Genomic DNA, 72,089 nt, shown 5'->3' with positions numbered 1-72,089 from the left:
AATTAATAAATTAATTCGAAATTAAAGTTTTCAGGTTATTTTAAAACTAAAAGAGGCCCAAGGGCCTCTTTACAACTTCAACAAAAGTTGGAGGAAACCAAACATAACAAAATAAAAAAAAACAGAACCCCAACCCTAGCCGGTCCTCCATTCTTTCCCGGCCATGCAATTTCCGGCAATGACGACTTCCGGTGACCTCCACACTTGAGATCGAAAGCCTCTCGAAGACGGTCTTCCCCCCCCCCCCCCGCCAGTCCGTCCAGGCTTCGTTTTCAATTCGTCGTCTTCGGTTGGTTCGACCTTAATGAGTTCTAAACCTATAAAGAGGAAATCGGGATGATTTCCCCGATCTGCAGGACAGCCGAACATTGCTCAATGCTTTCTCGTCTTCCGGACCGTATCAGCGCCTACCGCGAAGACTCCCCCAACTGCTCGAGATCTGTCCTCAGGTTGGATTTGCGTCAAGGCTCGCACGATGGAAGGACCTGCTGCAGCGCAACCAAAATAAAGTCTATACTCTATCAGCGAGCGCAGTCTTCGTAGTTTCAACAGGGGCAACAGAAAGGATCTAAGAACGAAAAGATGTTCTATCCTAGTCCAGTTCTATACTAAACCTAAATCTATTCCTATCAGATAACACTAACCGATTATGCTTAACCAGTAAACAAACCAAAAGGCAACAATCTGGAATCCAGTTAAACCACTTTACAAATAACCTGCAACTTGATTCTAACAGCCAAATAGAAATGGAGTTTATGAACAGAAGGGTTTCAAGACTTTAAACTAAATCCTAATCAATCCTAATCAAATCTCTATCAGCCACAAGACTTTAAACTAAATCCTAATCAATCCTAATCAAATCTCTATCAGCCAGAATCTAATGAATAACCAAATCAACTCAATTCACAACACAGCAGCAATGAAACAAACAATTCAAATAGCAATCGGCATTAGTGTTCATAACTGATGCCTCCAATCCAGTAACCGCTTAAGAATACATTGTGAGAAAGGTACCTGAATCAGTAAAGAAACAAAGGAATGGAAGTTCGGAAGAACGATCGATTTTGAAAATGCAGATGGCTCGACGGACTTCGCTCGTTTCTTCAGTGTTTGTTGTATTTTGTATCAATGCCTATCTATCCTCCACGCGACAAGTGAGGTTAACGAAGCTGACGTCTGTGAGCACAGCTATTCTTTGTTGTTTTGTTGCAGGATCACAACACATTCTGCAATCGTCCTTTTGTTGACTGAAAGAAACCAATTCACCAAATCAATCCAGTTCTCTCCCTCAACCAATGGAGTTCGACTTCCTTTCTCATCTCAATCCAGTAACCGCTCTCTTCTCCAGAACTGGATTGGAATTCCAGAAAAACCTCCTCTGAAAAAACTGCCCCTTTAGAACTGAAAACTGCCCTCTTTAACCAATCTTCTTTTTTGCACAGGGGTCCATTTGGAATTATCAAATAAAGTCGGGTACGCTTGGAATAAATAATAAAAATATATATTTTCCCTTTTCCTTTCCGTTTCTAATTTTTTTTTCTTTGCACCTTCACATTAAATGAATCACCCCGATCGCATCATGAATCCAATGGCTTTAAAATGTTTATGAAAACTTCCCAACCTAATAAGGATGAACCTCCTTTTTGAATCAGCTCAAATGGTCATTCGTATCTCAAGTTATAATTTTTCAAAGTCTTCAACTATTTATCCTTTCGGTTCTTGTACCAGCTTCACTAAGGGCGATCTGGGATGAGTTGTGCAATGAATTGGGAAAGATACTTGATATAATTGGAGAGATGATTCAAAGATCTTTCTAACAGTATCTCATTCATTCAAAATGGATCATTGGTTCAAAAGTTATGATGCTTAGAAGTGTGGCATAGTTTCAACTAGCTCCCGGGATATGAATCGGTAGTACTGCTTCCCTTGTACAGATCGAATGAGGGCCTTAACCTTTGAATCACGATTTTGGGATGGTAGAATTGGAAAGACATGCGAGTTATCTTTCCAACCCAACTTGAATTATTCAAAACCATCAAGGACAGATCAAGTTACGAATTTTAAGTGAAAGGGTGTTTGATTTAAACCTCTTTGGAACACTTTCCACTCATGACCAGATTTCGTCTAGATATACGACACCAATGGGAGATCGGGCTACACCATATGAAAGAGGACTAATTTCTTTTATCAAAACATCCAAGATCATGTAATTTCATCCAGTATTGAAGCCGGGATAAATTTATGAAGTTTAGGGTTCCAATGGAAGCTCAATGGGGACTTCAAACTTAAGAATTCTTGATTCTCTTTTCCAATAATCCTCCTTTCAAATAACCCACTTCTCAAATAATCCGTTTTTCCCACTTTAGAAGACTAGTCTACTCTTTTCCACTTCTTCTTGACACGTGCTTGATCCCTCTTTGACCAAGGTTGACTCGTCGGGTTGACCCGTTCTCTTGTTTTTCCTTCTTTTTGAGCATTTTCTGCACAAATTTGCAAACAATAACATTATACTCAAAATTCAAGATTTTTCAAAACGTACAACATGAACGTGTCACGGGTTGGGAAAACAGAGTCGTTATGAAATTCGATCTTTGGATCGTTATCTTTTAAGCTTTACCGGGCCGGTTTTCCACGAGGTGTTTCTATTTTTGTTTTCCCGATTCAATAAACAAACATGAGTATTATTTCGGACCGGGTTTTTTATTAGGTATCTAGGGTATAAAAATGGGGTGTCTACAATGATGCTCGCATGTTAAAGGATTGAAATGTGTGTGTATCAATTGTTCTCACACCACGATTTCATAATTTAGAAAACTCTTCGATCAATGGCTGGAGACATATGTCAATTACATCTCCCAGACTCCTTCGTCCTGGAATTAACATATATAGAATGAAATTGCTCGAATCCATGCAAAGAGTGGGTCACACGTTATAAGGAATTAGAATAACGGGCCAAATACTGTATGATTTTTTCCCATTTGGAAAGGGTTGTATCCCATGGCTTAAAAACCAAGTCTCACACTACGAGGCTCCGACACGAAGTCTTTATTCCTCTAGATTCGGCGACTAGATTTGACGGAGAATGGCTTTGGCGGATAGGCAGCAAAAAATCGGTAGAGATGAGAAAGAGAGAGAGCGTATTGGAGGATTTCTACCAAAATTGCAACATAAAGTATCAATACCGAAAGTTTTACCTATATCTTTTGGTATTTCACTTAAATTAATGACCGACAGATATGGCTATTTTTTTTAGCTTTGGCCTTAGTTAACTAGAAATTTCCAAATTGTTGGGAAGAGGACAATACTGAAAGATTTAACAATATCTTTCGAATTTACTTATAAATACCAAAAGATATGATGTAAATCTTTCGATATTTGACCCTTCAAAATTTCATAATTAATCAAATTTAATCATGATTATATTTTATCCTTTTGAAGTTAAACACAATCCTATACTTAGAAATAAAATACAACATCTACACATACAAAAGAAAATCATAATCACTCATTCTAATTAAACTCAAACACAAACTATTATACATCTTTATATAAATCAAACACAAACCTATACTTATAAATTCAATCACAATCCTTATACTTGAAATATTGATATACAATTGACTTGCTTGGATAATTAAACAAGATCCATATACTTAGAAACCCAAAAAAACACTTAGAAAAGGGAAAGAAATTGGTGAAGAATGTCATTACCGAAAGATATGGATTAAATCTTTCGGTATTTAGAGGTAAAACAGAAAGATTTACCCATTTCTTTCGGCTTTGGCCTTAGTTAACCAGATATTCCCAAACTGTTGGGAAGAGGCCAATATCAAAGATTTAACCAAATCTTTCGTCTTTACTTATAGATACCGAAAGATATGATGTAAATCTTTCGGTATTCAATTCCTTCAAAATTCATAATTAATCAGATTTAAGCATGATTATATTTTATCCTTTTAAAGTTAAACACAGTCCTATATTTAGAAATGAAACACAACATCTACACATACAAAAGCAAACTATAATCACTCATTCTAATTAAACTCAAACACAAACCTTTATATAATCAAACACAAACCTATACTTGTAAATTCAATCACAATCCATATACTTAGAATATTGAAATACAATTGATATATTTGGATAATTAAACAAGATACATATACGTAGAAACAAAAAAAAACACTTAGAAAAGGGAAAGAACTTAGTGAAGAAGGTCATTACCGAAAGATATGGATTAAATCTGTTTGTATTTAGAGGTAAAGCCGAAAGATTTACCCTTTTTTCGGCTTTGGCTTTTATTACCCATAAATTCTCAAAGTGCTGGGAAGAGTCAATACTGAAAGATTTAACCAAATCTTTCAGCTTTACTTATAAATGCCGAAAGATATAAGATAAATCTTACAGTATTTGTACCTTTCAAATTTCATAATTAATCAGATTTAAACATGATTATATTTTATCCTTATGAAGCTAAACACAATCTTATACTTAGAAATGAAACAAAACATCTACACATACAAAAGCAAATCATAATCACTCATTCTAATTAAACTCAAATGCAAACCTTTATACATCTTTATATAATAAAACACAAACATATACTTGTAAATTCAATCACAATTCCTATATTTAGAATATTTAAACACAATTGATATGATTAGATAATTAAAAAGATCCATACTTAAAAACCAAAACCACTTAGAAAAGGGGAAGAATTTAGTGAAGAAGTTCATTACCAAAAGACATGGATTAAATCTTTCGGTATTTAGAGGTAAAGTCGAAAGATTTACCCATTTCTTTCAACTTTGGCCTTAATTGACCAAAAATTCTCAAACTAATGTGATATAGCCAATACTAAAATAATAAACTTATTCTTTCGGTTTAATTATAAATATTGAAAGATTTATGACGTCTTCAGAAAAATTGAAAAAATTAGAATTTTTTTATGTTTTTTGGAATCGTCCAAAGCCAAAAGATTTACACTATATCTCTAGGTAATTACCCTGCCCTTCAGAAAAACCCTAACACTTGGAAATTTTACATGTTTTTTGGAATGGGCCAAAACCGAAAGATTTATTCACCATTACCAATTAAGAATAAAAACAACACTTAGAATTTTTCCTTTTATTTGAAAGGGTCCAAAACCGAAAGATTTACTCAAATTCTTTCGGCATTACCTCTTCAGATAAATCCCAACACTTAGAATTTTTCTCTTTTTTTGGAAAGGCCAAAAACAAAAGATATACCATAAATCTTTCAACATTAACCCTTCAAAAAAAGTCCATTTTTGGTTGGATTCAAAACCGATAGATATATACTATATCTGTCGGCATTGCATGACAATACCAAAAGATATAATTCACTTGTCGGTATATCTTATCATTGACAACATATATCTTCCTTGCGGTGTAAATATCGAAAGATGTATATATCTGTCAAAAAAATCTTTCGTCCGGTTTTACTAGTGACAGTAGAGATAGAGGAGATTGAGATGATTGAAAGTTATATAATTTCACTACAATCAAATTGTCAACCAAAAAATAATAAAGATATAGTCTCATTGTCTTAAAGTGTATTTTAACAAATTTGTCACACTGACCACTAAGACAACTAATATAACTATTACTAATTGGAAAAAATTATGATATGAAAAATGATAGAGAAACGAAGGGGTAGCGAAAGTAATGCCACGAATCCAACGTGGCCTGCCACGTCGACCATTTTTAAAAAAATATATTATATATGTTTAATATTATTTTTGTTTTCCCCCATTCTTCTCTCTTTAGTTTCGGAAAAACCTCCCATTCTTCTCCCATTCAGCTCCCTCTCTGGAAAAATCTCTTATTTGGCATCTTCTTCTTTCTTCTTCTTCAGTTAGCAATTCTGGCTATTCTTATTCGGTTCTTCTTCCTTCTTCTTCAGTTTAAAAGTTCGAAATGGTAAGTCTTATAGTATCTTATTTCTACTATTTGTTTTCGTTTCTCTTAGTTTCTAAACCTATGTCTCATCGTCTTCATTTCAGGAAAAGATTATTCTTGCATCCACAAAGTAACCAAAGTAAAATCTTGATATTGTATGCTTGTTTGATGTTTTGATCCCGATATATTATATGCGTTTTTTATGTTAGGGTTTAACTTTTTTTATTAGGATTTTGCTATTAGGGTTTTGCAATCCCGAAATATTGTATGCTTGTTTAATGTTTTGATCCCAGCATATTGTATGCTTGTTTGATGTTTTGATCCTGACATATTATATGCTTGTTTGATGATAAAGTTTAGTATTTTTCAATTAGGGTTTTACGATTAGCTTTTCTTGATTAGGTTTTTGCGATTAGTATTTCTTGATTTGGGTTTTGTGATTATGAAGATTTTTTGTTTGAATTGTTAAAAATGTGTTTTTGTTTAGTTGGATTAAAACGTCCCTAAAAACAATTTGTTCTCGAAAGATATATTTTTGGGAGAAAAACGTTTTGAAAATAAATCTTTCTGAACATTTTTCTCTTGAAAATGAATCTTTTGGGAACATCTTTCTGAACAATTTTTTCCCGAAATATTCATTTTTAGGACATTTTCTCCTGAAATATTCATTTTTGAGATGATTTTTTGCCATCATATTATCTGTTATATGTTTATCTGTTTAGAGTATATAAACCATGTTGATCTTCATGGTTTATTTTTACTTTTTCAGAGTATATAAAAGAAATGCAGCAACTAACCCTCCCAAAAAAGAGACATCATAGAGTACAGCTAGAACTACAGTTGACCCATCCCTAAAAAAATAAAAGTTTCCCATAACATATTTTTTACCAGGACCTTGTCTTATGACCTTAACATCTTATTCAACGATTATCTTGTCAACAAAGATAGGTGTTGAAGGCCATAGGCTTTGGAAGTCTTCTATCACTATCCCATTCTAAATTCCCTAGTGAACTCTCTCGACATCTCGTTAGGTCGTTTGACACTAGTACATGTGTGATCCTTCTATTGAGTGGCGATGAAATAAAAATCGAAGAAGATGATGTTCAGTCTGTATTGTGCCTCCCTGTAGAGAGATAAATATTGTAGAATATGAAGAAAGTGAGATCATGTACCCTAACTACAAGTTGACGGAGTTTAATAGTCGATGGGGAAATACAAGTGGCAGTCCTAAAGTGAGTGAGTGACTGAAATGCTAGACAAAATAATGGAGAATATAGCAGTTGACAATAATTTTAAGATAGACTTTGTACTATATGTTATCAGATGATTTCTATAGACAATGCATTCAGGTCAACAATATAGGTATAGAGTTAATCTCATTCTGCTCATTTACATACATTTTTATGCATTGTTAATAATCCTCAAATTTATTTTATAGCTACAAGATTACAAATCTGAAATCTATTTTAGATGTTCATAATATCCCAAACTTAAAATGGTGTAAATTCACACTTGACGGATTAGTTGAATCATGCGCAAAATAGAAAGAGAACGAAAGTCGTCATTTCCAAGGAACACAAACATTTCTCCTCGTAAGTAATCTTTGTCATTAGTACTTTATTTTGGTGGTTTATTCAAATGTAAATGTTGTTTAACATATTGAATATATACATATTTTCAGTTGTGCTACGTGTATATGGTTTGCAACCCTAAACTCCAAATACTTTATTAACATTGATTTTCGATATTGTCATGTTAGAATGACAGTAAGTTGAAGAATAGATTGGACAAGGAGTTGGCAAAAGGAGGATTCGGATGTGAAAGTAATGTTGGACGTCTTCCACTTTCACCTCCAAATGAGGAGGAGCATGAGGTAGGGGGAGTTTAAGGGGTGCCTTAGCATGAGATAGGGGCATGTGGGGGTGCCTTAAATAGTGAAAGAGTCTCAGAAGGCAGCCCCTCAAAAGGTTGACTCTGGGAAGCGCTTGAGAAGCTAGGGTAGGTTGTCAATGAAGCATTCAATCTCATTGTTAACTCTACATGGAATCTTTCGAAATCCACATGAATATTGGCAGATGTAAGAGAGTCAGCAAAACAAAACAAATAAGACATATAGCCATTGTATGAGACCTTCATCCAAGTACTATACAATGCTATGTGGGAAGATGAAAATCTTAGGGTTTCCCTCTAAATGTTTTTCAGAAAGACACTCTATATAGAAGTAATGGTGGTATAGACACCCAAAGTGGTGGTACAAACATCCAAAGTGGTTGTACAAATACATGAAGTGGTGGTACAAACACCCATAGCGGAGGTAGAAAAGTTGGTGAAAATACACCTGTAGTGGAGGTTGAAGAACTTGGTGAAAAAATACCCCCAATAAGAAAAAATCTGAAGAGGAAGAACAAACTTTAAATGGCCCCAAAAAAATAATTTATAAATGGTGCTGGTTAGTGGTTAAAAAACACCTGTATTGGCGGTTGACGAACTTGGTGAAAAAACAATAGGCCCAATAAGAACAAGTCTTTAAAGGAAAACAAAACTATTACGGGACCTTCAACCTCCACCCGTAGTGGAGGTTGAAGCATACAATACTTTACAATAGTGGTGATTAGTGGTGAAAAAACACCCATAATGTTGGTTAACGAACTTGGTAAAAAAACACACACAGTGTTGGTTCACGAAGTTGGTGAAAAAACACCCGTAGTGGTGGTTGACGAACCAATAAGTACAAATCTTAAGAGGGAGACGAAACTTCCATAGGTCCTATGATCTCCATACATGACAACCACCACTAAAAAATATTTTAAGTACTTTTATATGATAAAAGTAAATGAAGATGATAAACTTGTAGTGGAGTTGATTTATTTAGAAGAAGCATACATGTAACATCTAGAACTCTTCATTATAATATTTTCTTAACTCTTATTATGATTATTCTTAACTCTTCATTTTTTTCTTTTCATCAATGAAGAGTTATTCTACGAAGGTTACACCATGCTTAATAGATCTCATATGATTTCACTAAAAAGTCAATGCTATGTCCCTTCCGATGTGGTCGATGTAATTGCAAACTTAATCAACCTTTGGAATAAGAAATGATCGTCAAGATAATTTTCTTTACTACATACGCTTATGTAAGTTGTTAATATGTGATGGTCTTATTATCTTTATTTTTTAATCTGATGGTCTGGTTTTATTATGATGTTAATTTGCAGAGTGTAAGTCAAATTCCAAAAGTTTTTTCTAATGTTCTTCAAGATGAACTCAAAATTTTTAGAATAAAACAAGAAGACTTCAAAAAGACTTCCCTTATAAGTAACTTATATGTGCAGTTTAATATATATCTGAATATATCATATATATATATATATATATATATATATATATATATATATATATATATATATATATATATATATATATATATATATATATATATATATATATATATATATATATATATATATATATATATATATATATGTATGAAAGAGACTTTGCATATCTTGTTCTCTATTATACTTAGTGACCACTTCTATGTTCTCTACATCAATATATTACTTAATATATCAAAGAGAGAACTTCAATTCATCAACAACCTTCCATTGGAAGAGGGAATAAAAATGGAAGACAAATGTGTCTCCGCTCATGGCATGGTAATAAGTTGAACTTTCTCAAAAACTATTTATAAATATTTATAAATTTTATTGGTAAAACAGAAAGCAACAATCGCGGACTTCATGAAGATTGTCGACTCAGGCATCGCCAATTTAATAGTTCAATTCTCATTTAGAATTTTGAATTTACCTTGGCAAGAATCGCCTAATAAATCCGATTGTGCATTGTATTGTGTGTGTCAGATGATGACTTATGCAGGAGATGAAGCAACATGGAATAATTCTTTCACAAAAAAATGTAAGTTACAAATTTAAAATTATTTATTGATTTTGAATTCTCTTTACTAACCTTCTAAGACTTGTTTTTTAAGTAGGGGATTACTTGAGACCTGAGAGTAAAAATCGCTTCGACAATCCTGAGGTCACGTCTGAATAAACATTTTTGGACGATAGTTAAAAAATATAGTCAATATTATTTAAGAGAATAGTTGTTGAAATGATTAGTAGAGACGAAACTTCTAAATAATGAAAATTATCAATGAATTGTAACATTGTAAATATTTATGATTATGTAGACAATATTAAGAGAAGAGATGTTGAAATGATTAGAGGAGATGAAATTTGTAACATTGTAAATATTATGTAAGAGAAGAGCTGTTGAAATGATTACTGTTGAATGTTGTCAATTTTGAATTGAAAAAATATATCAATTTGAACAATTTTCAGAACAGAATTGTCCCGAAATATAAATTTTCAGGATAGAAATGTAAATTTTGTAGACAAAAATATAAGTTTTTGGGACATAAATGTAAATTTTCGGCATAAAAAGTTTTCATTTCGAGACGTTTTATTCCAGAAACTTCCCGAAATGTTTTCATTTTAGGACATTTTAATCTCGAAACTTCCCGAACTTTCACATTTCGGGACGTTTAAATTGTTTTTGAAGTTTAATTTCTCTTGAAGTTTAATGTCTTTTGAACAATGACTGATTATTTATGTCTTATTATATGCACAATTTTAATTTAATTAACAAATAACACAAGTTAATAAATGCACATTTTTAACATAATTAACAAATAACACAAATTAATAAATACACATTTTTGGGAAAAAATCAACTTAAGTTATAACATGTTTACAAGTTACAAAATTCACATAATTATTCTTTTATACCGTCAATGGTGGAGTAGTAGGAATTCACGTTTGTTGTCGACACTACATGCGAAAGTTTAGATGACAAGAAAAACGTGTATGAAATGTTGGGCATACTCAAATTTGGATGTTGTGGAGTTGATATTGGAGTTGTAATAGATGTTTTAGTAGGCTAAAACAAAAAAATAATAATAACAAAATGTAATAACATGGTAAATAATTAGGACAAAGAATAATGCAGTTAGTCATACATTCTTTCATGATCTTGAGGATGACTTCTTCGAGATTTTATTAATGAAATATGGTTTCATCTTCGTTGGTGGTTGTCCTCGAGCTCTAACTTTGATACGTGAGAGTGTATCAAAGTTGATGGAGATGCTTTTGTGTCTTTGTGTGAAGTTGTTTTTGTGCCTTTGTTTGGAGATGCTTATGTGCCTTTGTCTCCATGATTATGTTCCATAGACATAAAATGTTCTTTGATGGCTTTTATGTCGTTGAGCAAAAAAGAACAATTTTCTTTAAATTTTGCTCCAAGGTGTTGAACCTCTTGCATTGATGGGGTTAGACTTAACATTTTGTCTTTCACAGACATATCTAAATCGTAAATGTTGGTGATGGTTTGATACTCACGCTTAATATATTTAAGTCACCGGTCCATGATATAACATATTGATAACTCATTTACCCTCATTTTTTTCAACACAGCCATGATATGCCTACACAAAATACCTCTAAATTCCAACATTTGACATTGACATTTAACATGGTAATCCAGTTCGGTATAATATACTTTGTAAGAACCATTTCTTAAATGTTCTTCATTAACCCCCAAAATGTGTTCCTCAAATTGAAATATTATAGTTCTCCTCTCTTTTTTTAATACTGAGATGTCACAGAACAACATTCCTTTAACTTGTTCTTGGACCAACCTAAATATATATTGAGTGTAAAAGCTTTGAAATTTCCTTTCAAAGGCATAACCACTAACAGTTGGTATGATAGAATTAATCGATTAAAAATCCAGTTTCTTTTCTTTCTTAATATTCTTCAATAGAGCCCTATCATATTGCTCGACGAATTGTTTTAGGGATGTTTTGGATTGTACATAGTCATCAAAAAAAACATCCATACTTTCACTCCTTTGAAATGTGGACATCCCTGCTCAAAATTATCTTTCACATAAACAAGTATCCATTTAGATCTTTTCAAAAATAAAAAATACAATCAGTCATTATCTTCTAGATGATAATCATCTAATCGTCTTCATATTGTTCAAAGTAATGGAGTTTAATACAATATTTTTCAGTCTTTTCTTTATTAGTTTGTATTCAGCATGACTTCTAAATTTTGTAGGAAGTTTCTTCATGATATGTAACAAACAAAAATGATGATGAACTTTAGGAAATACCTTCTCAATATTAATAGTCATGGATCGACATTGGTCTGTGATGATGGCATTTGGAGGTCGATCAAACATACATTCCAACCAAATTATGAACAGTCAAGTGAAAGACTGTGAATCTTCACTTGAAAACAAGTCACATCCAAGTAAATGGATTGACCATGATGATTAACCCCAACAAATGGAGCAAAGATCATGTCATAGTGATTTTTCAAATATGTTGTATCGAAAGTGATAACATCAGAAAAATACTCATAGGCAGTCATGCACCTTCCATCTGCCCAAAACACATTTCCAATTCGGGATTTCTCGTTCAAATCAATCAAGTAGAAAAAGTTAGATTTTCTGGTTTGCATTCTTAAAATATAATTAGTGAGTGCTTCAGTATCTTCACTTGCTAACCTTAACATTCGTGTTTCTGTAATGTAATTTTTACATGTTCTTTCATCGAAAGACATTTTTTCATACCCTCCAACTTCCACTAGAAGGGATTAATATGTTTTGGCTACAGTTATTCCAGCTTCATTGTTTATATAAAATCTCCTCTTTGTATTTTATCTATTACTTCGTAGGATCTCATATGGCGTATCTTTTCAGCTCTTAATGTATGATTGTGCTCAAGACATACACTTTTTATAACATATTCCCATTCATTCTGAACAAATACATTAATCTTAGCTTTATAGTTTTTCTTAGTTGTAGGTCTAGTTTGAAACATAGTTTTGGCATTCGATTCTTTTATACAACTCTTGGCATAACCCATGCTGAAATATTTATGTTTACCACCTACATTTTAGTTCCTAACTTGATGACGCCGAATCCAGTTGAGTGGGCATATGATGTGTAGAAATCATGAACTTCTTCGGAGGAAAACGTACTTTCAACATTAGTAATTTGACTACGAAATTTCACTCCAAATTGGTCATTTTAAACTGAAAAAATATGTCAATTTGAACAATTTTTGGGATAGAATCATCCCGAAATGTTCATTTTCAGGTTAGAATTGTAAATTTTCGGGACAGAAAAGACCCAAAATGTAAATTTTCATTTACAGGACAAAATTTGTAGAACTCGGGACGTTTATCTCCCGCACTATCACATTTCAGGACGTTTATGCACATGTTCTCCTAAATATGCATATTATCAACCAAAAATCTCCCCATACATCAGATTTCATTACAGCGTTACCAGACTTGTATCAACTTCTCGAAATAAAATCTTGAAAATAGGTTTCTAGCAAATAAATTAGTACCTTTCGGTCTCAACGCGTGATTTATTCAATACTTCATCAACTACAATGTTGTCTTTATTGGTTTCATGAACATTAAACATGAATAAGTTCGTTATCATTCAAATAAAAAAAATAAAAGTTTTGTATAACTAGATCCAAAAATATACCATGATCCCGGGTTTTGTGTTAGGAGAAGGTTTTTGTCGCAGATGTTTGAGAGAAATAAATAATTTGAAGATTATGAAGACTTTTGGGTTTGAGATTGAAATTATACCAAATAATTTTTATTTTTTATTTTTATGTCTCTCCTGCATATGTGGCAGGCCACGTCAAATTTGTGGTCTTGTTTTCGCTGCCCGTTAATAAGTTTGGTTATGTAGATATGTCTCTCCATAAAAAAACACTTCAAATGCCCGTGACTCCCTTCCAATGAGAAGAATATGTGGGATAACTTTTTGAAGCACAAACTATATAAACCAACCAATTATATTAAGATATTATTCACCACATGATTTCCAACAATTTGGATAAAATAATTTGACGATTTATTTTACTAATACTATTTGAAAATTATCCACACAATAATATTTTCATAGACCAACAGTGATATGCAAGGATCCAAGAACTCCATTGAGGATAGACTTCTAAGATCCAACAAATATAACTTCAAGTAAAAAATCCTCATGGTTCAATAATCTTACAAAAATTAAGAGTGAGCTTAAATGTAAGAGCAAGACATATACACATAGATAAAGCATGAAGAACCGAGGAAGATTGTATCCAAGTTCATTGGCCTTGATAATTGTTTTAAAATTACATAAAATATATATAAAATGATTGTACAAAGAAATTAAATGAACTATAATATACAAAAAAAATTAAATCATCAATTTGAGAGAGGTTGATTTTAGGCATGTGTTAGACACATTTCTCTTAAAACAAATTTATCGTCTCGCCATGTGTTGGATCTTATCGGTAGATGATTATCTCCCAAAGTATAGAACGAATCTTGTAGCAATTCAACACTAAAATCACTAGACAAGATAACTATTGAAACAAGAAAGAAAAGTATAGAATAAACAATTTACCAATTCATGAGCTAGATAACTTAAGATATTTGGTACATCTTATTTGTTTATGCAATATGTCCTTAAATAATTTTTAAATTGTACAATAAATGACTTAAACACAAATAAGGCAAAATGAAGGTTATTATATTTTGGGAAATCTTGGTAACTCTTGTTTAATTTATTGATACTCTTGTAACGTAAAAAATCGATCATTTCCAAGAAGGAGTTTTCGTTACTCGATAGTCGAGCCCCATAACTCACATTCCTCTCGAGTAAGACGAGAAACCAAAATGGTAGACCTGACTAGAGTGTATAAAAACATCGGTTTAAATTAGATTTAACTTTTTAGAGTTGCCACCTAATTTTCTACTTAAGAAATTAGGAAAGAAAAATAGTTTGTGTGAGAAAGGCTTCCGTGTTATGTCTCATATGTATGTCACATTGAAGTCTCTACTTTAAACTTTTGGTCTTTTAAAATAATATTATTATACACCTTATTTATTTATCAAATCTTATAAATGCGTTCTAAAGGTAATTCAAACATAAACATTTGTCTAGTTTTGTATCATTTTGTTCTTCATAAATGCTTATAATGTCTAAATTATAGTAATGTTGTTAAAAAAAATAATTAATTGATAAAATTGAAAAAATACATATGCAGTCGAATCTCGAAAAAGATAAAATTGAAAAGATACATATGCAGTAGAATTTCGAAAATACCTATAATTCCAAACAAATATATATGTTAGGATTCATTTTATATATATATATCATATGAGAATTCATTTTTACTGTCTTAAAACTCACGCCACTCAAATATCATTATCATTACACGTCAATTTCACCCTATTATTCAAAGGCTCAAAGTCGGTTGTGCATCCATGTGATAGAAGCTTCGAATAATTAATTATTTTTATTATTATTATTTTTTATATTGCAATATACTTTGAACAGAGGAGAGTGAGCTATTTTGATTTTGGTTTGCCTTACAGACTTTCCCACGATAAATAAAGTTTCTTTGATATTTTTCTTTTTAATGTTCTTAAAATATTTCATTCTTATTATCCATAGTATCATGCAAACCATATACAGGTGGAGTTTCAAATTGAAGCAATCATACAATATTTTCAGAATAATCAACTCAATGAATTTTCAAGTTTTTCAATTATCATTCATAGATAATGAAGAATCAAATTTCAGAATTATTAAAGTACAAATCTGATCAAAATCAAAACTCATTCCAAATCCTATGCATGATTTTCTAATGTATCATAGTATTGACTTTTCATAGGATAAACCCGACTAGAAATTAGAAAACTTATAAAAACAATTGAAAATTAGATTTAGCTGGTATTCTTGATATGAAAGTTCTCAGTTTCTATTGCGTCGGAATAATTGAAACAGAATTTTTTTTTAGAGATTCCTATTTTGGCATAACCTGAGTTCAGATAAGAGCCAAGAGAAGAAGACAATTTTATTTTTATTTATTCTCCTTCTTCGGCCAACCAAAAAGAAGTCCCTCCCTGTCTCTCCCACCAATACCAACAACTCCTTCCTTGCCTTTTATCGTTGCCTTATTATCCATGATGTCTCGTGCTCCACGAGGCTTCAAAAAATCCTTAAAAGACCTACAAACAAGCTCTCTTTTTCCTTTTGCATAATTTATGGATGGCGTAGTTTGGTTTGAGGTCCAGATAAATGTCATAGTATATGAACTAAGATTTTATTTTGGAAAAAAGTTCACTTAGACGTATGGACTTATACAACTAGCTCACTTAAACATATGTATTAATAAAAAGTCATTTAAACGTACGTACTATCAAAAATTGGCTCACTTTTAGTAACTATGATTAACTTTTATTTTTAAATTTATATATTTATTAATTAAATATTAATATATTTTTTCTCTCTTTCCTTTTCATTTATTATTTCATTTATTACTAATAAATGAACCCTCTATTTTTATCTTTTTTACAATTTTTTATTATTTTTATATGAGTATTTATGATTAATTATATTTATTTTATTTTATATATATATATATATATATATATATATATATATATATATATGAGCATTCATCATTAATTATTTTAACACTATATTTCTTCTTTTTTTATATTCACATTAATTATTAATTATTTTAAAATCGTTTGATCTCAATAATTGAATATAACAATGAAAATTCTTTCAACAATAAAAATCCTTCAACACAAAAATAAATTAATTAAGAATTAAGAATTGAATAATAATAAAAACTGATTCATCAAATACTAAAAGATTAATAATCAAATATTAGACAAAACAATTCTTTTACTACTAATATAAGTAGTGAATAAAAATTAAATAACAAATTATTAATTTCATTTTTATTTATATTAAACTAAATAAGAAAAAACCCTTTTTCATTTTTATTATATTAAATTAAATAATAAAAAACCCTTCAAAAAAATATTACAGTAAAACATAAAATTCATAAATAAGTTATTAAATTGTTTTAAAAAAAATAAGAATTTAAGAAATATGAGAAATATAAACTAATAAAAAAAAAGATGAAATGTAAAAGAGAAATTAATATTAAAATAATAAAAAATTTAAGAATAAAATAAATTACATAGTTTAATTAATGAAAAAAAAGGAGAGAGAAAATATATTAATATTCAATTAATAAATATATAAATTTAAAAATAAAAGTTAACCATGGTTATCAAAAGAGGCTAAATGAGCCAATTTTTAATAGTACATATGTTTAAATAACCTTTTATTAGTACATACTTCTAAGTGAGCTAGTTGTACAAGTACATACGTCTAAATGAGCTTTTTTCCTTTTATTTTATTAGAAGATCTCTTAGTATAAGAACTACAGTTTCAACCCCTTTTATTTAATTTTTTGCTTTTTCATTAATTTTATTTGAAGTACCTTAGTGTAAAAATCTAGAAAAAATTTTTTTTGTTAATGTTGATATCATCATTTCATGTTTTTTACGTTTTTTGGTGCAAATATTTTCAATGCAATAATGTTAATGTATGCATATGCAAATGCAATCCTAGGAAATGTCCATAATTTCTAGATTCTTCATTCATATCATTTTTAAACTTTCAAGTGTACCCAATCAAGTATGGGAATAATCTTGTCCTTAGGTTGTCCAGAAGATCATTCATTGTCTTCTGTGATTTACTTTGAATATTTGCTCACTTAGATCGAGTAGAAATTGAGCTTCTTTTTCCATGAGCATTGTTCTTGAGTCTGAACTTTAGTCGTGGTCTTGAGACCTAGAGCCATTGCTTATGATCATGAGATCATGTCCTAATTTTGTGCTCAGATTTTTCGGGAGGTACTTCATCGTTTTTCGTGATTTACCTTGAATGTTTTGAATGAGTAGCTTGAGTAGATGTTGGAAGTCTTTCCTACAAAAAAAAAAATCGTTCTAAAGTTATAGTCTTGGGACCCGAAGTCATTCCTTTTGATTGAGAAATCATGTCTTAGTTGAAGACCAATAAAACGAATACAATTATTGTCGATTTCATATTTATATCGGATATTATCACTTGATTGAGCCAGTCTAAGATGTCGTACGAATATATTGTTAGGGTCACGTCAAAACTATAATAGGCCTCTCATTGATGGAGTGCATCATCCGAGTTAGTATTTCTTGCATGTTTGTGTAACAACTTTTAGAAGAACCACACCTTAAAAGTTAGCTGATAAGGTGGGAAATCCCAAGAGCTATTAAATCGCACATAGGAACCCCATAATTCCAATGTGGGATTCAAGTCTCATTCGAAAACATTTGGAATCGTTACAGTTTGTTTATTCGCAATGCATTACTCCATTTATATGGTTAGATATTTTAGCTACCCCTTTTGTTTGAATAGAATAAAAAATTCTTCAAATGGATATAACGAGTCCGCTCCAAGTTTGTTGAATGTACCAAAACGTTTAAGACATTTGATGAGTGTTGTCCATTCTCATCTTGTACAAAATATTTTTCAGAATAATTAATTCAATAAATTTTCACGTTCTTTAATTATCATTATAGAAAATCAAGAATCAAATTTTATAATTACTAAAGTAACAAATCTGATCAAAATCAAAGCTCATTCCAAATTTTATGCATGATTTTTTAACTTATCATAGTATTGACTTTTCATAGGATAAATTCTGACTATGAACTAGAAAACTTATAAAAAATAATTGAAAATTAGACTTAACTGATTTCTTGATAGGAAAGTTCCCAGTGTCGGAAGGATTGTAACAGAGCAAAAGAATTAGAGAGTCCTATTGTGGCATAACTTGAGCTCGAATAGGAGCCGAGAGAAGAAGACACAAATTTTTTTTATCTATTCTCCTTCTACCGTCTCCCCAATAAAACCCCTTCCTTGCCTTTTATCGTTGTCCCATTTCCTTGTTGCCTCGTGCTTCACAAGGCTCCAAAAAAAATCCCCTAAAGATAAAAACAAGTTCTCTCTTTTTTTTCATTTCATTCAGCCTAGTTTGATTTGGGGTCTAGGTGGTATGTTATGCTTAATTAGGCCTAGTTTGACTTGGCATTCAATTATTTTCAACTTGCAAAATAAAAACATATTAATTCAAAAGATATAATTTATTTTGAATTTATTTTAATTTGTTTAGCTGATTTCTGATATTTTTATTTTATTGAAATGAGTTCAAATTTTAATTATAAATAGATTGCAAAATTAGGTGTCTACAACTCGAATTAATTTATTTATTATGATTTCAATACTCCGCCTTCATCTCTTAAAAACTATCTGCTCTTTCAAAAACCACACTTCTTATACCTTTCATGTTTATTTGATGCCTAATTACTATTATTATTATTATTATTATTATTATTATTATTATTATTATTATAAAGCAAATGTAACTCGCTATGAGAGGAAGAGGGCAATAGTAAGGTCACAAATCCCACCGGCAACTATCACAATCTCCACGTCCTCATCAGTTGTTGACCTTTCCAAGTGTTGCATTTTTTTTCATTTCTTTTATTAACATATTAATTTACGAATTAGAAATGGAAATAATGCGGATAGTGTACGTGTTTTATATCACGTCTCCTTCTATTTTAGAAATATTATTTTCCTACTATCCCTGTTTTATTTGGTTTAAAAAAATTCCCAAAAATTGTCACGTGACATTATTACATTATACTCCCTTTGTTGTATTCAAAACTAGGGCGGCAAATGAGTCAGTCAAGTTACTTGTGAGCCACTCGTGAGCCGCTCGGTCAAAGCTCGGCTTAAGCTTGACTTTGACCGAGTTCGAGCCGAGCTCGAGCCTGCTCGTTTAAAATTTGAGTCGAGCTCGAGCTCGAGCTCATATAATGTTTGTTCGATGCCTTGTCGAGCTTTTTCGAGCCTAAGTATATAATATATAATTTTTTATTTAATATTAAAACTCAAATAATATATTTTTTCCTTCTTTTTCTCTTCAAAGCCCATATGAAGACTCACAATCCATAAGTAAAACCCTAATTTCTAACATATCTACTACTCTTCATCTAACATAATCTTCTTCATCTAATCTTCTTTATCTAATCGTCTCTTCTTTCATTCCTCCTTCATTTTCTCTTCCATCTTCACCATTTCTTTAGCTCACTCTTCACTGTTCTTTCACTCTTAATCTTTTCTTCATTCATTCTTCACCATTTTTTTAGTTCTTAATCTCTTATTTTTTAGTCTTCACATATTTTTCACTCTTCATTTATTCATTTTCTTCGCTTTTTCATCTTCACATCGATCTCATTCAGAAAATCTTCACATCGATCTCATTCAGAAGAGGCTTACAGATAATTAAATTTATTTTCAGTTTTATGATAACTATTGTTTTTGCTTTTTATTTAACTTTGATTATTATTACTTTAAGAAAATACAGCAACAAAAAAGGAAAAAACTATTTTATTGGTGAACTAGTGGTAAGGTAAGTCTTGTTCATCTTTTTGTCATGTATTTGGATAAACTTAAACTTCGATTATTCTATACATAGTTGGATGAATATATAGAATAACAATGATTGGTTATAAAAAAAACTGGTTATAAAAAAAAAGACGAAAATAATTTTTTTTTAATAAATTATATATAATAAAAGTATATTATATATAATATTGAAAGAGATAAAAAAGGGTTAACATATTATATATAATAAAAATAATATTAAGATATAATAATTAGTTTAGTATAAAAAGAAATAAAAAGGGTTAATATTTTATTTATAATAAAAGTATATTATACTTTATATTATATTGAAAAGAGATAAAAAAAAAAGTTAATATATTATATATAATAAAAATAAATATTATGTATATAATAATTAGTATATTATAATATATAATTATTTACTGATAACAATAGTTAATATATTATATATAAAAAATGTTTATTATATATAATATTGAAAAAAATAAAAAAAATGTTAATATATTTTATATAATAAAAGTATAATATAGAGAAAAAAAAGTTAATGTATTTATTATATATAATATGGAGAGAAAAAAAAGATATATATATTATATATATAATATGTTTAGAGAAAAAACTAATTTATAAAATTAATAATATATATTATAATATATAAAAAAATAATAAATTTTTGTTATAAGTTAGATTCTTTTTATAATGTTTGAATCTTGTTATATTTGCACCTAAATAATTCAAATATATATAATAATAATAATAATTTAAATATATATAATAATATCTAATAGTAAGAAGACTAAAGTAAGTTTTTATTATTAAATTCTTATGTTATATATTGAATTTTATCGCCTATTTAATTAATTTTTCACTTTTTTAGATATAGAAGACGTATTAAAAAAAAATTGTTGCCAATATATACCTCTTAAGAGTAAATTAAATTTTAGTTATTTGTTTTAAAATTTATTTTTTATATTAATTATTTTTAAGATTGAACATTTCATATTATTGAATGCATGAAGTTGTATGTGTGTTATAATTGAAGAACATGAGTTAAAAAGATTAATATATTGAATGTTCAAACAATTATTATAGTTCTGTAGTTTAATTTATAAATTTTATGTTTTAGAATTTTGATTAATAATGGTAATTTAATGTTTTGGATTATTATGTTTTAGAATTTTGAATTGTTATGATTGTTTCATATTTTAATTTTGAAATATCATATTTTAAATTATTAATATGTATGAAAGTTTGATATTTTAATTTTATAAATAAATTTGGTTCGAGCTCGAGTTTGAGCTTGAAAATTAAATTTTTGTTCAAGCTTTCGAGTCGAGTCGAGCTTGTAGGTAATATAGTCGAGTCGAACTCGAGCTCAAATTTATAACCTCGTTCAAGTTGAGCTAATAAATACTTATTCGAGTCGAGCTCGAGCTTCAGCAAGCTTAGCTCGGCTCGTCTCATTTGCAGCCCTATTCAAAGTTTTACGGTTACTGTTTTTACGTTAATTAAGAAAATCATATATTATATATGTAGTAGGTAGTTGAAATGAGTAAGGAAAAAAAACTGCAATACTTCTAAGTTTTGTATGCTTATAAAAAGTAAATAAAGATAATTAACTTTATTAATTAAAATCAAACTGTTATAGTGTTGTTTATAGAAAATGGTCAGTGAGGGAAATTTATAACAGTACAACATTTCCCTCCAACTTTTATATCAAAATTTATAACAATACAATGTTTCCTTCTTTCCACAATGCTTTAAATACTCCATTACAAGGTATTTACTACACATTCAACCACCAAAATAATGTCAAATAAAAAATCTAACATTAGTAATGATCAAAGAAATTCAGTTGCACAGTATATTTTTGAGAGTTCCATTAATGGTGCACCACCTAAAGGAAAGCTCACAGAGGCAACAAGAAAGTTCGACTACAGTCGCCACACAATCAGTGCTATATGGAAGACAACATTGATCCAAATTCAATCAGGTAATATCATTAATGTCATCAATAGGAAAAGAGTTAGAACATAATAAAAAAGAATATAATTTGATCTAGAAAAATTAAAGCAAGTTCAAGTATCAAAAAGAGGAACATTTAGAAGCATAGGCAAGGAGATGGAGGTGAGCAAAAGTACCGTTAGGAGGTGATTCAAAGAGGGACTGATCAAGACTAATACCAATGCAATCATGTCAACATTAACTGACAAAAATATGTACAATAGACTGAAGTTTAGTCTATTATCATTAAAGTTTGATAATGATCGTAAAATCATCAAGTTTAAAAGTATGCAACTAACAGTTCATATTGATGAGAAGTGGTTCAATCTTACAAGAACCAACGAGAGATACTATGTTGTCCCTAGGGAATAAAAAACATATAAGACTTCTCAAAACAAAAGGTTCATAACCAAGGTTATGTTCCTTTGTGTAGTGGCAAGGCCCGTATATGGGATTAATGGTGAGTGCTTGTTTGATGGTAAGATTAAGATATTTCCATTCATAGAATATGTACTAGCTCAAAGAAAACAAAAAAAATAGGTTAGCAGGTACAATAGAATTAAAAGCACTGGAATCAATCACTAGAGAGATCACAAAATAGTGTTTGATCAATAAGGTAACAAATTTCAACCCTCTCAGACATTAAATGTCATCATAGATTAGTTATAATAAGTCTCCAAAATAAGACTATAATGATATTAGTCTTATTTGGTGATATTATTATAAGTTATCCCAACAATAAAGGTTAAATGGCCAAATTTTACAAGTAAGGATATCACAATTCAACAAGACAATGTTAGACCTCACATAGCAGATAATGATCCAGAATTTAGACATGTTGCCAGTAGTGATGGGTTTAACATTCATCTTGAATTTCCACCACCAAATAGTTCAGACACTAACATTAATGATTTTGGATGATTTAGAGCATTACAATCATTGTAGATGAAGACATCATCATATAAAGTTGGTGCATTGCTAAGGGTAGTGGAACCAAGCTTGGATGATTTATCACACACAATATTGAACCTTGTTTTTCTAAGCCTACATGGATGCATATGGAAATACTCAAGGAAAAAGGGCATAAAAACTAAAAGATCCCACATATGAAAAAAGAAGGTCAACTCAAGGTAGACACATGTTCTAGTAGTGGATAAGTACTTAGTGAAGGAATGCATAGACTATTTGGTGGAATTAAATAAAGCTAATTTACTTGAGGCGTAGATAAAAAAGATGAATCAACTAGAAGGAGACTATTGAATGTGGCATATGTTAGTTTTTGTGTTGAAGGGAAGAATATGTCAGTTTTTGTGTTGGCGGGAAGAATATGTCAATTTTTGTGTTGAAGGGAACAATGTGTCAGTTTTTGTTGATGAAGATAGGGATATTTAGGTCATTTTTTGTATGTTTACTACTACTAAACATCTCCAAATTAAGGAGTTTTTTCATGCTGTAAATATGGCCTAATTTCTGATATAATTAAGGGCTCCAACTATTAGAGAATGATCATCATAGAGTATTTGAAGCCTAAGTCTCCTAACATATCATTATGTGCTGACTAAATGCTTTAATTTGTACAATTTCAGTCATATTTAAGTAATCATAGATCTATTAACATGCATCGCCAAAAATAAAAAAAAAATAAAAACAATAACAATAACACCTGTTGAAATTCAGGAAGTGTCATCGCAAGAGGGTAAAGAATAACAAGCATAGCCAAAAACCCGGCTCTCCTCTCCATTTCAGCCGACGTCTTGTTCTTCATCTTCCCGGCCTCCGGCAACAACATTTCGGCCACCAAGGAGTCCGTCAATAGTGAAAATAGGGTTTCGTTTCGAACCCTTCTAGAGTCAAATCCGGCCACACCGGCTCCCAAAAATTCGGCATCGATTTAGGGACCATGAATCATTCATAAAATCTACGGATTCCGCTCATTTCTATCTAGAGAATCAAAAAATGGGAAGGACATAATCGGATAGAGCGACAAGTGATGGAGGGTCGACTATTGTGAGAAAAGAGACAACGGCGAGAGAAGAGAGCGACAGAGAGAGGTAGAGAATATGATTAAGGTTTCATAATGGAAGAATCTAGAGAATTTTAATTCAGTGGACGGGTTACAGGGTATAAATGGGGTGAGTTAATAGAGTTATGTAGGATTAGTGTGTGTTAATTGAGTGGCATATGGTGTAATATAAGTAAAAACTGAGGATAGTTATAATTAAGTAGGGATCATGCTTTTTATTTTTTGAAAGTTAATTTTTGAGTGAGACGCCCAAAATGGCAAAGTGTAAAGCTTTAAATGGAACGGAGAGTATTATATTTTATTGTATTATCTAAAAATAATAATACATTTATATAAACATTTTTTAATATTATATATAATGAAAATTTATATTATTATAAAATAATAAATTTAAAACCTTTAAAAAAATATAAAAAAAAAAATAAAATATATTAATAATATTATATAATTAATTTTGTTTATCTGTGTTCGTAATAAAATTTGAATTAAATTTGGACGGAAACTCTGTTTTATCCCTGATCAACTATTAGTTGAACTAAGGAAAACCTCTACTAACAGAGCATTTTAGATCGAATCCACGTAATGGATTAAATTTAACATTCCTATTAGTAGTATATAAAGAAATAATTTTTCCTATTATTTCTCAAAATCAAATTCCAAAAAAAGCCTAATTATTTGACAAACAATATTCTAACACAAATGTTATTTTTATTCAAACAAGGTCTTAGACAAATAACAAACATTACTTAAAAGTTGATTTATTGATAATTAAGTATGATTCTATATGTATACACGTGTTACCCAATTTTATTTTTCAGTTACCCCAATCCTTTATTCATTATTAAATTTATTAATATATGCCCAAGGATATTGCGAATTAAATGTTTGTATATTATTTTATTTGAATTAATATTTGATTAAAAAAAATTAATCATTTTTATTATATCATGTAAAAATTAGAGACAAAATTATAAATATAAAAAGTTAGAGAGAGAAAGTAATGTTTTTGTCTCAAAAACTTTCTCTTTTAACTTTTTACCTAATAATTTTTTTGAATGGGTGTATCAGGTGGTGGTTGGCTGTGAAATTGTTACCGCTAACATCGATCTCTCCCTGGATTCTCAGTCTCACTTTAATTTTAATGTTAAGGATAGATAAATATTAAGAATTATTTAAATAATTAAAACTAATTAAACATGGTTACACCCTTTCATATTCACTTAATTTATTAATTAAAATATTATATATTTTAAATTATTATTATATACTAATATCTTTATATTATTTTATAAAAAATATAAATCTTTTGAATTTATTTTATTTCTCTCTTCTTCTGTAAATTTAAAAACCCTCGAAGAAGCCTATGAATAAAAATTGGAAGAATTCATTCTCACTGTAATTTTAATGTTAAAGATAGATAAATATCAAGACTTATTTTAAATAAATTTTCTTAAAATATCCACCTTTTCATTTTATTCCAAAAATTAGTGGTGTTCAACCGGTCGATTAACCAGTTAACCAGCTAAATGGTTCCGGTTAAATTTGATTTTATCTCTTATTTTATAAATTGGTTAACCGACCAGTGATATCGGTTTTGTTCTACTGGTTTTCGGTCGGTTAAACTAAACTATTAATTCAATTTTTAAAATTAATTATTAAACTTATTAAAAGATTTTTTTTCAAATCCATCTTTGCACCGTAATTTTGTGTTATCATAATTTTAATTATGTGTTATAATATATTATATTATTGTAATATAATATATTATAATAATAATTCATAGATATATTTAGAAATATGTTATAATATATTATATTATTATAATAATATAATATATTTTAAAATATTTTATTTTTAAATTAATAATCATATAAATTAGATTTTTTTATACAAATAACAATTTAAAATATAAAAATAATTAATATATATTATTAAATATTATTTATAATATATCTAATATTTAAAAAAATAACTAATATAAATATATATGATTAAATTATTACCGGTTAAACCGCTAAAAAATAGTTCAGCCGATAAAACCGTTTAACCGATAATGGAGCAAATGCTATTCGAGAACAATTAGTTGATCTAGATTTACGAATTATTATGGATCATGATTCGATATTCTGGTGTCCTAGGCATAGAGGAACCACACCAATCCATCCCAAACTTGGTGGTTAAACGAGGTTTCGGTCGCCGGCTCCCCTGTCATCAGGTCACCAACGTCCTTGACGAAGAAAATTGTGCAAAGGCTTCTAATTCTGCGAATTGCGCTAATTCCAATTTTAATTTTCCGGCTACTTGTTTCATGGCTTTAATTTGAGCTGCAGATCCAACTCTCAAGCAGTGGGAGGAGCCTGGAGATTTGACCGCGTGCCTGTTGAAGAATGAGTCGGCGACTCATAGGCAGTGGCTTGGTTAGGGAACCCACCGCAGCCTGGGCCGATTTCTCAGATTCCAAAATTATTGACCGAGCCAAAGTTCTAACACAAGAAAGTCTCAACACATTTCTTTAGACAAAGACTCCGTTTTTTCCTCTTTTCAGATGGTAAATATTTCTCATGAGTAACTCAAACGATTAGAACGGTTAAACAATAAACTGGTAAATTGAAACCGGTAACCTATGGGTACGATTGAGTTATTGATTTTATGGTTTGTTTGCACGTCCTTATTCAAAATACTCACATTTATCTCTCTAAATTATTAATTAACCATTAATTACACATCTTTCTCCCTAAACTTAATAATTACTCTATTTTATAATATAAATATAAATATATACTTATAATTAATAATATATATTAAATAAAATATATTATATAAATATTAAAATAACATATATTTTATTTTTACTCCATTTTATAAATATAATATATATAATTAAAATTAAACATTATAAATTAAATAATTCAAATAATTATTATAAACTAAATAAAATATTATATACAGAAATTAAAATACATTACATAAATATTTAATATTATATATTTAAATAACACATATATTTTATTTTACTTAAATTTACAAATATAATATATATATATAATTAAAACTAAACCTACTAAATTAAATAATTTAAATAATATTATAAACTAAAATAAAATACATAACATTAACCTTAAATAAAATAAACTTTAAAATAAATTCCATAAAACTTAAAATATTTATAACAGTGTCAATTAAAAAACTTTAAAATAAAATATTACATAAACTTTAAAATATTTATAATATTTTACTTTATTATGTAAAATATATGTGTTATTTTAATATTTATATAATATATGTATTATTTTAATATTTATGTAATATAATATATATTTTTTTAATATATAATATTAATGTTTTATATAATATATTTTATTTTAGTGTATAATATTTATTTAAATTATTTAATTTAGAATGTTTAATTTTAATTATATATATTATATTTATAAAATTAAATAAAAATAAAAATAAAATGTATATTATTTATATAATATATTTCACTGAATTATTTATTTAAGTTATATATTTATATTAATAAAATAAAATAATTATTAATTTTAGGGTGGAAATATGTAATTAATGATTCAGAAAGAAAAAGAAAGGTGAATATTTAAGAATAAAAATAAAAAGAAGGTATTATGGAAAAATTATTTAAAATATGGGTGGACAAAGTATTGCCCCTAGAAGTTGTCCCTTGTGTACATAGTCAATGGTAAGAAGTAATGGTTTACATTTCCCTATGTCAATAACTCTTAAAAAAATCAAAGCTTGTTGATCTGGATTTACTTTTTTAATAATAGGTTGTTTTTAAAATCTGATTTAATGAAAAAAGTATTATTTTAAAATAAAAGTGATTTTATATTTAAATTTAATTTAATTTAAATAATCTCTCAAACTGGCAAAAATAAAAAATAAAAAATAGTTTGTACTGTTTTTATCACGTGACTGACAATGCCAACTATTATCTTTGGAAACCGTTATTCTAATTGTTTAGTATTTTTTTATATGTTTGTTTGATGATTCTGTTATATATAATTATAAATTTTGAGTTTATTTATTTGAATATAATATATTCAACTTATTTTTATTGAGTTTTCATATAAAAATTATAGACCAATGAAATAATTTCTTTTAAAAATAATATTATTGACTTAAAATAAATATAATTATATTTTTTTTATAATTGAATTTCATAGAACAAAAGTAAGTATTTGTTAATATACAAATATTAATTAAGTTTCAATAAAATTAATATTGATATTATAAATATTATTTTATTCTAATTATTATTTTTTCTGGATAAAACACACCAATAACATTTTAACAATTCGATCTCTTGAGACTCTATTTAATCAAAATGATGATATTCTTAATAGAATCAAATTTTGAGACATGCATTTTCATCAGTATTTTTAATTATAACTTAATAGACTATATTTTATAAACTTCTATTAAATAAAAAAATCCTTCTATACTAAAAAAAACATGAAGTGTCATACTTAACTAGGCTATTAAATCAACTTAGTTAAATATAAACTAAATGTTAATTACAATAGAGTACAGCCACAAAACTGGTTTATTTCAGAGAAACAATAATACAAATTGCAGTTCTATACCTATATAAATATAGATAAATAGTTAATTATCCGAGAAATTTGACGAAATAACCCTAATAACAGGGTTATTTTTAAAAATAACATGAGGAAGTAATCTTTGTAAAATTAGGGTTCCCTCTTGCATGCTGAATAGAAGAAATGGTTTAAAGTTTTAGCGTTTTAGAGTTTAGGTTTAGGGTTTTAGGGTGGAAAAATTGTTTTTGTGAATGTTGAATGGTTTAAAAGGGTTTTACGGTGGAATATGTATATTACGTCTGCGAAGATACATTTCGTCTGCGATGATGCATTTTCGCCTACAAAGATGCAGTATTCGTCTGCGATGATGCATTATTCGTCTACGATGATGCATTATTCGTCTGCGATGATGCATTTTTCGAATGCGATTGAAATTTCATCATCGCAGACGAAAAATGCATTATCGCAGACGAATAATACATTTTTGCAGACGAATAATGCATCGTCGCAAACGAATAATGCATTTTCGTAGGCGACAATTGCATCTTTGCAGGCGAATAATAACTTATTTGCTTCTTAAAGAAGTTGTATTTGTTTTCTTAAGTGTTTTCATTAGTCTGACATAATGTTTCTTTGCAGATGGCACCTACCAAAATTAAATTCGTTATTGAGAATATTCCTGGCCGTGGTCGAAAACTGGCACGTTGAAGATTGTCCACCCCTAGTGTGCAAATATTTTGGGGACAAAACGATTGTTAAAGTGAATGAGGTTCAAACAAATTTCTCTGATGCTCTAATAAGGAGGATGCATGGAAGATGTGACTCATAAACCTGATTTACCAGTATCTTTTCGGGTCTAATAATAGAAGAAGGGTAAATTTAAAAATCTTCAGCATGGTAGAGGACATGGAGATGTTCCTTCAATTTCCATCGGGAAAGGTGTCATTCAGGTCAACCCTGAAGAGTATTGACAAAGACATGAAACATCTTCGGGAGCTATATCTGGCCAAGAGGGAAACCTGCAAGGGGAGTTGTGATGTCACTTATACTATTAGTGGGTTCGCAATAACCTTCCAAGTTTGGACCTATGAGGTTATCAAGACATTTATCCCCAAATTTGCGTATATGACCGAGGAAAAGCATTTATATGCCCAAGGATATTGCTCTATACAGCCTCCATGAGCAACACCAACACTGTCCAGGAGGTATCTACTACCCTCCTGAAGTGCAATGTGTTTAACAAGATTGATGAGTCTGAGGAGGATAAGAGGAAGTACTGTGGGGAAGACTTTGAAGATATGGGAGGCTACATTTATGATGAATTATTTGAACTAGATGTTAGGAAGAGAAAGAATAAAGATGGCAGTATTTCTAAAGATGAAATGACGCCTAAGAGGAGAAGACTACTTAAAATCACACTAGCTAAGAGGACTGAGAGGTCATTTAGTGATGAATCTAGTCAAGACACCCCTCGGTCTACTACTGATTAATCTAGCCAAAACAACACCTCTCAGTCTACTCGGCAAGTCCCTTTTGCGATGACTCCTCAAACTAACTAAGACAATTCTCCAACTAGCCAAGACAATCGAGTGACTCAACCCCAGTATGTTATCCAAGTTTGATGAGCTGACAAAGGATCTAAATGAGCTGACAAGGGATGTAAATGAGCTTAAAACTGAAATAAAGCTCATCAAATAGAATCAACGTGTTATGTTCAACCAAATAATCAAATTATTAGGGGAAATAAAACAATAAGAGAATGTTGATTCAGATTCAGTGGAGAATGAGTTGGAGTTGAAGAGGCTTGATGAGTTGAAAAAGAAGAAAGATGATGAGTTAGAGAAGAATAGGCTTTTGGAGTTGAAGAAGAAATAAGATCATGATGAGTTGAATGAGCTGAAGAAGAAAGAAGATGCTGATGAGTTGCATGAGTTAGAGAAGAACAAAGATGATGATGATGATGGGTTGAATGAGATAGAAAACAAAGAAGATGTTGATGGGTTGAATGAGATGGAGAACAAAGAAGATGTTGATGGGTTGAATAAGATGGAGAACAAATAAGTTGTTGATGAGCTGAAGAAAAAAGATGTTGTTGATGGGTTGAATGAGTTGGAGAACAAAGAAGATGTTGCTGATGGGTTGAATGAGTTGGAGAACAAAAAAGATGTTGATTGGTTGGAGAACAAAGAAGATGATAATGATGAGTTGAAGTGACAAAAGTTGCTTGAGTTGAATTGGTTGGTGGTATTTAAGGAAGAGGAGTTGCAAAAGAAGCAAGCTGAGTTGAAGATGGATGAGTTGAAGATGGGCGACAAGGAAGATTTGGCCACAAAGAAGAAGGAGTTCTCCACGAACAAGAAGGAGTTGGGCACGAAGAGGAAGGTGGAATTGGACAAGAAGAGGAAAGAGGAGTTGGCCAATAAGAGGAAGGTGGAGTTGAAGAAGAAGAAGGATGGTGATTAAGAGTTGGAGAAGAAGATGGATGATGATGTGTTAGAAATGACTCCAACAAAATTTTAAGGAAAGTAGTTTTGGAGAATGAGGCAGAATTCCACAAAATTGGGGAACTACACAGACCATAGTGGAAAAATATTTAAACTCAATGATCTGGTAATGGTCAATCCTCTTTTAAATTATGACATTGAACAGATGGATGAGTTGAACAATTGGATGAAGCTGAAGGAGGTGAAGGATGAAGATATGAAGGATTTGGTTACTAGCATAGCTGATCAAGATTTGTTTGGCAGATTACCGAAGCCTCAGAATTTGCTACATGATGATGTAAGATTTGTTCAGTAATATAATTTTTTCGTCTGTGAAAATATATCTTCTCCATCAATTTTCTTATGCAATTTGCGCTTGCGTAGGCGAAAATTGCAAGTTTAAGTTGCCTACTGGATCTCACTGTTAATACAATTGTTGGTTATGTAAATGCAACACTATTAAATGACAACACATCAAATCCATTTCTCCATCAAATAAACACAGGTCCTCAATAAATAAACACAGGTCCTGATCAAGAAATATAGTACTGTAGTTTGATAAAAAAAAATATCATTCTATTATGCTAAAGGTTGTGCACTAGATTGTGAAGGTTGTGTACTAGTTTGTGATGGTCTTGCAGTAGATGGTGCAGGCATCTGAGCATGTTGCCATATTATGGCCTAGACCGTCACATGAGCCGCACCGTCTCCGTTCCTTATGAGGCTCACCTTGTGATGACCTACGCTTTGTTGTTGGTCGTCCTTTCTTAATCTTCACATGGGGTTTTAGGCACACTCGTTCCTTGATATTTTCAGGAATGTCCCAAGCATTATGATTAAAAACTGGAAAGCATGTATCCGCCATATGCCATGCACCATGCTTCAGTTGAGTAAAACCTGAAAAATGATATTTAAGTCATATAAATTAAACATATATTGAACATGCAATTGGTTAAATTCTATAACCTTACGCAGCACACATAGGGAACCGATTTCCATAAACGGACAGCAGCTAAGGCATACGTACAAGGAAGACCGGATATATCAAATACCCTACAAGTACAAGTTCGACCCTTGAAGTCAACTTGAAAATCAAATTCACCGTCCTGCACATGGAACTAAAATCGGTCAAGTGGATAAACATTGTAGAATCTAGCATTCTCGCCTTGCTCACGTAAGAACTTTTCATAATATGGAGATAAATGTTCTTGGTGGTTGTAAACTTTTTTTCTTCTTTGATGAAATCATTCTTGTATTGTGAATCTTAAATAGTTAGGTAATGCTATTATGGAATATTTCCTAGCTTCTCTACTCTGACTATTAAAAATCTCTGCGTAATTGATTGTCATTTGATTGTATCGCGAACTGAGGAAAAAGGCATGACTCCATCTCTCCACTCCAATTTGTTCCAAATATTCAGCAATATCAGGGTCTTTAGTCCTATCATGTCAATATGCAGATGAAACATTGACTCGGTGTATACGCGAGAAGCCAAATCAAACTCAACGTGGCAGTTATCACTTTTAAATTTGGCCATAATATTCATTTTGATATAGTATGTGCATGCACCGTGATGTGCTTCTAGAAAAAACGCGGACAAGGCGTTGGCAATACTTGGGTGTCTATCGGATACGAAGACGACATTCGAGAATGATCCAATTGCCAACCTTAGTTGTTACATGAAATATGTCTAAAAGTTATTATTCTCCAAATCAACGATGTAAAAAGGAACGGGATATAGTTGCTCATTCGCATCCAATGTTATCGCAACCAATAGTTGACCTTCAACCTTGTGCTTAAGAAAGCTGGCATCGACGCACAATACAAGATGACAACAGCTTATGAAACCCCTAATTGAAATGCCTAGGGACATAAACATATACATGAAGTGGCATTGCTCATCCGTCTAGATGTTAGTTATGGTACATGAGTTATTCTTCTACAAGACAATTCCATAGGAATCCTCCACAGTTCCTCGCACCGTCATTAAAGCCTTTTCTCTAGACCTCAAAACCTTATTATATGTCAAAGTTAACTCATAGTTTGTATGCATGTCTTCCATTATTATCTTAGGCATGTGGTCATGGTGATTGTCCATGTACTTGCATTTAATGCACTCCCCAATTACCCATGATGGTGTTTGCCTCACATCTCTTGCCTCGTCAAAATTGAGCATGTGTATTCTTTTACAAATTTTCAAATCTCAAACATCTCCGAGAACTTTCCTTTCGTAGAACACAATCTCCACTTCTAGTTCTCAGCCAGACATTTCACAAACCAAAGATCTTTTTGTTGACTTCTCCACTTTGATGATAAAATGATTAGACATCGCATGTCTATGTAAACTCAATTGTATTTATTTTTTGTTATCAAAAATCGTACCCACTTCCAGTCCGCTTTGAATGGTTAATTGAGTAGGTGTTTCATTCTCGAGTGGTTCATATGAACCAAGCCACTCAGTATGGCTTAATGTTTTCCTGGTATAGGAAGTGTTTGGTTTCCGGGGTGAATGACATACTCTTTTTACTAGCACACTATCTCAGACGCAAATATTGGACTTGTACTCCTTCTTCTGCATTGTTTAACAATATGTCATTTTGACTTGGGACGACATCTTGTTGCTCACATACATCTTGTTGTTCACATACATCTTGTTACTCGCATACATCTTGTTGCCTTGAGAAGACATCTTGCTGCTCAAATATGTCATTTTTCAGGTCAAATATCAGGAATACATCACGATTACATCCTAGAACCACATTTCCTGGTATTTTGCTTTCTTGAGATAAAGGTAGTGACTTTTCTACAAAAGAGACACATAGTGGAGTGCGATGATGGGGGAGTGAATTCGAAATTTCTTTTAAATAGAACGCCACATTGTTATCTCGCTAAATAACAGTAGGGGGAGCATTCATTATAACCATATTATACTTCACTTTGAACACTGAATCATATCTTAATTTGTCCACACCAATAGCATCATAGACAATGTCAGCTAATTCGACATATATAAAGCATTTTAGGGTAGATTCACATCATGACATGAACTTGAGACAAAATACTAATACCACCATCATCAATTTTCTACTCTCCATCAAAGAGGAGAAAAACACTCACAAACATATTGTCATCTGTAATTGATAAAAATTCACAAAAGTGAGTGTAATTTGTGCCACCATTATCAATTGTATACTAGCAGTTTGAATTAGTGCCATCATCAATTGCATGCATTTTTCGTAGGCGGAAAATGCATTTTCGTATATAAAAAATACATTTTTGCTTACGTTTTCTCAATATAAACAATATGAACAATGTTTTAAGCTATAAAAATATAAATATGAAACTTACCCATCCGTAGGCATAATAGAAGTCGGGGAAAAGGGAAACAGAAGAATCAGATGTCTCGGCGGCGTTTGCTTGGACGACTCGTTGTCTCGTTGCCTCGTTGCCTCGTTGCGCTAAGGGAGAATGAAGAGGGAAGGTGGTTCGTTCTTGGCGGGTTCCTTTCGTGGTCATAGAGAATGAATGAAGAGAAAGAAGAGAAGAGAAGAGGGAATTATTTTTGCCAGGGAGTATAATGGTCTTTTGCTAGGGAAAAAATGTTAATTTTGCAAAGATTACTTCCCCTGTTATTTTTGGAAATAACCCTGTTATTATCCAAAGTAATCCAATGTGACCAGTTCAAAACTTTGGTATAGGCACTATTTGTATTATTTAAAAAGTTCACAAAACATACCTCTAAAAAAAACTATATTTCTTGACTCATAACCATTGAAACTGGAGCATTCCAAGTCTTGAGTAAAGGTGGAGGAGTGAAATGATTATTGTTCTCTCCTAAAGGGAAGAAACTTGGGTCCAGAATACAAGTTACTTATAATCCAGCTAACTGACTGCATATGTAGGCATGGCAAAAGAGCCCGACGGGTTGGGTACTAGAAGGAATGGTTCGGGTAATTAACTTGATTTTTGGTTCCTGGTAAATTTGTGCCGGGCGGTTCCGGTACCCGAAAATTCTAAAACTCAAAGAAGAGAGATCTATCCATTTGATGGTTCGTACAGCTCAAAGACGAGAGATTGAAAAAAAAAAAGATAAGTTTTCAGCTGAAAGATGAGAAAGAGACGAGAGAGATCCATTTGCCTCGTCGGTTCTGAAACTAGATTGAAAAAAAAAATCAACTGAAAGACAGAAAAGACACTTGTCTCCTCTACCTGAATGAAGATTTTCTTTTAGTATTGATAAAAAAATCCGGACCCTAGATCATAATACATGTAAGATACTGTTGAGTAGACAATCCCAATAACTGTCTCCACTTCTCTTTAATATAACCATCCATCGCTTGTCCCACTCTCTTCATCATCGTTTCTCCATTCATTTCATCGTCACATCCTAAAATTGCTTGGCTCAATCACCTAGCCAAAACGATTGCATCTTCCAATCCAGTCGATCCTCCTTGTCCAAGAAACGGACCAATCACAGGCTAAGCATCGCCCGCAACCGTAATTGTTCCTTTTCAAAAGTTTCCAAAAACTAAATCCCAAAACGCCTTGTATTTGAGATTACAAGTGAAAGAAATTGAATCAGCCCCACTCTTCTTTATCATTTCCATAACCTCTTTAGGAAATCTATTAGCAACTAGAAATTCCAATGTGTTCTCTCTTATGTGTTCCTGATCAGGATCTTTCCATGTTTTAGTATCTACATGGGAATTGGAGTAATTAAGTTTTGAAAAGAAGGATGAAGGAAATGTTTGTTTTGTTTACCTAGAAGAGATGATTTTTGAGATACGAACCAGTAAACAGATTATCATCAATGGGTACTCTTCCAACATAGGAGGAACAATCATCTTTCATCCATATTATGAATTCATACTTAAAGTGATGACCTTTTAAATAATTCATTAAACCCGTGACAGAAGAATGAGGAAATTGTTTTATAGGATTCAAACCCAAAAATTTTCCAATCACTGATCGGCTTCCATCACATCCTATAACTATATTGGCTATGATAATTTTTCCACCAAGAAGATAAAGAACAGTAAGACGGAATCAAAATCAAGAGATAACAGTACAACCAAAGCGGATTGTTTCAGATGGCAAAGCATTATTTTTTTTTTTCTTTATTTCTCTTCCACCAGTCAGGGTATCCAATCTATAAATATATAATGATACTTAAATTTTAAAATGTCCGGATTATTGAGTCGAGAGTTCTGGTTAATTTGGATATATATGTGAGAATAAATGAATACTTGGGTCAGATCGTGGATTGACCCGCCCATAAACTTAAAACGTTTAAAAAAATATACTATATGTATGTTTTAAATTTGCAACCTAACATAACAAGTATAACTCTTTCACCAACTAGGCTAATAACAATTTATATTTTAAATTCAACCTCATTTTATTTTAATTACAATAAATGTTTAACTTTTTAACTAATATATATATATATATATATATATATATATATATATATATATATATATATATATATATATATATATATATATAAAATGATGTTTAATTTTTAAAGTATAATTGGAATGTGGTTTGCTGATGGATAATATGTATCAATTGAAAGTGGTGAAAATATATATACATACACAAAATTATAAAATTATTTCAACAATTATAAGTGGTCTAGCGATTAAAGTGTTAACATGTCATATTGGTGACTAGGGTTCGAATCCCTACAAAACAAGTAATTACTATATGTGAGTGTGTGTACCTTGATAGTTGAAACGAAAGTGAGAATGTTGGCTTGAGTAACGCAAACATTGGTGAAAAAAATATAAGGGTTCGTTTATGGAGGAAATGTTGGCTTGAGTAATGCAATCATTGGTGATAAAACCTAAGAGTTCGTCAATGGAGGGAATGTCGACTTGAGTAACACAAACTTTGGTGATACCTAAAGATTTATGTCTAAAGGTGTAATCGAATGTTTAAGAATGCACCCTCGAATTTGGTTATTAAATAATCAAAATAATTATAGATATAAAAAATATGAAAACTTGAATGAATTGGTTAGATTTTTTTTAATATTCTTATGTTTGCAAATAAGTATATAATAATAAGTAATATTAGACCCATTAAAATTTTATATTTGATTGGTAATTTGATCCAAAATCCAATGTTTGAAAAAAAATTATCGAAACTATTTTTGTTTCCACATAATGAATGTTTTTCAATTTATATGATTTTGGGTAGATTTAAAAAAAATAACAAAATAATTTTAAATAAAACGATTGGATAAAGATAAATTTTGTTATATTTTTTAATAATTAGATAAAAAAATATTGAATTTAATTATAAAGTTACATTTTATTGTAATTTTTTTTCTTTGATTTTTATATCATTACTTATGCATTTGCACGGGTTACATGCTAGTTATCTTAAAACATTCTTCTTGACGGTGCCCCTCTGTCTTGCAGTTAATACAATATAGATTTTTAAAAGTAAACCCTCGATATCCTTATCTACCTTTGTTACTCTTTCTATTGTTTTGTCCTTTATGTTGTTCAAAATTTTCTTTCATGAACATGAAAAAATTCTCAGTTTGATCGTGCATGTGAGACTGAACTTCTATTTGTCTTTCAATGTTGAGTAACATAGCATACACTCGATTAAGACTTGATTTAGGATCCATAAGAAGAATTTGTTGTCTCGAATTGTCATAATATTCATTCTAACCCATAAGGAACTGAGTAAATTTATTTGTCATGTCTAATTGTATAACTAGTTTTTTCATTCTGCAACAACAAGTCATTCTTGGACCCAGTCGCAACTCGGTAATGGTTCTAACACCAATAGCTCATCCCACAGTTTCTTAAACTTAGAAAAATATTTTTCAAGTGTAAGAGTACCTTATTGTAGATTGATTATTGCCTTTTGATGTTGGAATGTTTGCGGGCCAATATTTTCTTGATAAAGTTCTTTGATATCAACCCACAAATCAAGTGTTGTAGTAGTTTGTGAGTTGTTGTCTTTTATCTCTTCTGAACGTTTATTTAAGATCCATCATCGAACTAAACAACCCACTTTTTTCCATCGATCAAACTCAGTTGCGTCTGTTCGAGCAATACATGACCCATCTACGAACCCTAATTTTGATTTTGCTTCTAGGGCTAAACGAATACAACTACTCCAATCGATATAGTTCACTCCGTTTAATATTGTCTTGTATATTATACTCCCAGGATTATCTAAGTTCCGAATAGTAAACAGATCGTTATCGTACCGTTTTTTTACTAACCATTGTTTTGCTGCATTGAACACCTTCTACACTCGAAGAATTTTGTGAAGAAGCCGATGAAGATATCAAAGATTCAAAATCACTTTCTTTGTTTTTATCTTTCGATTCTCCTGGATCTTCGGGATCTTTTTGCTTGGATACCATATAAGCTTGAGAGGAGCGAAATAGTGATTTGAGAAACATAAAATTTACAAGAATAAAAAGTGGTAGCTCCTACTACGCTACTTACCTGGTGTCTTTTTTAACATAAAAAGAAATATTGTCTTAGACTATTATAATGTTTACAATTAGTCCTTTTATAATAAAACAATATTAATTAATTTAAAATCGTGTCTCGCGCAATGTTGTTCCTTGTTGTTATGAAGATTTTAGTAGCTTATTTGTGATGTTTGGTGAATCATAGCGTGAGATATCACTTGGAGGAGTTGTGATGGTCTCTGTTGGTTCCTCCTCCTTCAAGTGTAATCAAACGATGGATGCGACAAAGGTGACTATCCTTGTGAAGAAGATGGCATGCATGTAGACAGAATGATGAATTATGTGCGTACCAATTTGTTTCTTCATTGGTTAGCCCGGGCTAATCCTTGAACCCTAGTCCCAACCCTAGCCCCATCCCCAACCCTATCCCTATCCCTGTCCCTGTCCCTGTCTCTGTCTCTGTCCCTGTCCCTGTCCCTGTCCCTGTCCCTGTCCCTGTCCCTGTCCCTGTCCCTGTGACTTGAACCAAAGACCTTGATTCGAACTTTTGAACCCTTGCTCGAACCATCATACCGAGACCGAGCCATGGTTGCACCCTTGATCGTTGGTTTGAACCTAGACATGGACCGTTGAACCCCTAACTAAACCATTGGACCATCGAACGAACCCCGGACCGTCGACTGAGCCTTAGACCGAACCCCTGAACCTTCGATCGAACCATGACTGAACCCCGGATAATCTGATCGAACCCTCGACCGAACCACATCTTGAACCATGGACCAAGTGGCCATTGACCCGCGTTGACCATCACGCCTAGATGCGCGCAAGCGCCCCCGACTACATCATGTTTCTTTATTTGTCTCCCGTCTGTTGCGCATGAGCGTTCAGCCGCCAATCGTACTAGTCTGATCAACACCGACGACGGTCACCAACGAATTTTATTTTATTATATTGTCTTTATAGAGTTTTATTAAAGTGTTCATAATTTAACTAATTGGAAACTAGTTGATATTAACTGCGCAAGGAACACATATATAAATTTTGTCAAAAATTTTTGCTGCCTAAAAATTATAAATTTAGATGAAAGAAATAGTGTCTACAACCACAAATGTACAATTATTAACCATAACAATAATATATGATTTCATTAAATGCAAAAACATCTTAAAATTACTGTCAAATTCTTAGAGATAAATTTAAGAACAATTATCGATATTGTCACAACCGACCACAATCATATTTGGAGTGACCCTCTTCATCACGAAAGAGAACAATCATAGCAAATACAATAAGAACCTTAATAAAAATTTGTGGACCTTGGATCATAATACCAGTAAGATACGTTTGAGTAGATAATCCCAATAACCGTCTCCTCCTCTCTTTAATATAACCATCCATGGCTTGTCCCACTCTCTTCATCACCGTTTCTCCATTCCTTTCATCGTCACATCCTAAAATTGCTTGGCTCAATCGCCTAGCCAAAACAATTGCATCTTCCAATCCAGCCGATCCTCCTTGTCCAAGAAACGGACCAATCACATGCCAAGCATCGCCCGCAACCGTAACTGTTCCTTTTCGAAAGTTTCCAAAAAACAAATCCCATGGCGCCCTGTATTTGAGATTACAAGTGAAAGAAATTGAATCAACCTCACTCATGTTTATCATTTCCAAAACCTCTTTAGGAAATCTATTGGCAACTAGGAATTCCAATGTGTTCTCTCTTATGTGTTCTTGATCATGATCTTTCCAGGTTTTAGTATCTGCATGGGAATTGGAGTAATTAAGTTTTGAAAAGAAGGATAAAGGAAATGTTTGTTTTGTTTACCTAGAAGAGATGATTTTTGAGATACAAACCAGTAAACAGATTTATCATCAATGGGTATTCTTCCAACATAAGAGGAACAATCATCTTTCATCCATCTTATGAATTCATGCTTAAAGTTATGACCTTTTGGATAATTCGTTAAACCTCTGACAGCAGAATGAGGAAATTGTTTTATAGGATTCAAACCCACAAATTTTCCAATCACTGATCGGATTCCATCACATCCGATTACTATCTTGGCTATGATAGTTTTTCCACCAAGAAGATGAAGAACAGTAACGGCGGAATCAAATTCAACAGAGATAACAGTACAACCAAAGCGGATTGTTTTAGATGGCAAAGCATTTGCAAGTGTGTTAATAAGATAGCCACGCTTCAAGCATCGAGTTTCACCAGATCTGTTAAGTTTACAGTCAATGATTGTTAAGAAGGAGAAATTAAGAATGAAATGAGAGAGATCAAGAGATTATAATAAATACCCAAGTGGGATTTCTTTTCGGGTGATATTGTTTAGACATCTCATCTCAGACCTGTAGATATGATCATAATTTAAGAAATATGTTTGAATAAATTAAGAACACTAGCTAGATCTATGGGGAGGATCGAACAGTTTGTGTTGAAAGGAGATTAAAATATCTCCTTTCATATGTTGGTCTAATGTTGCAAGACAACTTATTAAATCTACAAAATCAAAAGATTTATGAATCCTCTAGTTTTGGTTATTGATTTAGTGATGGTTGAAAAGATAAATCCACTTACCGGTCATATTTAAAATTGTAAATTATTATTATTATTGAAGTTACATTTTTTTTTTAAATTATATATTGATTTATGCTTTTTACTGAACATGTGAAATAGATCTAACAAACCAAATCAACGAAATTGATCTTTTAACCAGTCAATAAATCAATATCGACGGTTTGAAATTTCAAACCAACGTCCATCCGACTAAACCTCTCATACCAGTGAAACCGATCAAATGCGAATTCAGATCTACTGTCCCAAGATAATGTCTCACTTAGCATCTCATATGAGAGAGAATAGAGAAGAGAGTGGATAGAGGAAAGAGAAAATTAAATATTAAAATAAAATGTCATATATATATAATTTTTTAGAGTTTAGGATTTAGAGTTTAAAGTTTAAAGTTTAGAATTTAGGGTTTAAGGTTTATAATTTAGGATTTAGGGTTTATTTTATATATATAATTTTTTTATTTGTCTGATTTATCAAAATTAAGTCGTTTTTGATAAATGATACAGTAAAGGACAGCTTCACTTGGGACAGTATATCCTCGCCCATCAAATCACCCATCAAATGCATATATACATTAGAGAACATAACCCTTTTGTATGAACATTTTGTTTCTTTCTTTTTACTAATAGAATTAATAAAGTAAAGTGAACTCCTATTTAAATCATAGTTTTCTCAGTACAAATTGTCTTTTGATTAGAACTAATTTAAAAATGAAATAATCACATTGCTCTAATATCGAGGTATTAATGGAGATCCATATGATAAAAAAATCATTAAAAACTTCACAATAAATAACAAAAATTAATTAATAATATTCTAAGTTGGATAACTTGTATATTAATGTATACTATGGCTCAAGATTCAAGTTCAATTTTTTTTTTCTTTTTTAGAGTGCTTAGGGGAGAGTGTGGCCTTAGTGGCCTCACACATACCCATGAGAAATCATACTAAATATTTTTGAGAGAGGGCTGAGTTGGACTAATCATGTTCGTTAAAGGTTGTGATGTTACCTTTGAATAAGAACCGCAGTTTGTCGAAGGTGGTCGGAGACAGAAAGGCCAAGTTGATCAAGGGCTCTCCAACCATTGGCTAAGATTCCAATAGCTCCACCTTCATTTCTCAAACTATCTCCTCTTTCAAGAACCACACTTTTTATACCTTTTCTGTTTATTTAATTACATGCACCCAATTTTAAAAGGATGAATTTACAGAAGAGAGAGACATAGAGATAGAGAGAGAGAGATAACCGGTGCAGGGCAAGGGCAGTGGCAAGGCCGGAAATCCCGCCGCCAACTATCACAATGTCATGTTCTTCAGCTCCTTCCATTCTTTTTCTCAGTTTGTGCAAAAAGGGAAGTCTGGTTCCTTGAGTGATTTATTCACATACCGACTGCTTTTATATATGTTTTAACAACTTGGGCTGTGGGGGCTTAAAGCCCATCCCAAAGAGTTTGATTGATCTTATGGAGGGACTTGCACGGATAAATTATAAACAAAATATTGGTAAAAATTAACTTTAATTCAAAATTTAATATTAAGATATATTTTAAACTCATCAGATATTTAAAATTAAAACAATTTAATTTTATGAGTGTAAAATTCACTTAAAAGAAATACCAATTTTTTTCTTTATAAACATCACGCAATTACAAAATTTATCTCCTTAATTAAGATAGATACATACATACAAAGATCCATTCTTTTAAGTCATATATATTATGAATTCCTTGTGCATTACAAAATATACATAATTATAATTAAATCCATCATGATAATCAATGCAAAAAATGAAACAATTATTGAATATATTATTTGATAAATTTATTAACTATGATTAGTGAAGTTTTTAAAGAATGATTTCTACAAATTAATATATATATATATATATAATTAATGATATTTAAAGTTATAAAAAAAAATTACCTCATAAATTCTCTCTTTTACCATCTCTTTCTTAATTAAAAACATTTTGAGAAAAATTAGGATAGTAAAGTTAATAAGATATAATGTTATATCTTTATTAATAAAAAATATTTGTATTTATTATTAGTAGAAGAGATATAATAAATTTTTATTATATTTTTTTTATGTGTATGAAAAATTTACATAATTTATACAAGTTATTCAAAACATACAAAAAATTATAAAAATATTTCAACAATCATAAGTGCTTTAACGGTTAAAATGTTAATATTTTATACTGGAGACTAGGGAGACTAAGGATCGAATCCCTCCAAAAACAAGTAATTATTATATGTGAGTGCACGAACATCCCTCAAAAAAAAAATTATTATATTTGAGTGCACGAATATTAGTAGTTGAAACGGAAGCGAGAATATTGGCTTGAGTAACGCAAACATTGCTGAAAAAATCTAAGGGTTCGTGTAACGTCCCAAAATCACACATTTTCAGACCGAGAAATCTACGGTCTTGACAGAGATCTAGGACCGTAGATGATGGAACCCAGGACCGAGTGGTCCGACCGATGATCCTGTAGATGAAGGATTTATTAGGTAAGTACTTTTCTATATGTTTTCTAAACCCACACAATGTTATTTATTCATGTATTTTATATAAACGATGTATATGGTTTTCTCAGCATGATTTCTAAAGAATGATGATTTTATATAAGGGTAATGGATTCAAAGGAATTAACGGATGAATATGGGAGGATGGCTGATTCCAAAGTACTGGCTGATTATTTATGGGACCAAAGAATCTAGCGTGAGCTCTAGTTATTGTTGCCCAAACTAAATGATGGTCCAAAATAGGTCAAGGGCTTTTAGGGATGGACTCCTAATTGTGCCTAACCAAATACGGTTCAAATGGATTCCTTTCCTTCATGATCAGCTCTGAAGGATTAGAGTCCCAATATGGCTCAAATGTAACTGTACATGATGATATTCCCTTAAAAACCCTCATGGATGAAATGCAGTAAAATGTCTTCTTTTAAATGTTTGTTGGGTCTATTGACTCACTATGCTTGTGTGGTGTAGGTGGATCCAGCCATGGTTTTTATGACTGGTGAAGGAAGATTTGGAGTCGAGCATGGTGCAGGATATGTGTGTGGAAGGAGGGACCAAGTCCGTAGGACCAACTTTTATATCACCCTTTTCAATGATCATGTCAAAAAGGCACCCTAGCGCTTCCGCATTTATAATCGAAATCACATTGAAATAGGTGCATGAAAGTAAGAAATTAGGGCGTAACAATTTGGTATCAGAGCAATGGTTCTGAACCTTAGTACTTTCACACACATGCTCCTGTAGATGCACCTCCAAGAGTTCTCCTTCAGGTCGGTAAATGTTTTAAATGATGTTTTGCATGACATTAAATGGTTTTTCATAATGATTAGAAGTAATTTTTTTCATGAAACCATTTTTATAATCACAATAGTAGTATGATCCATAGGATCGAATTTCGAGATCAAATTCTTTATAAGGGTGGTAGTTTGTAATGTCCTCAAATCACACTTTTCCAGACCGAGAAATCAACGGTCTTGACAGAGATCTAGAACCGTAGATGATGGAACCCAGGACAGAGTGGTCCGACCAATGATCCTGCAGATGAAGGATTTATTCGGCAAGTACTTTTCTATTTGTTTTCTAAACCCACACAACGCTATTTATTCATGTATTTTATATAAACGATGCATATGGTTTTCTCAGCATGTTTTCATTGCATGTCCATGATTTCTAAAGAATGATGATTTTATATAAGGGTAATGGATTCAAAGGAATTGACGGATGAATATGGAAGGATAGCTACTGACATGAGCTCCGGTAGTTTGATTCCAAAGTATTGGCTGATTATTTATGGGACCAGAGTTTCTAGCTTGAGTTCTAGTTACTACTTCCCAAACTAAATGATGGTCCAAAACAGGTCAAGGGCTTTTATGGATGGACTCCTAATTGTGCCTAACCAAATACTGCTCAAATGGATTCCTTTCCTTCAGAATCAGCTCTGAAGAATTAGGGTCCCAATATGGCTCAGATGTAACTGTACATTATAATAATCCCTTAAAAACCCTCATAGATAAAATGCAGTAAAATGTCTTCTTCTAAATATTTTCTGGGTCTATCGACTCACTATGCTTGTGTGGTGTAGGTGGATCCAGTCACGGTTTTTATGACCGGTGAAGGAAGATTTGGAGTCGAGTATGGTGAAGGAGATGTGTGTGGAAGGAGGGACCGAGACCGTAGGACTAACTTTTATATCTCCCTTTCAACGATCGTGTCAAAAAGGAACCCTAGCGCTTCCGCATTTATGTTCAAAATCATGTTAAAATAGGTGCATGAAAGTAAGAAATTAGGGCGTAACAGTTCGTCTATGGAGGAAATATTAACTTGAGTAATGCAAACATTGGTGATAAAAACCCAATGGACATTTCATTGAGGGAATCCCGACTTAGAGTAAAACAAATATTGAGAGAAAGCATAAGGGTTCCTCCATGGAGGGTGATTTAGGGCTTAGGATCATGTCCAAGAATGTTTAAGAATGCACCCTCGAATTTGGTTATTAAATAATCAAAATCATTATAGATATAAAAACTTAAATGAATTGGTTAGTTGATTTTTTTAATATTTTTATCCTTTCAAATAAGTATATAATAATAAGTAATATTAGACATCGTAGATAATATATATATATATATATATAATAGTTAATTTTTAAAGTGTTTGAATTGTTTGGTCGTGAGTTGTGGTTAATTTGGATATGTATGTGAAAGTAAATTGATATTGGGGTCGGTCGTGGCTTGACCTGCCCAACCATAAACTTGATACTAGGGTTCGAATCCCTTCAAAAAAAATTATTATTATATTTCAGTGCGCGAACATTGGTAGTTGAAACGGAATCGAGAATGTTGGCTCGAGTAACGCAAACATTAGTGAAAAAAATCTAAGGATTCGTCTATGGAGGAAATATTAGCTTGAGTAATGTAAACATTGGTGATAAAAACCTAAGGGGAATTTCATGGAGGGAATGTCGACTTAGAGTAAAACAAATATTGAAGAGAAAGACTAAGGGTTCCTCTACGGAGGGTGATTTAGGGATTAGGATCATCACCAATAATGTTTAAGAATGCACCCTCGGATTTGGTTATTAAATAATCAAAATCATTATAGATATAAAAACTTAAATGAATTGGTTAGTTAATTTTTTTATATATTTTTATTTATTCAAATAAGTATATAATAATAATTAATATTAGACCCCATTAAATAATCTATATATAATAATGCTTAATTTTTAAAGTGTCTAGATTACCGGACTGAGAGTTGTGGTTAATTTAGATATGTTTGTGAAAGTAAATGGATACTTGGGTCGGTCGTGGGTTGACCCGTCCACCCATAAACTTAAAAAAATAAATAAATAATGTGATAAACACAATATTTGAACTTGCAACCCCACAATATAAGTTTAACATTTTAACCAACTAGGCTAATAATACTTTATATTTAAACTTATCTTCAAAATTGATGAACATGTGACATTTCTAACAATATAACTTCAACATTTTAAACAACTAAACTAATCATATTTTAAATTCGTTTATATAATTTATTTATTTTATATATATATATATATATATATATTCATAATTATATGTATATATATAACATTCCATATATATAATTGTTAGTTATATCAATTATATATTTATATATTAATATATAAAATTATAAAAATAAATCAACAATCTTAATCTTAAGTAGTGTAATGGTTAAATATTCATTCTGCATAATAAAGATCGAGAGTTTGAATCTCATCCGGTGCAAAATTTATAATAACTATGAAGAGAGAATAAAGAATATGTTGGTTGACAAAAGTGAGTTGGTAAGTGGGTGAGAATAAGATTGTTGGTTGACGAAATTAGTTAATAAATGTCGGGAATAAGGAATATGTTGGTTCGTCGTTTATTTTTAATCATACAAATATATGGAAATTTCGCTAATTTAAGTAATAGTTCTTGGTTTAAACATGTTACTAATTTGATATATTTTACAGTCTTGTTTCCATGATTATTGACTTTCCACGATAAAAACTATAAATTCATACTATTTTTAAATAATGGAAAATTTTAAGAATTTATTTGAACCATAAATAAAATTTGAGCTATTTTGTTGTTGTTTTTAGAAGTTTGATAGTGAATTAAGTAAGAAGACTAATACACTATCTTATTTGGTTTCTATTAAAACATTTATTATCACTTAATTAACTATTAAATACATTATTGAATAGATTCATACACTAAGAAAAATTAAAATAACTATGTTTATTACCATTAAATAATTAATGAAAGAACAATTCATTTTATTTATAATATATTTTAGTTGGCATCAATAATTAGTGAATCTATCCTTTTATGGACAATCTCTCACACATACACACACAAGGTCACTAGGAAGACAATATCCATCATAGTTGTGAATTGATTCACCCAAACATTTCTTCTTGCAATTAAAATCCGAAAAACATATGCCTTTGAAAGTAGCACTATTGTTATAACACCTGTTTGCAATTACTGTATGGTTCTCTGTAAAAAAAAAGTAATAATACATATTTTTATTAATAAGTCTATCATCGTAACTTAACTTAATATGAAAATAGAGATAAAATTATTAAACTTACGAGAAACAAAAATAATTATCGTTAAGAAAATACTGAAGAGTAACTTGTTCATGTTGTTCATGTTGTTTTCGTTAATGTTGGCTTAGAGTTACTTGATCGAAGAATTTAAAAGTCTATTTAAAGTCACTTAAAAGTAAGGGAATAGATTATGTAAATATATTGTGAATCTTATTATATATATATATATATATATATTATATCAATCTCTTTAAAAGTTGAATTTTATATATAAATTATATCTATCTCTATAAGGTGAATCTTATTTCTATATTATATTTATCATCTTTAACAAATAATTAGGCTGTATTTGATAATCCTAAAACTGAATATTGAATTAGAATTTAAAATTTATATGTTTGTTTCAAAATAAAAAAATGAGCCATTTTTTTAATTTAAAATGTTAATATATATATATATATATATATATATATATATATATATATATATATATATATATATATATATATATTAATATTTTATTTTAGTGGAAATCAAACTCTAGACATTTCTCAAATAATAGGTTGTGTTGAACTATACCTTAATAGATAATATTTATTTAATATTATTTTTTAAAAATATAAATTTTAATTTTAATGTGAATTCCAATTTTAAGTTTTTTTTAATTTAAATGCACCCTTAAAATATTTTTCTTGTATTACACCTATACCCATAAAACTTATATTTAAATAACCCAATTTTTTTGAAAAATTACAGTGAATTCTTTTATAATGATAAACAAATATACATGAACTTAAATAATGAGTAATAAGAAATTTATAATTAAATTTTTATTAGATTCATCCATTAAAGTTTCAAATTTTTAAGATAAACAAATATTTTATTTAAATGGCTAGGTTAATTAGTATATAAATAACATTTACCATGGATAAATGAATATAAGGTAGTTAAGTAATCGTGTTTGCAAACAACATTATTGTAACTAGCTTAATCTCGTTCATTTGCACGGGTAAGATTATTAACAAAATATTATTTATATATAAATATTTTAAATAAAATTTATATTATTCAAATTTTAATTTAAAATTAATTTTAATTTGTAAAAGTTAAATTTAATCCAAAATTTAATATTCAGATATATATACTTTTTCTTAATAATTAAGTCAATTACCAGTTAAGATAGATCCATACAGAGAATTTACTTGAAGTTGTAAGTCAAATATTTTGCTATTATCTAAAGTAATACTTAATGTGTTTTATAATATTACAGATCTCTTGATCTCTTATCCCTTATCGTAACTTTTTTATCCCCACTTCAAAAATCCAATTACCAATCACACAATTCACATCTCATTTCGTGACCTCACATATTTTCACACAACTATTAGCTCTCATCAAGTCAAGCACTAATCTCAAATGACCTCTCATCTCGTGACCTCACACTTTCTTACACACCTCTTTTATCCTCTCGACAAATCAACCACTAATTTCAATCGAACCTCTATTATCGTGAGCACACACATTTTCACGAAGTCAATCAAAATTTCATTTGTGTTGGATCAAATTATTTTGACTAAGTGTCAAAGTAGTTTGACTATTGGAATTTTGATGATGAATGTATATAAAACTCAATCAATGCGTCTAATTATTTTTGGTGCAGGTGTATCGAAAACGGGTTATATTAGACTTAGTCTTAATGAGGTTCATTAGACTGGTTTGACATTAGATACATAGAGTTAGACGTGCAGTCTAACTAGCGGAGTTAGACGTGCAGTCTAACTAGCGGAGTTAGACGTGCGGTCTAACAAGCGGAGTTAGATGTGCAGTCTAACAAGCGGAGTTAGACGTTCAGTCTAACATACGGAGTTAGACGTGCAGTCTAACTAGTGAGAGTTAGACGTGTAGTCTAACTCACGGAGTTAGACGTGCAGTCTAACTAGTAGAGTTAGACGTGCAGTCTAACATGCGGAGTTAGACGTGCAGTCTAACATACGGAGTTAGACGTGCAGTCTAACACACGGAGTTAGACGTGCAGTCTAACACACGGAGTTAGACGTACAATTTTTACAAGAATATCCTTGAAGAATATTTGGCGCACTACCAGATTGGTACGGCCACGATCTTAGTGCTTAGAGTCTGTTGTGTACTATAGAGGCGTTCCAATGGAAGTCAGCCACGTGTCATTATGAAGATTCAACCGTTGGTACCTGTTCCTATTTAAAGAATCTCAAGGACAACGGACGAACGGCCAGACAATTTTCTGAACATTGTGAATTACGAAAACTTACTGTTAGCTACTTTATTGCTTTACTATGTGTTAATCAAGAGAGAGTTAGAATCAAAGCACTTTCTTAGCTGAGTGATATTCTTCATATTGTAAGTTGAACAGAGTCTGTTCTGTTCAACAGTGAGCTAGTCGTGCGATTGTATTTGATTCATTGAAAAGTTTAGTGAATCCTTCCGGTGGTTGGAAGAATGGGTGACGTAGGAGAGTTAACTCCGAACATCCATAAATAAATTGTTGTGTTGTTTCTTTCTGTCATCTTTTCTTTCTTGGTTCTTAGCTTCAAACTCAAGCAAATATTTCCGCACTTGAATCGTTCAAGAGTTTGCAAGGGTTTGTGTAGAATAGAAAGTGATCTAAATCCTTAACATGATTTCTATCAAATCGTTTGCCCTAAGCCGTTATCAATCTCCAGACCCCCGTCTTCATTGATTACGTCGATCATATCAATTGGTATCAGATCTCAGTTTTCTATTCTCAAGCTTAAAGAACCTAAAGCATGTCTATCATTAACGAGATCCCTATTCTGTCAAGAGACAGTTGTGACTATTGGATGATGAGAATGCAAGCTCACTTGGCTGCTCTTGATTGCAATATGTGGAGCGTCATTACTGATGGCCCCATAAAGATTTCGAGGACAAGAAGTGAGTGGACTACTGAAGATAAGATGACCAACAACCTGGATAATGTGGCTATGAATATTCTGTATCAATAGATCAACATGAACATATTCTACGAAATCAAGTCATGCTGCTCTGCTAAAGAAAATATGGGATAAGCTAACTTAGATCTATGGTAGAAACGCTCAAGCAAAGAAGAATCAAAAAGACCAGAAAGTTTTCATGTGTGTTGAAAACAAATCTAAATGGGCTGACAGCGATTCAGAGGAGTCTCCTGCTGAAAGAGAGACTGAAGCTATAACATGCTTGATGGCAGACAACCAATCCAAGGTAAATGATGTTTCTACACCAGAATTTACCAACGAAGAGTTAACTATTGCACTCAATGAAATGGCCATTGAGTATAAGAAGTTATTAAACTCATTTTATAAGATGAAAGTGAGATATGAAGCCAACATTTTGTTCTTTCATAAAACTTCTGAAACAAACGGTTTTGAAAAGAAAGAAGTAGAGATCTCATCTAAGAATGAGATGCTCAAAGAACAGATTCAAACTCTTTCTGCTGGAAACAAAATGCTATACTATGTAGTTAGTGCATGGACAAGGTCTGGAGATGCTGTCAAATATCAGATCAGCATGTTAAAACCTGCTGGATCTAGGTCTGGCTTAGGATTTGATGGTGATGACCCAAACCAGTCTTACAAAAAGTCAAACTCATCAAATAACAAGTTTAAGCCAATAAGCTTTGTTAAAGAGGGCTTAACTAATATTGAATCTGATCCTATTCATGAAGAAATAGCTTTTAAAAATGAAATAATTTATGTTCCGCCGACTGTCAGCTGGCTAAAAAATAAGTTAGAAGCAGCCAGCAGGTCTGGCAACCTAAAACCTGACTTAAAGTCAAGGAGTTTTAAAAGAAAATCTTCTTCAAAAGCTAAGGGATCAGTGGTTAGCAGGAAGGCATCTGCTATGTCAAAATCATACGCACTAATTACTAAACAAAATGGGAAATCCATCAGAATAACCCAAATATGGATTCCTAAGGGACTGATTGACCGAGGACCCAATTGAATGTGGGTACCAAAAGATTGTAAATATTGTTTTGTGTAAGTACAAGTGAATGATGGTCTCGAGGAATTTGTGTGGTATTTTGATAGCGGCCGTTCCAGGCATATGACAGGAAACAGACAGCTTCTCACCGATATAGCAGATTGTTATGGACCTAAAATCACTTTTGGTGATAACAAGAAGGGTAAGACTATGGGTAAGGGTAAGATTATCCATGGTAATATAACCATGAATGATGTGTTATTTGTGGACAACTTGTGCTATAACCTGATCAGTATTAGTCAACTATGTGATAATGGCTTGTCAGTCGATTTTCAAACTCATGCATGTTTAGTTAAGGATCAACATGATAATACTTTGTTGACTGGTAGTAGAGTAGGAAATTCATATAAAATGAACTGGTAAAAAGAGTCTTCTGATCATATGTACATGATTGTCAAGAACGACCAGAAATGGTTATGGCATAAAAGGTTGAACCACATAAACTTCAAAATCATCAACAACATTTGTTCAAACAATTTAGTTATTGGTTTACCTAAACTTCAGTTTTTAAAGGACAAGGATGCTCTGCTTGCCAGTTAGGCAAACAGGGCAGATCATCGTTCAAAAGTAAAGGGAAATCTCAATCTAGTCGTTGCTTAGAATTGTTACATATGGATCTGTTTGGTCCAGTTCCTATAAAGAGCCTAGGAGGAATGAAATTTGCCCTAGTTGTTATTGATGATTTTTCTCGATTTGCATGGGTAGCATTTTTGCCATCAAAGGATAAAACGGCTGAAAATTTGATTAGAATATTTAAAAGAATTCAAAATCAGAAGTCTTTGAATATTGCATGCATTAGAAGTGACCAGGGAACTGAGTTCACTAACAAATACCTATCATCTTATCTCGAGGAGTCAGGAATTATGCACGAGTTTTTTAGTGCTAGAACTCCACGGCAAAATGGCATTGCTAAGAGAAGAGTGAGGACTCTAAAGGAAGCAACGAGATCTATGATGGCTGAATCAAACGTACCTTAGAGGTTCTGGGCAGAAGCCATAAACACTGCTTGTTACACACAAAATCGGTCAATAATTAACAAACTTTTTGATAAAACTCTCTATGAACTGTATTATGGAATAATTCCCACAGTTTCTTACTTTAAAGTATTCGGGTGTAAATGTTTTATTCATAACAATGGAAAGGTTTATTTGACCGCTTTTGATGCTAAAGTAGATGAGGGATTCATGTTGGGATACTCTTCAGTAAGCAAGGCTTACAGAGTATACAACAACATAACTCAAACCGTTGAGAAATCCCTCTATGTAGTTTTTGATGAACCTGTGGAGAGCAAATTCATTGATCCCATAGACCTTGCTGACAGATTAGAAGCAACTAGTCTTGAGTCTGTAAGTGAGGAAGAAGCTCTAGATAAGCGGACTTCATTGTCTGACCCTGTGGCTGATCCGGTTGAGGTTCAACCAGACGTACAAACTCCTGTTCAACAACCTGTTGAGAGTTCAGACGTCGCGGAGTCACCCGTTCAGATGACCAATCCCCTTATCCAACTTCAGATAGAACAGGAATCATCCACCTGAATTGATCATCGAAAATATTTTCTCTCCTCGAAGGACAATACGTCAATTAATGGATGAAATGGTCAATTCTGCTTTTATTTCTCAGATTGAACCCAAGAAAATTGGTGAAGCAGTAGTTGATCATGACTGGATAAATGCTATGTAGGAGGAGTTAAACCAATTTGTGAGAAATAAAGTATGGCATCTGACTCCTAGATTGAATGACCGGTCAGTCATAGGAACAAGATGGGTCTTTAAAAATAAGCTTAGTAAAGATGGCTTAGTTATTAGAAACAAAGTCTTTTTAGTTGCTCAAGGATACAGACAGTAGGAAGGTATCGACTTTGATGAGACTTTTGCACCTGTAGCAAGACTTGAGGCAATTAGAATCTTCTTGGTATATGCATCATTTAAGAACTTTAAAGTTTTTCAAATGGATGTAAAGAGTGCATTTTTAAATGGTAAATTAAATGAAGATGTCTATGTTGAACAACCCCCGGTTTTGTAGATCATACTTCACTAAATCATGTTTATAAACTTGACAAAGTCCTGTATGGTCTAAAACAATCTCCTAGAGCTTGGTATGACACTTTAACTGAATTTCTGTTTGATCATGATTTTGTTATTGGAACTGTGGATAAACCTTGTTTAGATTCACTAAAGACTCTCACATCCTGTTTGTTCAAATATATGTTGATGATATTATATTTGGCTCAACTAATCCTAAATTGTGTGAGAAATTTTCTAAGTTGATGCAGGACATATTTGAAATGAGCATGATGGGAGAATTAACTTTCTTCCTTGGGCTTCAAGTCCGTCAGCTGGAGAAAGAAACCTTCATAAATCAGGCCAAGTATACCAAAGAACTGCTAAAGAAGTTTGGAATGGAGAACTGCTCTGCCGTAGCCACTCCAATGAACTCCTCTAGTAAATTGGATAAAGATGAATGTGGCCAAAGTGTGGATGTGACCGCCTATAGAGGACTTATTAGATCGTTGCTCTATGTGACTGTTAGTAGACTAGATATCCAATTTGTTGTTGGTGTCTGTGGAAGATTTCAGGCTAATCCTAAACTCTCTCACTTTACTACTGCTAAACTGATTCTTAAATATTTAAAGGGAACTCAAAATGTGGGACTGTAGTATCCGAAGGATTCCAGTTTCAATTTGACAAGTTTCTTAGATGCAGATTATGCAGGGTGCAAAATTGATAGAAAGAGCACAAGTGGAACTTGTCAGTTCCTTGGAGATCGTCTCATCTCATGGTTCAGAAAGAAGCAGACGTCGGTTGCCACGTCTACAGCTAAAGTAGAGTACCTCACTATTGGAAGTTGTTGCTCTCAACTTTTGTGGGTTCAACAATAGCTCAGGGACTATGGGATTGAAGCTGAAGAACCTCCAATTTTCTGTGACAATACTAGTGTCATTGCAATCACCTATAATCTAGTTCCGCATTCTCAGACAAAACATATCGAAATCAGGCATCATTTTATCCGAGAACACATCAATCAGAAGCAGATTCGTCTTGAATACATTCCTACAGATCAACAATCGGCAGATATTTTCACGAAGCCTCTACCTGAAGCTAAGTTTTCTCATTTTAGAAACATTTTAGGTCTTGTTGATCTTGATTTATGTTTCTACGTGCATAAATTGAGGGGGAACATGTTGTTCAAAGTGTAAGTGGACAAACAAGAAAACTGAGGTCTTAATACGTCCAATAAACTAAAAGCTTAAGAAGCATAACTACTTAGACGTATGTTTACTCTAGCAGTTTTTATCTTCTTTTGAAAATTATGTTTTGGTTTATAACTTGCATGGTTAGACGTAAACGTCTAATAGACGTTAGACGTTGTTATGTCTAGAGCAAATGGAAGCTCACGTCTAACCAGACACACGTGAAGCACGTGTTGTTTATGCACAATTAGACGCATTGTTTAAAAGACAATTTTTCCAAGTAGAAGTGAAGAATGTGAAAAGTAGAATAAACGTCTAACTACTTGTGTACTTAGATTTTTAATTTTCTGGCTATTTGGACAATTGTCATCTGCATATGAATCTGTCCATATATTTTTTCCCGCCTAAAATGAACGAGTCACTTCTCAAATAAATTAAAGACAGGTGTCTCTCAATTTGTCAAGAATGACTGACATTTCTGATATTATTTCCATTCTTAAGTCTAATATTAATTGCATGCGTTCATGATTAATATTAACAGTTGTGTTTCTAGGGAATAGGTCTATGACTCTTTGACAGTTGATATAATCATTAGATATTAACTACACGTTAGGTTCTTGATATTTAGTGAAGGGTATTACTCAAATGGTTGAGTATTCCCAAATCTGTATCTCTCTCTTTCTAGAATTCGAATCGTCAAAATGATTTCATTCTCTCCAAAATCTCTGCAAGTAGATTTCCAATCTGTGTATTCTACTCCAATCTGTGGAATGGTTCAAATGTTTGAATCATTAGAAGCCTCTGGGCTGAAGAAGTTTCTTCGCCCCCACTGCATCTATCATGAACAGATCATTCGTGAGTTCTTTGAAACCGCCAAGTTTTACAACGACAAATATGTCTGCGGGATTGTTCTCGGCATAATGATTTGCTTTGATGAAGATACATTTGTCATGTTTTTCCTTCTCCCAATCTTAGGAATCCATGAGTTTCCTCCCTTCCCTCCTGAAATCCGATCAGAGATGATGAATGTCTTCTCAGACACGAACCTTCCAGTGAAGAATCACGGGAAGAGTAGCTTCTTGAAAGTTGAGTTTGCCTTACTCAGCGACATTATCTCCAAATCCCTCCTTGCAAAGGATTCCTCCTACACGTACTACTCAAAAGTCTTTGAGATGATGGTGGCCATCACAAGGGGTGTTTCCATATACGGGAAGAAAGTCCTCTTCGGGAACCTGGTTAGAATGCTTTGTGCCAGGAAGACGATCTTCGGTTTTGATGGTTCTCTTGGTGCATTTCTTTGTTGTCTTCTCGATGATTCTGGTAATGGGTATCATTCTTCCTCCAAAACCCTGAACATGCAGAAGGTTGTTGATTATGTCCTTAGGGTAAAAAGGTTTAAATCGAAGAAAATGAATAGAGGTATCTACAACTCCGCTCTAACCGCAGTCTTAAAGACTTCATAGGTTGTAGATTCGTCTTTCCTGATGATGTTAAGAAGGGGGAAGAGAAAGAGAGAAAGAAAGGAGGAGGATGGGAATTTTTTGTTGTTTTTGAAAAGATGTTTCGTACTCTTCTTGAAAAACATTCCCTGTTTTTATCTGTTAATGGTATTAATTATGAACTTGTTTGTAACTTTTGACAAGTTTTTTATGGATGAACAAAATATACTTCTTATGATGAATGTGTAATTTGTTATCTATGCAAAACTTTTAACATCATCATCAAAAAGGGGGAAATTGTTGGATCAAATTATTTTGACTAAATGTCAAAGTAGTTTGACTATTGGAATTTTGATGATGAATGTATATAAAACTCAATCTATGCGTCTAATTGTTTTTGGTGCAGGTGTATCGAAAACAGGTTATATTAGACTTAGTCTTAATGAGGTTCATTAGACTGATTTGGCATTAGATGTATAGAGTTAGACGTGTAGTCTAACTAGCGGAGTTAGACGTGCAGTCTAACAAGCGGAGTTAGACATGCAATCTAACAAGCGGAGTTAGACGTGCAGTCTAACATACAGAGTTAGACGTGCAGTCTAACTAGTGAGAGTTAGACGTGTAGTCTAACTCACGGAGTTAGATGTGCAGTCTAACTAGCGGAGTTAGACGTGCAGTCTAACATGCGGAGTTAGACGTGCAGTCTAACATACGGAGTTAGACGTGCAATCTAACATACGGAGTTAGACGTGCAGTCTAACACGCGGAGTTAGACGTGCAGTCTAACTAGTGAGAGTTAGACGTGTAGTCTAACTCCTTCAGATTAGTCTGAAGGGATGTATAGTTAGACGTGCAGTCTAACTAATGAAAGTTAAACGTGTAGTCTAACTCCTTCAGATTAGTCTGAAGTGAATTGTAATTAGACGTTAAGTCTAATCCCATTAGACCAGGTGGTCTAATGGATGATGCTATTAGACGGGGGCGTCTAATGAAGAGGTCGTCTAACTGAAATACGTTTAATGCTAGGCTTAAGCAGTTGCTTGAAACTAGCACCCGTCTATCCACGATCAACTAGTTGTACGCTACTCCTGCTCCACTTTCCTATGAAGATCAGTACGACAGCCAGTTGAAACAAATTGATTAATGCCACGTAAATAAATATTCTTCCCACTACTTGTTTTTGTAGGAATATCCTTGAAGCACTACCAGATTGGTACGGCCACGATCTTAGTGCTCAGAGTCTGTTATGTACTATGGAGGCGTTCCAATGGAAGTCAGCCACGTGTCATTATGAAGATTCGACTGTTGGTACATGTTCCTATTTAAAGAATCTCAAGGACAACGGACGATCGGCCAGACAATTTGCTGAACATTGTGAATTACGAAAACTTACTGTTAGCTGCTTTCTTGCTTTACTGTGTGTTAATCAAGAGAGACTTAGAATCAAAGCACTTTCTTAGCTGAGTGATATTCTTCATATTGTAAGTTGAATAGAGTCTGTTTTGTTCAATAGTGAGCTAGTCGTGTGATTGTATTTGATTCGTTGAAATGTTTAGTGAATCCTTCCGGTGGTTGGAAGAATAGGTGACGTAGGAGAGTTAACTCCGAACATCCATAAACAAATTACTGTGTTGTTTCTTTCTATCATCTTTTCTTTCTTAGTTCTTAGCTTCAAACTCAAGCAAATATTTCCGCACTTGAATCGTTCAAGAGTTTGCAAGGGTTTGTGCAGAATAGAAAGTGATCTAAATCCTTAATAGGATTTCTATCAAATCGTTTGTCCTAAGCCGTTATCAATCTCCATACCCCCGTCTCCATTGATTACATCGATCCTATCAATTTGTATATTTCTAACCACAGATATCTCATTTTTTATCGACCTCTTATCTCGATAAATCAACCATAAATCTCACATCTTCCCTCATCTCATCATTTTTATCCCTATTGCAACTTTTTTTACCACAAATCTCACAAATCAACCTCTAATCTAGTGACCTCACACACTTTTACACTTCTATTACTCAAAATCTCACTCATGTATTTTAACAACTAATATCTCATTTTGTTACTATCATCATTACTGCGGCATCTCTTTTTCCCTTACTTTCAAAAATCAATCACCAAATTTTAATCAATATCTAATCTTGTTAACTCACACACTCTCAAACACTTCTTTTGATTTAATTTTTTAATTGATATTTTATTATTTAAATTTATGAGAGAAAGATAAGAAAAAAAATATTAAATAAAGTTTATTTTATTATTTTATGTATAGAATGAATGATATGATAGTTGAAATGTAAAAAATTGAGTTTTTGATAAAAATTTCAAAAAAAACTAATAACAAACGAGGTCTTTTAGATGTATTAATTATTATTATTATTATTATTATTATTATTATTATTATTATTATTATTATTCGTTTTTTATTTTATTTTGTTTGATTATGATTAGTTGGAAGATAGTTATTTTTTAGGATTGGTTTGATACTGTTATTTGAGTGTTTTTTATAATTTATGGATTTTTTTTATCTCTCAAATTATATATATATATATATATATATATAATTTTAATATTTATATAATATAATATATTTTATATTAATATATAATATTAAAAAAATATTTTTTATTTTATTTAAGTGTATAATATTTATTTGAATTATTTGATTTAGAATGTTTAATTTTAATTATATATATTATATTTATAAAATTATGTAAAAATAAATTATATATGTTATTTATATAATATATTTTATTATATTATTAATTTTAGTTATATATTTATATTTATAAAATTAAGTAATTATTAAGTTTAGGATGAAAGATATGTAATTAATAAATTAGAGGGAAAAAAATAAATATTTTGAAAATGAAAATGAAAATGAAAATGAAAATGAAAAGGGTAATTTTGGAAAAATTATTTAGAAGGTGGGTAGCCAAGAAATTGTCCCTACAAATTGTCTTTTTTTTTTTTTTTTTTTAATAATTAACGATAGAGATAATGGTTTACATTTATTTATGTCAATAACCCTTAAAAAAAAAATAAGAGCTAGTGGATCTGGATTTACTTTATAATAATAGTCTGTTTATAAAATCTGATTTAATGAAAAAAATATTATTTTAAAATAAAAGTTATTGTTTATTTAAATTTAATTCAAATAATCTTGCAAATAGGCAAAAATATATAAAAATTAAAATTAAAATTAAAATTAATTTCTACTGTTTTTATCACGTGACTGACAGATGTTTGTTTGATAATTCTGCTATTTGTAATTATAAATTTAAAGTTTATTTATTTGAATATAATAAATTCAACTTATTTTTATTAAGTTTTCATATAAAAATTATAGACAATGAAATAATTTCGTTTAAAAATAATATTGTTGACTTAAAATAAATATAATTATATTTTTTTATGATTGAATTTCATAGAACAAAAGCAAGTCTTTCTTAATATACAAATATTAATTAAGTTCGTTCTCAAAAAAAAAAATATTAATTAAGTTTTAAAAAAATTAATATTGATATTATGAGTATTATTTTATTCCAAATATTATTTTTTCTAGGTAAAACACACTAATAACATTATAGCAACTAGCATTTAGCCAGTGCATTTGCACGATTAATAATATAAATTTAGAATTTTTAATTTTATTTTTAACCGTTTTAAATTTAAAGGCGGGTCAAACTCTAAACCTTAAACCCTAAACCCTAAACCCTAAACCCACAATCCGACCCAAGTATCCAAATTAACCACAACTCTCGACCAGGCAATCTGGACACTTTAAAAATTAAGCATCATTATATATATATATATATATATATATATATATATATATATATATATATATATATATTAGTTAGTTAAAAAGTTGAACTTATATTAATATTAAAAATAATTTCGTTGACTTAAAATAAATATAATTATATTTTTTATGATTGAATTTCATAGAACAAAAGCAAGTCTTTGTTAATATACAAATATTAATTAAATTCGTTCTAAAAAAAATATTAATTAAGTTTTAAAAATATTAATATTGATATTATGAGTATTATATTATTTCAATTATTATTTTTTCTAGGTAAAACACACTAATAACATTATTGCAACTAGCATTTAGCCCGTGCATTTGCACGATTAATAATATAAATTTAGAATTTTTAATTTTATTTTTAACCGTTTTAAATTTAAAGGCGGGTCAAACTCTAAACCCTAAACCCTAAACCCTAAACCCACAATCCGACCCAAGTATCCAAATTAACCACAGCTCTCGACCCGGCAATCCGGACATTTTAAAAATTAAGCATCATTAAATATATATATATATATATATATATATTAGTTAGTTAAAAAGTTGAACTTATATTAATATTAAAACGTCCCGCGTTTATCAAATTTGGTGTTGAATTTAAAATATAAAGTCTTTGTGGCCTAGTTGGTTAAAGAGTTGTACTTGTTTTGTTAGGTTGCAAGTTCGAAACATACCTCTAGCATTTTTAATTTTATTTTTAACCGTTTTAAATTTAAAGACGGGTCAACCCACAATCCGACCCAAGTATCCAAATTAACCACAGCTCTCGACCCGGCAATCCGGACACTTTAAAAATTATGCATCATTATATATATATAGATTAGTTAGTTAAAAAGTTGAACTTATATTAATATTAAAACGTCCCGCGTTTATCAAATTTGGTGTTGAATTTAAAATATAAAGTCTTTGTAGCTTAGTTGGTTAAAGAGTTGTACTTGTTTTGTTAGGTTGCAAGTTCAAAACATACCTCTAGCATTTTTAATTTTATTTTTACCCGTTTTAAATTTAAAGGCGGGTCAACCCACAATCCGACCCAAGTATCCAAATTAACCACAGCTCTAGACCCAGCAATCCGGACACTTTAAAAATTAAGCATCATTATATATATATATAGATTAGTTAGTTAAAAAGTTGAACTTATATTAATATTAAAACGTCTCGCGTTTATCAAATTTGGTGTTGAATTTAAAATATAAAGTCTTTGTATCCTAGTTAGTTAAAGAGTTGTACTTGTTTTGTTAGGTTGCAAGTTCGAAACATACCTCTAGCATTTTTAATTTTATTTTTAACCGTTTTAAATTTAAAGACGGGTCAACCCACAATCCGACCCAAGTATCCAAATTAACCACAGCTCTCGACCCGGCAATCCGGACACTTTAAAAATTAAGCATCATTATATATATATATAGATTAGTTAGTTAAAAAGTTGAACTTATATTAATATTAAAACGTCCCGCGTTTATCAAATTTGGTGTTGAATTTAAAATATAAAGTCTTTGTAGCCTAATTTGTTAAAGAGTTGTACTTGTTTTGTTAGGTTGCAAGTTCGAAACATACCTCTAGCATTTTTAATTTTATTTTTAACCGTTTTAAATTTAAAGACGGGTCAACCCACAATCCGACCCAAGTATCTAAATTAACCACAGCTCTCGACCCGGCAATCCGGACATTTTAAAAATTAAGCATCATTATATATATATATAGATTAGTTAGTTAAAAAGTTGAACTTATATTAATATTAAAACGTCCCGCGTTTATCAAATTTGGTGTTGAATTTAAAATATAAAGTCTTTGTAGCCTAGTTGGTTAAAGAGTTGTACTTGTTTTGTTAGGTTGCAAGTTCGAAACATAACTTTAGCATTTTTAATTTTATTTTTAACCGTTTTAAATTTAAAGACGGGTCAACCCACAATCCGACCCAAGTATCCAAATTAACCACAGCTCTCGACCCGGCAATCCGGACACTTTAAAAATTAAGCATCATTATATATATATAGATTAGTTAGTTAAAAAGTTGAACTTATATTAATATTAAAACGTCCCGCGTTTATCAAATTTGGTGTTGAATTTAAAATATAAAGTCTTTGTATCCTAGTTGGTTAAAGAGTTGTACTTGTTTTGTTAGGTTGCAAGTTCGAAACATACCTCTAGCATTTTTAATTTTATTTTTAACCGTTTTAAATTTAAAGACGGGTCAACCCACAATCCGACCCAAGTATCCAAATTAACCACAGCTCTCGACCCGGCAATCCGGACACTTTAAAAATTATGCATCATTATATATATATAGATTAGTTAGTTAAAAAGTTGAACTTATATTAATATTAAAACGTCCCGCGTTTATAAAATTTGGTGTTGAATTTAAAATATAAAGTCTTTGTAGCCTAGTTGGTTAAAGAGTTGTACTTGTTTTGTTAGGTTGCAAGTTCGAAACATACCTCTAGCATTTTTAATTTTATTTTTACCCGTTTTAAATTTAAAGGCGGGTCAACCCACAATCCGACCCAAGTATCCAAATTAACCACAGCTCTCGACCCAGCAATCCGGACACTTTAAAAATTAAGCATCATTATATATATATATAGATTAGTTAGTTAAAAAGTTGAACTTATATTAATATTAAAACGTCCCGCGTTTATCAAATTTGGTGTTGAATTTAAAATATAAAGTCTTTGTATCCTAGTTAGTTAAAGAGTTGTACTTGTTTTGTTAGGTTGCAAGTTCGAAACATACCTCTAGCATTTTTAATTTTATTTTTAACCGTTTTAAATTTAAAGACGGGTCAACCCACAATCCGACCCAAGTATCCAAATTAACCACAGCTCTCGACCCGGCAATCCGGACACTTTAAAAATTAAGCATCATTATATATATATAGATTAGTTAGTTAAAAAGTTGAACTTATATTAATATTAAAACGTCCCGCGTTTATCAAATTTGGTGTTGAATTTAAAATATAAAGTCTTTGTAGCCTAATTTGTTAAAGAGTTGTACTTGTTTTGTTAGGTTGCAAGTTCGAAACATACCTCTAGCATTTTTAATTTTATTTTTAACCGTTTTAAATTTAAAGACGGGTCAACCCACAATCCGACCCAAGTATCTAAATTAACCACAGCTCTCGACCCGGCAATCCGGACATTTTAAAAATTAAGCATCATTATATATATAGATTAGTTAGTTAAAAAGTTGAACTTATATTAATATTAAAACGTCCCGCGTTTATCAAATTTGGTGTTGAATTTAAAATATAAAGTCTTTGTAGCCTAGTTGGTTACAGAGTTGTACTTGTTTTGTTAGGTTGCAAGTTCGAAACATACCTCTAGCATTTTTAATTTTATTTTTAACCGTTTTAAATTTAAAGACGGGTCAACCCACAATCCGACCCAAGTATCCAAATTAACCACAGCTCTCGACCCGGCAATCCGGACACTTTAAAAATTAAGCATCATTATATATATATATAGATTAGTTAGTTAAAAAGTTGAACTTATATTAATATTAAAACGTCCCGCGTTTATCAAATTTGGTGTTGAATTTAAAATATAAAGTCTTTGTATCCTAGTTGGTTAAAGAGTTGTACTTGTTTTGTTAGGTTGCAAGTTCGAAACATACCTCTAGCATTTTTAATTTTATTTTTAACCGTTTTAAATTTAAAGGCGGGTCAACCCACAATCCGACCCAAGTATCCAAATTAACCACAGCTCTCGACCCGGCAATCCGAACACTTTAAAAATTAAGCATCATTATATATATATATAGATTAGTTAGTTAAAAAGTTGAACTTATATTAATATTAAAATGTCCCGCGTTTATCAAATTTGGTGTTGAATTTAAAATATAAAGTCTTTGTGGCCTAGTTGGTTAAAGAGTTGTACTTGTTTTGTTAGGTTTCAAGTTCGAAACATACCTCTAGCATTTTTAATTTTATTTTTAACCGTTTTAAATTTTATAGATTAGTTAGTTAAAAAGTTGAACTTATATTAATATTAAAACGTCCCGCGTTTATCAAATTTGGTGTTGAATTTTAAATATAAAGTCTTTGTAGCCTAGTTGGTTACAGAGTTGTACTTGTTTTGTTAGGTTGCAAGTTCGAAACATACCTCTAGCATTTTTAATTTTATTTTTAACCGTTTTAAATTTAAAGACGGGTCAACCCACAATCCGACCCAAGTATCCAAATTAACCACAGCTCTCGACCCGGCAATCCGGACATTTTAAAAATTAAGCATCATTATATATATATATAGATTAGTTAGTTAAAAAGTTGAACTTATATTAATATTAAAACGTCCCGCGTTTATCAAATTTGGTGTTGAATTTAAAATATAAAGTCTTTGTAGCTTAGTTGGTTAAAGAGTTGTACTTGTTTTGTTAGGTTGCAAGTTCGAAACATAACTTTAGCATTTTTAATTTTATTTTTAACCGTTTTAAATTTAAAGACGGGTCAACCCACAATCCGACCCAAGTATCCAAATTAACCACAGCTCTCGACCCGGCAATCCGGACACTTTAAAAATTAAGCATCATTATATATATAGATTAGTTAGTTAAAAAGTTGAACTTATATTAATATTAAAACGTCCCGCGTTTATCAAATTTGGTGTTGAATTTAAAATATAATGTCTTTGTATCCTAGTTGGTTAAAGAGTTGTACTTGTTTTGTTACGTTGCAAGTTCGAAACATACCTCTAGCATTTTTAATTTTATTTTTAACCGTTTTAAATTTAAAGACGGGTCAACCCACAATCCGACCCAAGTATCCAAATTAACCACAGCTCTCGACCCGGCAATCCGGACACTTTAAAAATTAAGCATCATTATATATATATATATATATATATAGATTAGTTACTTAAAAAGTTGAACTTATATTAATATTAAAACGTCCCGCGTTTATCAAATTTGGTGTTGAATTTAAAATATAAAGTCTTTGTATCCTAGTTGGTTAAAGAGTTGTACTTGTTTTGTTAGGTTGCAAGTTCGAAACATACCTCTAACATTTTTAATTTTATTTTTAACCGTTTTAAATTTAAAGGCGGGTCAACCCACAATCCGACCCAAGTATCCAAATTAACCACAGCTCTCGACCCGGCAATCCGGACACTTTAAAAATTAAGCATCATTATATATATATATATATATATATATATATATATATATATATATATATATATATATATATATATATATATATATATATATATATATATTAGTTAGTTAAAAAGTTGAACTTATATTAATATTAAAACGTCCTGCGTTTATCAAATTTGGTGTTGAATTTAAAATATAAAGTCTTTGTAGCCTAGTTGGTTAAAGAGTTGTACTTGTTTTGTTAGGTTGCAAGTTCGAAACATACCTCTAGCATTTTTAATTTTATTCTTAACCGTTTTAAATTTAAAGGCGGGTCAACCCACAATCCGACCCAAGTATCCAAATTAACCACAGCTCTCGACCCGGCAATCCGGACACTTTAAAAATTAAGCATCATTATATATATATAGATTCAATTTCTTGACCCTCTATTTAATCAGAATTAAGATATTCTTAGAGTGTTTAATCGGTCGGTTAACCGGGTCCAGTTAAGTCCGGTTTTATCTCTTATTTCTGTAAATGGGTTAACCAACTAATATTGATATCAGTTTTACCAATTTTATATTGGTATCAGTTTTACCAATTTTAAAACTATTAGTTGCGGTCAGTAACGGTCGGTTAAACCGGTAACCGAAAATTCTTTTTAAATTAAGTATTAAATTTATTAAATATTTTTTTTTAAATCCTTATTTATACTGTAACTTTGTTATTCTTCATTTTTATTTATATTATAATATATTATATTATAACTTATATTAATGTTATAATATAATATATTATAATAATATTTTATAAATATATTTAGAAATATTTTATAATATATTATATTATATTACTTTAAAAGTATTTATTTTTAAACCATTAGTCATATAAATTATAATATTTTTAAAATAATTCTTTACCAATTATAATTTAAAATTTAAAAAAAATAATATATATATATTATTAAATATTATTTATAATATATCTAATATTTAAAAAAATATAACTAATATATGATTAAATTATTATCAATTTACCGGTTAAACCCTTATAAAAATAGTTCAACCGAAACCCGAACCGTTTAACCGCTAAAAAATCGGTTAATCAGAACCATTAGAACCGATTAACCAATAAACCTGTAAAATGAAATCAGTAAGCTATCTGTTCAGTTGTGTTATCGATTTTCCGATTTTTTTGCACCACCCTAAATATTCTTAATATAATTAAATTTTGAGACATGCATTTTCATCGATATTTTTAATTATAGCTTAATAGACTATATTTTATAAACTTCTTTCAAAAAAAAAAATAAAAACCTTCTATACTAAAAAAAACATGAAGTGGCATACTTAATTAGGCTATTAAATGAACTTAGTTAAATAAAAACTAAATGTTAATTACAACAGAGTACACCCACAAAATGGTTTAATTCAGAGAAACAATAATACAAATTGCAGTTCTATACCTAAATAAATTTAGATAAATAGTTTATTATCCAAACTAATCCAATGTGACCAGTTCAAAACTTTGGTATAGGCACTATTTCTATTATTTAAAAAGTTCACAAGACATACCTCAAAAAACCCTATATTTCTTGACTCACATCCATTGGAACTGGAGCATTCCAAGTCTTGAGTAAAGGTGGAGGAGTGAAATGATTATTGTTCTCTCCTAAAGGAAGAAACTTGGGTCCAGAATATAAGTTATTTATAATACAGCTAACTGACTGCATAAGAAGTTTTAAAACATTATTAGCACGTTTTAGAACTAAACAACCGTCGTTCAAATCACCAAATAAGTAATTTAGCAGTTTAACAAACTCACCAACACAGATATGTTACTCTTTGAGGCACATTGCTTTAAATGGCGAGAAACAGTGTTATGATCTTCGGCTACAATAGCTCCAAAGGAATTTTTCTCACTGGCTACATACTTGGCTAACCAATGAAGGGTCTTGAAGACCTTTCCACCTCCATACTGGAAAATAATAGTAAGAAGAAAAAGAGAATTTTAAGGTTAACTTGTGGGAAGAGAATTTATTTATTGTCTATACTTTTTCAGTAGGATTCTAAGTGTTTTCAAATATGCTCTAATTGAAGGTTTCTCGTCCAGATTCAATGTGACTTGATGGATGAATTGTTTAATCAACTGCGTCCAGGTCAGATGTTCAAGACTTGATATAAACAAGACATGAAATTTGCAATATTAGTAAATAGGTGGATATATGTTTGTTTTGGAAAAAACTTCCACTGGAAAATTACTCCTAGCATATATCCCAAACTGGAACTCTGTTTGTTTATAAGAGATCTGAAGAAACAAAATCCAATATAACATGGAAAATGGAAAAAGGAAAACAAATAAATATCTACCTTGATTATCTTAGCGAGTTTAGTACAAAACTTGCCCTTCACATGAAGCATGAAACCCATGTTCTGAAATATATAGGAATATACATGGCTACATACTTCTTTTCTGAATCTTGTGCAACTTTTAACAGCACGATTTGGTAAGAGGAAGTATCTGTCAAACGATAACGGCGTCAAGAAATGATTTATACAATATAATTAATAAGACAATGGTATGAACAAAAATCTTATAATTTTCCTTTTTTTCTCTGGAAGAAACATCACACAGCTGTAACCTCTATCAATACATCTCGGGCATGGATAGATGTGATTCCATATTCTAAAGGAACATACAAAATACCATTCATGCAAGACAATCTAAGGCAACAAATTGAGCAGGATACATAAGTACTTCTAATAAATCAGATAGGATGATATGTTGACTAGACTTCACCAATAATTAACCTCAAGATTCTAAATTTGGCTTCATGGAGCCAATAATACCGCTATGAATAGGACTTGTTACTTTTAAATTTTAATACCACAGTGAAAACTTAAAAGTATTTTAGCAATAAAAGTAAGAAACTCAAAACAAAACAGGAATTAAAAAAAAAACTTACTTTTCAGGTGCTAGGGTTGATCCTGCCACTATTGAATCAGTGAGCCAATTAGCTTTAAGGATGCAAGCATCTACTGCACATCCAAACAAGAATTTGGTTGTCTCGAGCTGCCAAAGTAGAATATGAGTAAGATCAGTTTATAACTTGTACAAATGCATGTCATAGTTATGAAGTTGAAAAAGAATATGTTCTTAAGCATCAACTACAAGAATAAGAATTTTCTCCAACCAAGTTTTCTTAGACCATGATTCTTTTCCTGGAGGAGGATAGCCCATTCCACCATTATTTTCAGTGGAAATCGAACCTGAAACCTCGTCCTCTTATTTCAAGACATATCACTTACGCTACATAAATGGGCCATACTAGTTTAACCTATACCAGAAACAGTAGTGTAAACTCAACTCCTTTTTACCAAATTGAACAGCATCTGCCACAAGATATCTCTCTTCATTTAATTCAGTGAAGGGAATTTTATTAACATGTAAAATCATAACTTTTATAAGAACTTCCACTAGAGTCAACTATAGTCTACCATGTCCCTAAGAATCATTTCTTCATGTAAAACTATGTTTCTGTTACGCGCTAATAGGGTTAGGGTTTAGTTAAGACTGCTCACAAGAATATTATTTCAGTCCCCTATCTTTTAGTTATTTTCTATTTCAGTAGCTTGTTTTATTAATGTAAGAATTTGACCCTTGCCAGCTCATTTGGACTCTTAGTGCAATGTCCTATTATATAAAGGACCTGTCCATTAAATGATTATGCATATTTTATTCTCTGAAATGGATCCTCTTGCTTCTCATCACTAAATTCTGCTAAACCCTCATCTTTCCTCTTCTATTTCTGTTCTAGTCACCATTATTCTGCCTTAGCTGTAACAGTTTCCATCTATATAGAGAAGTTAGGGTCCTCATTTTTCACATGATCAAATATCAAAACCTGTTAAGCAAGGCATCTTGAGAATAAAACAAAATGATAAATAAGTTGTATGTATATTATTTCAACAGATACCTTCTTGGGACATAGAATGACCAGAACATGTAATTTCTTCAGCCACACACTTCTATTTCTACAATGATCTGGACAAGGGATGTCATGGAGAACTATGCCACCATGTTTCCTTATTAAGTCCTCTAGTTCCTTCTCCTTTCGACGAGTAAAACCTGTCAGCATAAATTCTAAATCTTGAAGATTTAGTATCTGACTATCCTTTTTGGTGCCACGTCGCCGTCTGTGCCTTTTGTCTTCTTTAGCTCTGAACATAGAGTTGTATTTTGCATTTCTTACTATTAGACCATCTTTTTTATTTGAGCCTGCACAAAATCGAAGTACATTAGGTGACAAAATCCATAAACATGATTTTTAAGTTTCAAGGTCAACTAACACATTGCTGTTTAAGACTTACAATATTGTCTTGAAACTTCTCTCTCGTTATGTTTCTCCAGCTTCTGCATTTCAATTACAGATTCGGAAAAATGAACACGCTTTTTTGTTGAAAGTACAGCATGTGGAGAAATTTCATGCCCAGATTGCTCCTTCTGAAGATTTTCATCAGGCTGAACCCTAGCATCACTATTCACTGCCTCAACTTCTAGATGACTTGATCTGTTTGCAAGTTTAGAAGCCTGGAACATGTCATGGTCTTCACTATTCACTGCCTCAACTTCTTGAGGACTTGATCTTTTTGCATGTTTAGAAGCCTGGAGCATGTCACGGTCTTCACTATTCAAAATGAAAGACGAACTTGCCCTTTTCTTCCCAGAAAGAAGATGGTCAGATCCAATTCTTTCCGTGTCAATGCAATCTTCTCTCTGGCTCTTTGGGTATATGCTAGGATTTTGCTTTACATGAGTTGCACCATGATTTTCCTCAGGTCTGTCAAAAATATTTAATTTTGGGACAGATATTACTAATGTCGGAGCCATAGTGTGCTCAGAAGACAGTAATGGTGAACCACTTTGTTTGTCTGCAAGGGAATCTAAATGAGGCAATACCATGCTGTAATCTTTAAGTGATGTCCACTGCCTACGAATTCTGGTGTTAGAATCATCACTATCAACACTTGAAGAACCAATAAAATTATGATGTTGCCCAGATTCAACATTTAAATGTAATGCCTGCAAATCTATGTTATGAAACTTGGTTTCAGTGCTTGAGTCACATCTGATATCATCATTTTCATTATCAGGGATACTGCATGGAACAATAGAACATAGAGGATCAACTAAGGATGGGCTTGAACACATCATTACATCTTGAGGTGAAATTGCAAAATTTTCAGCTCTGTCTCGTGCAAATTGTACACTAGATTGAGAAGCCATGCTAAGCCCTTTGTCGTGTGCCCGAACAACAGAGCTCTCATCTGGAGCGATATCAGCTGATTCTGTTAGGTAACTTGTCTCACGTACCAAAAAGCGGGGAACATAATTGGTATTATCTGCTCTAAGGATTCTGGAAGCAGCCATTTCCTTCTGAAGGAAAGAAAATATTATGACACTCGTAAATAAAATAACAGAATAGCTAAAGGGATCATGTTAGCTTATTTTTATCTTTAGGACCATATATTCCCTAACTTAAGCTTTAATAGATGGGTAGCTGGAACCTGGTTCCCAAGTTCAAATCCTAACACAAATAAACATACAAAAAAAAGCAAGCTATATTTGGCATACATCACAATTCATAATTTTGTCTCAACTTGTAATCTAAGTTACCAAACATTCCTAATTATATATATATATATACAATGAAGTTGAAGTGTTTTATCCTAAACAATCTTGTAGATAAATATAAATATATATATATATATATATATATTAAGGGTAAAATGGTAAAAGTCTCAATATAAAAATTGGATGAAAAAGTAGCCAAAATTTTATACTAAATGAAGTTTCATCTGATTCAATCACATTTTTCATATCAAATGCAAAAAAAAAAAAATTAAATACATTCACTTTTTACTTTGCCAGTTTCCAATAGGATTGTGAAGGAAAATGGGACTAAATATAAGTTTCTAAATAGGCTCAAGGTGGTTCACTATTTTGTCATTTCTTCCTCCAAGTGCATGTGAGAGAGTTGTGGAGTGTTAAGATGAGAGGTAATGGGCCACGTTATAGATACCCTAGAATTTTTTATCTTGGGATTAAGATTAACAGCAGAATTGTCAACAAGATTCACTAGAAAAACAAAATCGACAATAACCTGGCTTGTCCAACCTCCCAGCCAGCGGCTCTGAAATCTTTCTGGGCCTGTAGTAGCTTGTTCATCATCTTTTCCTATTCAAATAGCAGAATTGAAAACTAGCCTCATGAAGCTTTTTAATTATTTCATTATGGAAGGGTAAAAGAGTCCATTACAGCAATATCCAGAAAGTTACCTAGAGTCAACAGGTTCTCTTTCAGGCGAGGTTTCATTGACATATCCTCTGATGCAAAATTAACTTCCTGAAAGGCAGTCAACACTTGATTAAGTTTACCACAGTAAGATTCTCACTCAGACAAATTCAAGTCTTAAGGCTTCTCTTGCTCTCGCTTGGAGCATATACTACAGTCCAAGGAACAAATGGAGGATGTTCATGTCATGTAG

General features: G+C 31.2%; 3 protein-coding genes across 3 annotated transcripts in view; 1 reads left to right on the top strand and 2 right to left on the bottom strand.

Moving 5' to 3' along the window:
• Positions 1-30,518: 30,518 nt before the first annotated feature.
• On the top strand, positions 30,519-31,376 carry LOC124939202 (ribonuclease Y-like). Its single transcript, XM_047479708.1, has 4 exons — positions 30,519-30,572; positions 30,816-30,941; positions 30,993-31,079; positions 31,167-31,376. The coding sequence occupies exons 1-4, from the start codon at positions 30,519-30,521 to the stop codon at positions 31,374-31,376; spliced, it is 477 nt and encodes a 158-aa protein (XP_047335664.1).
• An 8,649-nt stretch (positions 31,377-40,025) lies between these two features.
• On the bottom strand, positions 40,026-42,748 carry LOC124939192 (monooxygenase 1-like). The gene is made up of 4 exons (XM_047479698.1): positions 42,669-42,748; positions 42,432-42,584; positions 40,669-41,066; positions 40,026-40,603 (listed from the first exon to the last, which is right to left on the bottom strand). The coding sequence occupies exons 1-4, from the start codon at positions 42,746-42,748 to the stop codon at positions 40,062-40,064; spliced, it is 1,173 nt and encodes a 390-aa protein (XP_047335654.1). The 3' UTR covers positions 40,026-40,061.
• A 24,212-nt stretch (positions 42,749-66,960) lies between these two features.
• LOC124919482 overlaps positions 66,961-72,089 on the bottom strand; it is a 7,086-nt gene continuing 1,957 nt past the window's right edge. Inside the window, exons 5-12 of the mRNA XM_047459728.1 lie at positions 71,881-71,947; positions 71,706-71,779; positions 69,913-70,978; positions 69,519-69,820; positions 68,508-68,614; positions 67,912-68,062; positions 67,367-67,519; positions 66,961-67,268 (exon numbers count right to left, since the gene is read on the bottom strand). Coding sequence (XP_047315684.1) covers positions 67,128-67,268; positions 67,367-67,519; positions 67,912-68,062; positions 68,508-68,614; positions 69,519-69,820; positions 69,913-70,978; positions 71,706-71,779; positions 71,881-71,947 — 2,061 coding nt within the window. The 3' untranslated portion in view covers positions 66,961-67,127. The remainder of the gene's footprint in view (positions 67,269-67,366; positions 67,520-67,911; positions 68,063-68,507; positions 68,615-69,518; positions 69,821-69,912; positions 70,979-71,705; positions 71,780-71,880; positions 71,948-72,089) is intronic.

Source organism: Impatiens glandulifera, chromosome 1, assembly GCF_907164915.1.
Source record: "Impatiens glandulifera chromosome 1, dImpGla2.1, whole genome shotgun sequence".
Taxonomy (NCBI): Eukaryota; Viridiplantae; Streptophyta; class Magnoliopsida; order Ericales; family Balsaminaceae; genus Impatiens; species Impatiens glandulifera.
Note: the sequence above shows the minus strand (reverse complement) of the source record. Positions and strands in the feature narration are given on the sequence as shown.

Excerpts from the sequence above, each read along its gene's own strand:
- LOC124939202 (XM_047479708.1), top strand. The coding sequence starts at position 30,519 with ATGTTATCCAAGTTTGATGAGCTGACAAAGGATCTAAATGAGCTGACA. Across the intron at positions 30,573-30,815 it reads TAAATGAGCTGACAAGGGAT|AAGAAAGAAGATGCTGATGA; the intron begins GTAAATGAGCTT and ends AATGAGCTGAAG. Across the intron at positions 31,080-31,166 it reads AGTTGGAGAACAAAAAAGAT|GAAGAGGAGTTGCAAAAGAA; the intron begins GTTGATTGGTTG and ends GTGGTATTTAAG.
- LOC124939192 (XM_047479698.1), bottom strand. The coding sequence starts at position 42,748 with ATGGAAGGAGCTGAAGAACATGACATTGTGATAGTTGGCGGCGGGATT. Across the intron at positions 41,067-42,431 it reads ACTGCGGTTCTTATTCAAAG|ATCTGGTGAAACTCGATGCT; the intron begins GTAACATCACAA and ends TAAACTTAACAG. Across the intron at positions 40,604-40,668 it reads TCAAAAATCATCTCTTCTAG|ATACTAAAACCTGGAAAGAT; the intron begins GTAAACAAAACA and ends ATTCCCATGCAG.